Source organism: Nuphar pumila, chromosome 6 (genome assembly GCF_984573655.1).
Source record: "Nuphar pumila chromosome 6, dmNupPumi1.hap1.1, whole genome shotgun sequence".
NCBI classification, from domain to species: domain Eukaryota; kingdom Viridiplantae; phylum Streptophyta; class Magnoliopsida; order Nymphaeales; family Nymphaeaceae; genus Nuphar; species Nuphar pumila.
The window spans coordinates 126,254,840-126,326,928 of NC_143254.1; the positions used below are offsets into that span (position 1 = coordinate 126,254,840).

The 72,089-nt window shown below is 39.1% G+C and overlaps 2 protein-coding genes and 1 pseudogene across 2 annotated transcripts; all 3 read right to left on the reverse strand.

Annotated features, from left to right (window-relative positions):
• Positions 1-2,144: 2,144 nt before the first annotated feature.
• Positions 2,145-7,668, reverse strand: LOC149836100 (UDP-galactose/UDP-glucose transporter 2-like). The gene is made up of 7 exons (XM_090008987.1): positions 7,238-7,668; positions 5,427-5,455; positions 5,136-5,337; positions 4,765-5,007; positions 4,542-4,643; positions 3,274-3,381; positions 2,145-2,783 (listed from the first exon to the last, which is right to left on the reverse strand). Exons 1-7 carry the CDS (start codon positions 7,361-7,363, stop codon positions 2,532-2,534), a joined length of 1,062 nt encoding a protein of 353 aa, XP_089865113.1. The 5' UTR covers positions 7,364-7,668; the 3' UTR covers positions 2,145-2,531.
• Positions 7,669-22,526: 14,858 nt separating this feature from the next.
• On the reverse strand, positions 22,527-27,953 carry LOC149836101 (uncharacterized). Its single transcript, XM_090009704.1, has 3 exons — positions 27,033-27,953; positions 24,771-24,936; positions 22,527-23,345 (listed from the first exon to the last, which is right to left on the reverse strand). The coding sequence occupies exons 1-3, from the start codon at positions 27,951-27,953 to the stop codon at positions 22,831-22,833; spliced, it is 1,602 nt and encodes a 533-aa protein (XP_089865830.1). The 3' UTR covers positions 22,527-22,830.
• Positions 27,954-66,254: 38,301 nt separating this feature from the next.
• Positions 66,255-66,967, reverse strand: LOC149836102 (dehydration-responsive element-binding protein 1E pseudogene; annotated as a pseudogene).
• Positions 66,968-72,089: the final 5,122 nt, after the last annotated feature.

A 72,089-nucleotide genomic window follows, 5' to 3' on the forward strand; every position in this document is an offset into this window, starting at 1 on the left:
ATCTCGGTTCACGCATTAGTTCTCATATTTTCAGTTCTCTAGTATATATATATATATATATATATATATATATATATATATATATATATATATATATATAATGGCTAGGTGCCTTACTCTTTTTGTGCCTACCGAGCTTTGAAAAGATTGGTTTTATTTTTTCTAAAATCTGACCATACAGATGTGATCTACATGCTTAGTTTTATGAGAATCTACTTTTGGATTATTTGATTCCAACATCAAGTCGGGTTTTTATAAGATTTAGAAATCAACGGTCTATATTTTAAAAGATATTCAATGCTTAAAGAATCATCTTTTTACGCAAAAAAAACATGATTGAAGTGTGATTTTTTAGCAAATCAATAGAACACTTCTGTAGGGTCAGATTTTTAAAAAGCAACATGAAAACCCCCTATCCACTATCCACTGGTGGTAAGGTAGGCTGTAGGCACAGCAAGCATCTGGCACCTACCCATATATATATATATATATATATATATATATATATATATATATATATATATATATATATATATATATATATATATATATACGTGTGTGTGTGTGTGTGTGTGTGAAAAACATACTTACTCATCAAGCTTAGCCACTAGCTGCTTGTGAAGTTTATTCATCCAAGCACAATGAGTAGTGTTCTGCTCAATTGGCATGCCTCATGCAGGCTCGTTAAAGGGGGGAGAGAGAGAGAGAGAGAGAGAGAGAGAGAGAGAGAGAGAGAGAGAGAGAGAGCTGTTTGTATATTTAAATGTGAAATACGTAGTCGAGGCTTTTGGGTTGCAAACACTAGGTCTCATGTTCCACTTGAGTACCTAAAAATTTCAGGTTGTTCAGCTTGCTTGCCATCTCTACTTGAGTCTAAATTGCTCAAGCTTTCATGCAAGAGAACAACTAGCTGAATCAATTTCACGTATCCAAGGTACCACGTGAACAAATATCCGACCCAACCTGTACGCCCAGTTCCTACCAAATAATGTATAATCTAGTTTGGATTCGACCCTAGGCGGTGGCTTCAAATCTCAAAGAGGCCAGCCGGCCCCGCAGGATAGGTTGATTTTTTGTTCGAGTAAAACCAAACTCATGCAAAGAGCTGATGTCCACGCTAGGTTGGTTTTTTGCCTTGACAAACCACACATTGTCCAGCCTCTCATTGGTAAAATTCTCTAGCCCTCCCCATGCTTCAACCTTGGGGCAAGAGATGCCCCCAATAACAAACGGGGGCTCCGCTTGTCTGGCAGTAGTAGTTAGTGCATGCCACCTTGTGTTGGGACGTTGCAAGTTCGAATCCCAATGGTATGGTTGAATAACTGGTAGGGGTCTGCCTAACCCCAGCTTTCTCTATTGGAAATAAAAAGAGATGCCCCCAATAACTTAGTAACATTCACAAGTTGCTCCTACCATATGGGCAAAGTGCTTGTGGACCTCACTACGTTGGTTTATTGTTATTACACGACCAGAAGAGTGTTTTCCTAGAGAAAAACAAACCAACAAGAGATGGTGGTTAAGTATTCGTAAGATTGGAGAGTATGTCCCAATTTTTTTTTCTCCAGCTTCTTTGCTTTCCTTGCCTTTTCTTAAATTATTGGGTATTGAAAATCCCATCTATCATAACACTTTAACTCATCCACTATGTCATCCCTATCTTCATACCCCTCTTAACTCTTTTGAAGGAGGTTGTTTTGATCAGATCTAACCTTATAAATGGATTCAGCATGGTTGGATTTGATAAGATTAGACCCTTGTATCACATTTCTTTTGACAAAAAAAAAGTGATTCTTTTGAATCACAAAATTGTGTTTTGTCAACCACTGGTTTTTTTTATAGCCAAAAAATCCTGCACACAAGTCGGATTACTGTTGATCTTTACTAAATGAATTATGCAGATCACAACTATCGAGTCTGATTCGATCAAAACAACTTACATAAGATGAATTATGCAGATCACACCTATGGAGACTGATTTGATCAAAACAACCACCAATGAAATCCTAATAAGGGGTGTGAAGATAAGGATGACATAAGGGATTAGGGGAACCCATTTCCTCTCTCTCTCTCATGCAGACAAAGGCAAAACATGCACGTTTTCAAGGTACGCCAAAAACATTTTAAGGCGGTGGGGAAGGCAGGGCAGTTAAATCTTATGCACATATAAGAACCAATAATAAAAAGGTAATCAAACAAGATGGATGGTCCAAATCATGGTCCTACTCTCACCTACAGACATGAGAATGTCCCTTCCCTGCCAGCGTAACTATATCATCAAGAAATTTAAATTCCTAAGAAAACCACCCATCTTTGTCTTTTCCCAGATTATTTCAAAAAATCCAACTCCCCCTTCTCCCCACCTTTTACATACATAGGCGATCACACCACATGTACATGCAATGCACCCATTTTTTGCCCCCATTTCTACAGCCCGAAACAGTCCACCAGAATAAAAACTCGGAGATGCCATCCCTTTCCCTTTACGATCTTTAGTCCTCGCAGGGGAAGAAAGGGACATGGATGGGCTAAAATCAAACAGTCGAAATAAACTTCTGGCTAGCTTCGTCGTTCCCTTCAACACCATTCTCCTTCTGTTCCGGCGACTTTCGTCTCGCTGGCTTAGTCCTCTCGATCGTCGGGAAGGTGACGGCGGAGTCCGGCAGCATCTTGAGTGTGATCCCCATGCCTATCAGAAGCAGGCCGGTCCCGTGCTGCGCCGTTAGAGGCTTGGTGAAGATGAGGTATGACAGGAGGAGGGTCACTGCTTTCCTAGCAGTCGTGATCTATATATTCAATTGGCGTGGGAGGCCAGCAAATCAACGTTAGCTGTGTGCGATCCAGAAAACTGGGATAAAGTGAAATTTTACCGATATCACAGCCGCGTACAGTTTTCTAGACAAGTAGATGCTTGCGTTTGGATTTATCCGGGTAAGTTGGAAAAATGTTCAGCTTTTTCATCTAAAAAAAAGTGGGGAAATTGCACTATGAAGCAAAAAATGTAGGCAGGAATCCACCCAATTTTCCACGAAAGTTGGATCAGCTGGCAAGTATGCCGTAGGATCATATGTCGATCCTAGCCATCCAACCGATGCATCTGGATGGCTACGATGCACATATGATGGACCCCATCATATGTCGTATGATGCAAAATACCTAAATTTCCTGATTTTCTGGATAAATTGGTGCATTCACATGCACACGCACACTCAATGAAAGGAGCAAAAAAGAGTAATAAGAGGAAAAAGAAGGCTTGGATATTGAACGATTACCCACCATAGCTGTCGTTGCTGCGCCAAAGATGGCGATGAGGGATAAGACAGAGACTTGGCCGACGAAGGTGGCCATAGCTTCGAACACTAGGACGCCATATACATATGGATGCTGCAACAAGACAACAGAGAAATATTTAAAAGTTGAGTAAAAAAAGCAGAGGCTTGAAATGTCCTTGTGCCCCGAGGGGGGGTGGCGTAGTGAGGTAGGGCCTTGAATGCTAGACGGGCAGTCAAGGTTCCATTCTCATGGGCATCGCCCTCTGTACAAGCCAATGAGTAGCATAAGCCCCTGGAGCAAGGGTCCTAGACGACCATATGTATAGCAGGCTGAGACAGCACGACCAGATCTTCGTGCCATGTGTGGTTTCTTCGGGTTATAAATTCAAAAGAAAAAAAAGCAGAAGCTTGAAAATTGAAATGTTCCTGTCACATAGGCAAGCATTGGATCTCCTTCACGCACGGGCCACGGGGGACCATGCACATGAATGAACTAGGAAAACGGGCTAATCTCTCTCTCTCTCTCTCTCTCTCTCTCTCTCTCTCTATATATATATATATATATATATATATATATATATATATATATATATATATATATATATATAGCTCCCCACTAATTAAAAGAGGTGGTCAACGAAGCAAAGTCTCAAATGCTTAGAAAAATGACATCTGACATTTTTTTATGTCAAGAATACATCCATCCTTGACCCGGGAAGTGCCATCAAACCATCTTACAGCTAAAGAATAAAGCAAGAAATTCCGTAGTACATCTTCTGCGATTAGTTTATAGCTTAGGGTCCTTGAAAACAATCCAATTTGTATATGATGGGAACAAAAGCAGGTAAACAAGTGAATGATTAAAGCCCAGCATCCACATCTAAGAAGGATGGCATCCTGGCAATCTTTCCCATTGGGTATCCCAAGAGCAAGGAATTAAATCAATAGGTTGCTAGCTTTAGACGATTTTCAGGAGAAAGGCCTATCCTAAGAGTTGGGCAACTATGCAAGTCCCACACTGTTCCGGACTCTAGGCTTTAGCGTTCGAGTCAAAGTTGGGAAAGAATTACAGTGACCCTCTGGATGCTTGGACGCTGTAAAGTAGGTAAGGTTCCACTGAAATTTTTGAACATCGGATTCCCGAGTGTTCTTCAGCTTTGCCTGTACGTTATGTATAACAATTGCCTCGGAGAGTGTTTATGTACGAGAGAGAGAGAGAGAGAGAGAGAGAGAGAGAGAGAGAGAGAGAGAGAGAGAGAGAGACCGACCGACCTGTGAACACGAATTCCACGCTTTGAACAACTCTCCCGTTAAGACCATTGGAGCCACCAAGAACGGCAACCCAACCACCGTTGAACAGAAGAGCATCTCCGTCTGTAGATAAACACCAAACAGTCGCATTTCTTCTCAATCACGACGCAAGAAGAAAAAGGGGAAAAAAGAAAAAACAACAAATCTAGAGAGTACCCTCTGGAATTGAGGAGAGCATAATCACCTGTGAGGTGTCTGGACTGATGGTGAAAATGGCTTCCTGCAAATTGCCCAAGAAAGCGTCCATCACCAGAGCACCGGAAACCATTAGAACACCAATTATACTGAAATTTGGAGAAGTGTTGGCATCTGCTAGAGTGAACAGGATGAGGCCAATAACAAGCAGCACTGCCGATACATATTCATGCAAAGGGTATTTCCTTCTCAATCCTGGGATAAACGCTCCCATTATCATCACAGGCAGCACCTGTTTTTTAAAAAAAAAACATAATACAAAAAGAACCAGGGACTCATAATCCAATAACAGAATTACCAATCTCTTCAGTGGAAACATAAATATTACTTTACAATATTTTATAGTAAGATGTAAGTCACCTTGGTTGATTTGAACATTAACTGAGCTGGGTAATTGAGGTAAGCAAGGGATCCTTTGGTCAAGCCATGTGATCCCATGAGAACAGCAGATAGCTTCACATAGGTCTTCCATGGGTTAACCATGTGCTTCATGCGGAACCCTTGGAGGTGTATTAGGAACAAATAGACGAAACCCTGTACGAATGTGAAGTACCATCCGTAGCTGCAAGAAGAATTAGAGACATGAGATAATCCAATGTCAAGTCAGGAACCCAAAGAGATTCAATAGGATATATATATAAATGCTCTAACCTGAAATGCAGACGGTTGTAAACATATTCCTGGAACAGAGCAAGGTTAACAAGTCAGTGGGCAGCTTAGAGCAAAACAAACATTTCATAATACGCAAAAAAAGCAGAACGATCAATAATCATAGCATGGCAACATTTCAAAGCCTCTGATGACTGGTTCTCCTGACATTGGCTCAAGGCATTTTATATACCCCTTTTTACCCAAGGTCACCTTGCGTCTTTAAACTAAACCGATAACCACCTTTTAGCGAACCTAAATATTCACCTGTTGTACATCGACTAAGCCTTTGCGCCTGATCTTGGAAATGACACCCTCCGTGGATGAACCTTGCATAGGAACCCTTAGGTTATCACCAATGTTTGTATTACTCAAGCCTAACATCTATGGAAGCACCAATGAAGGGCTGAATGGATTCAAAGGGAGAATCCACAACACAAATGCATGAAGAAGCCTGAAATCCTTTATAGAATCAGACTGAACAGAGCGAATACTTGTGTGAAAAGTATACAATTTTCTAACCTCTGGACAAATTCGATGATAAAAGAAACAGAGGAAAGCAAAACAGAGCATCCCAAGTACTTCAAACATAAGTATATTTTGCGAAAGATTAGATATAGAAAATCAAGAAAAAAGTTGTGACAGCAAGACGAGTTAAAAGAAACATAAAGAAAAGAAATACCAGAGAAAGAGTTTCATGCGAGTACCTTTGAAGGATTAGATATAGAAATTAAGCAAAAAGTTCTATCCACTGGACAAGTTAAAGGAATCCGTAATGACAAGTTAGTGCAATCTCCAAATTCCCCAAATCATGCTACCAAAACGAAAAATGCCACGAGAATGCCCCAAAAGGACCCGAAGAAATACAAGGCTAAAGGATCAAGATAGCTATTTAACTGATCCCTTCCAAAGTGGTTTACTAACAGAAAAAAAAAACGCAGAAAAAGAGGGTAACAACAAAGCTGGGACAAGTTCACCGTGTCCTATACATACACTCTCCGTTTCAACTATGGTACTTTTTTTTCCTCAGATAAAATTCAGAAAATGTAAAGAAAAACATGCAATTCCAAGAGAATATAAATCAAAACATGAAAAATCCGCGACGCAACTCAACTGTTCTGGAATTAAGAGAACCGAAAAATTATTGAGCAAATTGAACAAGCCAAAAGAAAGAACCAGAGAAAGTGAAAATCTTGCTTCCAAAACACGATTCAAGAGTTGAAACATAAAATGGAGAAAGACGCAAGTAAATCCAGACATCTTCCGTCCAAGTCTTTGCAGAGCAAAAGTTCCCGTCAAATTGGTATAAAAGTATAGGAAAGCGATAGAACATATATATATATATATATATATATATATATATATATATATATATATATAGAGAGAGAGAGAGAGAGAGAGAGAGAGAGAGAGAGAGAGAACATCATAAACCCTGAAATTTCCCAAAACTAAACAAAATTCCGAAGCATCTTCAATTAAAACCAGAAAAAAAACTCATCGTAAAATTCCTAGCCGTAATCCGATCAACAGAAACAGAGCAAGCGACCGACAGCGCCCAAAACTCACTCATTTCCCATTTCCTCTCCAAACAGAGGATTGATCAACCGGAGAAAACACGAATTCCAAGAAAACCCCAGCCTAACTGCACAAAATCCAGAACCGCATGCACTTTCCGAGATTTCTAAACGCAAGAAACAAAAAGAAAAACTTCACGATCGTGATCTCAGATTAAAACGAGAAAAAAGCACATCCAACCAAAAAAGAAGCAAGACACAAGAGAGAGCGCAAAAAACGCGAAAAGGCTCTCCTTTTACCTCACATATTCCATTGACGAGGTAGCCGAAGAAGAAACCGGAGGTGCATATGAGGAACTGGTGCCACTTTGGCCTCGTTGAGAGCGAGATTCCGAAGAGAGACTTCTCTTGCTCCTCGCTCTTCATCTTCTCTTCTCGCCTCTTCCTTTCCACAATCTTCCGAAGGAAGGAAGCGAAGGAGGGAAAACGAGACGGAGAGGGAAGTAGAGGAAGGCGAAGCGATCTCAAGGAATTGATGTTTCAGAGTCACAGAAAAAGAAGAGAGATGGGCGTTAACGTCTCAGAGAAGCAACCTGGAATTAAAAAGGAAGGTAGAGGAACGGAGAAGCCAAAAACGGGAAGCAAGTAAACAACCAGCAAAAATGGGAGGAGGAATTGAGGAAAGAGAGGCGAACAGCAATTTTCAGAAAGTTTCGACGCGTTGCATGCACTCTGAGAGAGAGAGAGAGAGAGAGAGAGATCGGGTTAGCGCCAAGTTCGAAACAGGGCATGCTGCAGAGAGGAAATTACGAGAAGCTCCTCTTATACAACTTAAATAACGAACATATCCCTCCGTGCAGGTAATGGATCTCTTTGCTCCGTTTGGAGTTGGACCGATTTCACTGATCTCGTTCTAGGGAAAAACTCTCGCTGAATTGAAAAAAAAAATGTTTTTTTTTTCTTGAGAAAATCTCCAACAAATATCAGAATATATAAAGTCTAAAAATGTATATAAAACTGTAGAGAGAGTAACCAAAAATTTTAAAAAATGTTTTTTAAAGCCTTTAAGCTAGCGTTTGACTCCCTGTCCAGATTTGGACAGAACACCCTGCCCAGGATAGACAGGACAGGAGTCCAGTTCAGGATACACTGTCCAGTCTGTACTGGACAGGTTTTTTCTTTCTTATTTTTTGGTTTTTTTACAAAACCGTCTCTGTTCCCACAGTTCCAGGGGGAGGGTGGAACCGAAAAAACATGTCCGCCACGACCCACGGATGCATGTCCGCTGTTTGACGGGGCGACGGTGTTCCACGTGTCTGCAATGTTCCTCAGGATGCTGGGCGCGCATTCAAACACCCTCCCATAAAGCCAACAGCTTTTTCGAGAATATATCAGCTTTTACAAATGATGCAAGCTAGAATCCACGAGCTCAACTGACTCTTATCTTGCCAATAGAGTTAAGGATGTCAATGGATTGGATTTTATCCAATATCTGACCCAATTCGATTCCATTTAATTGCATTCCAATTATAACGGGATGCGGACATGAAACAGGGATGGCAGTGGACCGGGGGAAAGCGGGCCCCAGCCCACCTCACCCCGTTTGGACCAGGGATGAAGGGTATGAAACGGGGATGGCAGTGGACAGAGGGAAAGCAGGGCCCCGCCCCACCTCGCCCCGTTTGGACCGGGGATGAAGGGTATGAAACAGGGATGAAGGTTAAAATCCATCCCCGTTCGGGGATGAATGTACACTTTTCCCCGCCCCGCCCCGTCTCATCCCTGCCCCTGCCACTTTTCCCCGCAATAGCCCCACCTCGCCCAGTCTCATTCCCGTTTGAAACAGGGATGAAGGCGGGGGTGGAGGTTAAAATCCATCCCCGTACCAGGATGGAGGTTCTAATCTTGAGGCGGGGCGGGGGTGGAGACCTTGTCCCCCGCCCCGCCCCACTGCCATCCCTAAGCTCAATTGACTCTTATCTTGCCAATAGAGTTAAGGATGTCAATGGATTGGATTTTATCCAATATCTGACCCAATTGGATTCCATATTAATTATAACGGGATGCGGACATGATTTTGACTTTTACTATCTAATCCGAGAAATATCCAAAATTCGAGGACATCTGAGTCCATTTACATGTAAAAAAAGTGGATCTGGCATAAGTTTGTCACCATCCGAATCCAATTCTGAATCTAATCCGTTTAGCCAATATCCAATTAGTCAAATATGGTATGACGGATCGGATCCAAATCCGAACCATTTGCATGCCTAAGGAGAATCGAGTCTGGTTTGCGCTGCCATTACGTGGTTCAGCCTACTAAATCTTGACCAAGACCTAATCTAGGCCGACTTTATGAATCAACAGGATCTAGGCTAGGTGTTCTTTAAGTCGAAATCGGATATAGAGATTTCAGATCCTTCACCGGGTCCATAAAAAGAGCAAGCAAGTCATGGTATTGGATAACTAAAAAAGGCAGTTTGGTCATTTTGAAGAATGGCCCACACTTGGCTTAATTGGACTTTAATAATAGTGGTCGTCGCAAATATCAGCCGTTCGATAAAAAGATTCACTGCGCCAGTGGAATTGAATGGGAAAATTGAAAAGACTTTTATACCCAAAAAGATATATTGGTTATTTATTTTCGAGTCATAAGGACGTGGTTAATTTCGGAAAAGTATATCTTGCAAAGCTGGCATACAAGAGCCCAAATTGTGCCACGTTTCCAATGCAAGTGCCACGTCAAATATGGAATAGCATGCCGTGGCTCATTTAGATCATGCAGCTTTTGGGTGGGATTTCTTATTGACCCAATCCCACTTAGTTGGGTCTGGACTTTATGTCCCCTTGAATTTGACCCATAGTGATAAATGATACTCGTGTATACTTTTTTGGCCGGAGAACCGGGTCACTTAATGGGTCTGCTTCCCTGCAAGGTAAAACTCCGAGTTGAGTACACGACTATCCGGTCTTACCTTCTTTAACCGTGACGACAGTCACAATGCACTGAAATGATTCGATCCTGGGACTTTAGCTTGTCACAGGATCTCGCTGACCACATGGGTAACCACGGCGATGGTACGATGCTTATATATATATATATGAAAAATATTTATATATAGCAATATATTTAAAAATTTAGCTCAAACTAAGAATACTTAAAAAAATTACTGCATATCACAATGTTTAAAGCCAACTCTAAATATATATTTATTAATAAAAGAAAAAGTTAATGTAGCCGGTGCCATAGCAAATGTACCCGGTTTCAACATTGCGGCAAAGGGTTTTGAACTCATGATGTCCCGTAATTTGGTGATCTTTAGACTACAAAAGATTCAGCATATTTTGATTGGAAGTTGTAAGAAATATTAGGATTTTATAAAATCCTCGCTTTCTTTTTTTAATCATTTTTCTTTTGAATTATATTTCCCTTATTACCTTTCGAGTTTTCTAAATTTTTTTCTTTGCTTTTGCTTTTTGTTTTTTTTTACACATAGGTTGAGGTTTTATTGGTTTGATTTTGGATATGGATTTAGGTGGTGTTAAGCTCATTATAAGTCTTGATCTAATAATGGCTTAGTATATTTTTTTATATTTAACAAGAAAAAACCTTGGTTTTAACAGTGGGGTCGAAAGAAATTGAGGCTCTACCATATCGCCCACCTCTAGGGGTCGGCAACGGGTTAGGTCAGCCCGGTCAAAACGGGCTGGGCCAAAAGTCCGGATCGGGCTGGCCGATTAGATAACCCCTGGCGACAACCCGCACGTTAGGCCCATGGGCCTGATCGGGTTGATCTGGGCTGAATATATATTAATATATATCTCACACACACATAAGAAACAGATTTTTTTTTTTTAAAAACATGTTTTTTTTTTAAATATCAGCAAATAATAAATAATTTGAAATAAAAAAATTATGAAGTACAAATACAAAATATTCAAAAATAAAATTACACATTTTTTTCATGATATATGATTTTACAAAAATATCACTAAAAATTGCCGTTAAAAACATCCAAGTCTCGCAATATTTGTAACACTGCTCGTAGTTGGGGGTGTCAACGAGTCGGATTTACCGGACCCATTAAACCCTACCCGGTTCGGGTATGGTGATAAATAAAAAGACCTGATTAAGACCCAGGTCTGGATTGGAAGGTCCAATTAATACATGATCCAAGGTATAGTTTGTGAAATTTTATACCAGACCCGAGTTCCAATTAAGATCCACAATTTTTTAATGTAAAAATAATAAAAAATATTGTTTTAAGGGTATGACCCGGGTCTGGTTCATGTAGTTTTTATTTGGGTTTGGGTATGATTTCTCTTAGAGTGAGTCTGATTAGACTCAGATCCGAACTCGATACCATACCTGAAAATCGGGGCTAGGTCTGGTTCTACCTGGGTCTGAACCAAACCCGTTGACACCCCTACTCGTAGTTCTTGTAGGCATGCCAACATCAGCTTAAATCGACTGATTTGTTTTGTTTGATTGATTATGAGACATACGGGACTAATTGGGCTGGTCCAGTTCCATCATCTGAAAACGATGGTGATTTTATTTTTGGAGCATACTGACAACTTCAAGTTCAAAATTCTCTTTTGTTTTTTTTGAAAGGGGGTTAGGCAGACCCCTACCAGATATCTCTTAAGCCCCATTTGGCAGAGGGATTCGAACCTGGAAGTTCAGCTTAGCACAGTACCAGCTTACCACATGGGATACCACCTCGGTGGACAAAACATGAAGTTAATCATAGTTGCAGTAAGTAATATTTTCAATTTGTCATTGATCTTTGCAATTGTTAATTTGACACCTTTTTAACAGAAACACCAGATATGGTAACGACTGTTTTGCAAAACCAAGCAAGGCAGGAATGTGTTTGTGAATCACCAATAAGACAGGAACTATTTTGCAGAAAAAAACCAGTAATAAAATGATAGGATTGTGTTAAAAATAATCATCTGTCTGAGAATTTATCTTTTGGCTCATAAGGAGGAGAACAAAATATTACATAAATGCAAATCACCTAGAACTATTTGCTAAAAAACCCATAATAAAACGATAGGAATGTTTTAAACAAAACCATAAGGCAGAGACTTTATCTTTCGGCTCATAAGATGGAGAACATAGAAAATAGAAACCCACTTTCCATAATACTTGATGAGTTGCCCCAAGGGGATTGGCTTAGTGGGGTGGGGGCCTTCGCGGGGAGCTATGTCACATAGGTGCGGGTGTGGATGCGACGCACTTTAAAAAAACTTGGGTGTAGGGGGTGCCGGGAGTATATATATATATATATATATATATATATATATATATATATATATATATATATATATATATATATATATATATATATATATATAGAGAGAGAGAGAGAGAGAGAGAGAGAGAGAGAGAGAAATTCAACATTACCACTCATGAAGATCAACAAAATGTTGAACTCATGAACTGAACAAGAACAAAAGCCAAAACAAATAAACAAAGCACAAGAGAAAAGAACATTAGACAGATAAAATGGGCTCACGCCGAAGCCGCTTGCCCAGATTGCGACAAAGGATAGGTAGCATCAGCAGGAGGGAGTGGAAGATCACTAAGATGCATACAATCGCATAAACATCTACCAAGATTTTATGCACCAGGTTTTGAATGTTAACTCGAATATGACGAAAATGAGCATTGTTTCGCGTCATCCAAACAAACCACCAAGAAGTAAGCAACCACGTCCGCCAAATGAACCTCCACCTCTTGCTGCGCCTAATACAAACCGGCCCCAAGATCAGATCTAGCGCAAAGGACTCCTCCTTAACAAATACTTTCGGATGCCTCCAGGTCCTGCTAAAGATTTTCATAAATATTGGGCAAGACCAGAACAAGTGAAACATAGATTCTTCTGCAGCTTGACAAAGCACGCACCAATTCAAGAGTTGAATGCCCCACTTCTTTAAATTACTGTGGGTCTCGATCCTATCGTGCAAAATTAACCGAAAGTCTCTTGGATAAAAAGAGAGAGAGAGAGACTTGATTAGGGTTAACCGAATCAACTTTTGGATAAAAATGGACCTTTGTGGTTGACTTCACCTAATACAAAGAAAGTTGTGTTCAAGTGCCCCATCCACTGGGGTGTGGGTGCGACGCTGATGCGGTGCCCTGTTAGAAGAGTCCGTGTGACATAGACCGGCAGTCAAGATTTCATTCTCATGGGTGTCACTATTCTGCACAAGTGAATGGGTAGCATAGGTCCGGGGAATAGGGGTACTAGCTTAAGAGTTTTATGATGCGTCACGACAGGCTGAGCCAGTGAGGCCAAGTCTTTGTGCTGGGTGCTGTTTATTATGGTTATAAATCCAAAAAAAATAGTACTTGATGTGTTCCCTTCTTGGACCAAACAAGCCCCTCACGGCATGCTTTGTGACACCTGTGTTATCGTTTCTGTTACATCAACTTCAAAATCATGGAATTGGAACTATCATAATAGGTCGTAGTTTTGACCAAATCTATTCCGTTAGATGTGAAAATGGGCTCTTGGATCATACTTTTTTTGAGCGTAAAAATATAATTTTATGAAAGTTAAAATTTTGGTAGATGGTAGAAATCTTTTATATATATATATATATATATATATATATATATATATATATATATATATATATATATATATATATATATATATATATATAGGTTGGAATAACATGATCCAAACACTGTTTTTTACTAATCTAAATATGTAAATAATGCACATATGGAGGTCAGATGTGCAAAACTAATTAACAAATAAAAAATGTGACTGTTTTTTACTAGGGGTTCGTTACCCACAAGGGTAGCAAACATTGAGTGATGCAATAGCTGCATAATCGATAGGTGCTTGAACTGTTGAACACCTACTTGATGTTGCTACGCTCAACCTTTTTTTTATGCAAAAAAGGGAGGAAAGGGGTATTAGCTTTAGCCACGAATAAAAATGCCACTGAAACTCATTTTTAAAATACCACGTGCATCCCTGTGGACCATTTAGCCGGGCAGGAAAACACTGCTAAATGGTTTTTTGCTCGGTTTTGCACCAAAACAGCATCGATTTTGGTTTTTTGTGTGCGCTGACCAACCATCACACCCACGATGGACGGTCAACACGATTAAGTAAGGGTTAAGTAGCTATTGATCAAGCAGCTACTAGTCACAAGTTGCAGCTGATATTGTGAAAAGAGTTCACTTATTTTTTTTAAGAAGAAAAGATTTCTGTTCTGAGACATCTGATAAAATTGGAACGATTTCACTTTTGTTGCACTATGTTTTCAAAACCATAAGATTCGTCAAGTTGTGAACCTGTCATGTTCTTGAAATGTCCCATAATTTTAAAATATCATGATTTATCACATTTAATATAGTAATACTTTTAATGTTATACTTTTCTTTTTGTTCCTATATATTGCTTAAAAAACTATTTACAAAAACCAAGCACGAGCAGTTAGTGCACGTCACCTTGTGTTGGGTCTTGCAAGTTCGAACCCCAAATGGTATGGTTGTATAACTGGTATGGGTACCCCTAAACCTAGGGGTGGCAATAGTGTAGGGTTGGTGGGTCAAAACACCTCAACACAAACCCGACCCGTTTATTAAACGGGTCGGATGTGGCAAACACGAACACGACCTATTTATTAAACGGGTAACCCAACCCGACACAACGTGTTGCGGGTTCGATCTGACCGTCACAAACATAAACCCCAAGCAAAACGTTCCAAGAAACCACATCTCATTGAGGCATTTCGTGTAACACTTGTTGAGCAGATCAGAATCTCCCACATCAATCGTAGAAATGGATCAACGCATTCGTGACAAAGACGTTGGCGACAAACCCGAGCTTTGCGACGTGCCCGTGGATTTGCTCGCCTTCCAGCAAGACAGGGGCGCGCGCAGGCCTTGAGGACCAAGGGAAAGGTGTAGTTGTTCGGGGAGACGCCGCGGGAGACGAATTGGGCGTAGAAGGCGACTCCTCGGAGAGGGTCTCCACGTTCGGCGAAGCCCCGAATGAGCATGTTTCTGGCGAAGGTGTCGGGGTTGTGAATGCGGTGGAAGACAGCCAGGGCGTAGTCCGACAAGGAGGAGGGGGAGAGCGAGCAAGCGGCGATGAGTGGGCCGGCGATGGCGGTGATGCCGGTGACGCCGGAGGTGACGATTTGAGCATGGGCTTGCTTGATGTGGGACAACGGCGAGCATCAGTAGAGGAGGGAAAGGGAGGGGTGGGTTGCCAGTGCGGGAGGCATTGCCGACGGAGGAGGGTGGCAAAGGCGGGTAAGAGAGAGAGTGTGGGTGGTGATGGGTAGCGGTGGGCATTTGGGAATGGACCATGGGGTGACCCGCCCGCCTACCTAACCCGTGTAAACGGGTTGCAGGTTCGTGTAAACGGGTTGACCCGCCCGCCTAACCTGTTTATTAAATGAGTCAAACGGGTTGGCGGGTTGGCATACCCCTAACACGAACCCGACCCGTATAATAAACGGGTTAGGTGGGTCGATCCGTTTACAACACAAACCCGTTTAAGCCAAACCCAAACCCAAACCCGGCTAAGAAGCCGGTTGGCGGGTCGGGTTGCCAGGTCTTGTCAGATTTTGCCACCCCTACCTAAACCCAGCTTTCTCTGTAACATTTCAATTATGATACCTAGTTGCATTGCTTTTATCTTTTATGCTACAAAGACATGCTTGGTCCAAAATCAACAAGGTGGCCTTTTTTAGTCCAAATGGATAAAATTCCCTCACTATTAATTTCCTTAATAGAAATGCACAATTTGAGTTTTTTTTTATCAGGAAATGACGAAAAAAATCATTTACACTTCAGAGGGGTATTTGAAATGCAGTCAAATAAAGCAGCCTTTTAAATGTAATGTGAGAAAGGTTGGCCAACTTTTTGTAAGTAGCCAATAAGTTAAGCTGTTTTTTGTAAACAAGTTTAGAATTTTTTATATACTGATATGGTCCAATATTTTACCAAAAAAAATTAATTTATCCCAAGATTTTGCCTTGCTGAGAAGATCCCAATATCGAGATGCTGACCATAGGGAAAAAGTTTAAAACTGCAAAATATCTGCAGCCAAAAACTCATGCGAAATACAAAATTTGTTTAAACAAAAATCACATTTTTTGGGAAAAATATCAGCAATAATAAGGAAATAAAAAGTTTTAAAAATAAATTTTATAAAGAAATACAAATAAAAATATTTAAAAATAAAACTCACTATTTTTATGCTAAATAGCCGTTAAAAACACAAATATCACCTTTAAGACATGATATTTATGTTTTTACAAAAAAAAAACATGATATTTACCATTTAAAACTTTTAGGTAATTTCTCACACTGTTTGTCACATTGATCTTGACAAGGGGTGTCAACGGGTCGGGTTTACAGGGACCCGACCCATACCAAACCCTTTAGGGTCAGGGTATGGTGAAAAATAAGAAGATCTGATTAAGTCCCAGGTCCGAACCCTAAGGTCCAATTAATTCATGAATTCAGGTATAGTTTGTGAAATTTTATAATAGACCCGGGCCCAACCTGAGTTCCAATTAAGACCTGCAAATTTTAAATGTAAAAATGATAATAAAAATAGTATTTTACCGGGTGTGGCACGGGTTTGGTTTATATAGTTTTTATCGGGTCTGGGGTGGACAACCGGCCCAGCAGCCCGATGGGCCAAGCTGACCCAGCCCACCATGGGCGGGGTTTGGGCCATGATTTTAGGCCCGGGTCCATTAGGTACCAGGCCGAAACTCAGGCCCTTATCTATCTAGGCCGGGCTCAGGCCGACCCTCGAGCTACCAGACCAATAGGGATTGCAGTGGACCAGGGGAAAATGGGGCTCCACCCCATTTGGACCGAGGATGGAGGACATGAAACGAGGATAGAGGCGGGGATAGACTTACGCTTTCCCCCGGCCATGCCCTGTTCCCGATCCCCATTCTAAAATGCCTTTAGGGATGACAATGGACAGGGGAGAAACGGGGTCCCGCCCTGCCCTGCCTCTTTCCGTTTGGACCAGTGATGGAGGACATGAAACAGGGATGGAGGTTAAAATCAAAACCTGTGTGGAGATAAAGGTGGGGATGGAGGGCAGAATTTTGAGAGAGGGCGGGGGTGGAGACCTTGTTCCCCGCCTCTGCACCGGTCCTATAGGCCGACCCGATGGGCCTTATTTATTTATGAATTTTTAATAATATAATTTTTTTAAAAATAACTATTACATAGTAACTTGGGTAACTATTATTATTTATCTAATTAGTTGCATGAGAACTTGATATTTGTTAATTATTACTATTTACCTAATTAGTTGCGTGAGAACTTGCTATTCTCTCATTAACCCATAATTTTAGTCAAGCATTTATGCATTTAAAGATTAGGTAGGCCAGGCAGGGCTGGACCCAGCCTGCTCCACATTGGCCTGTTGGGCCAATGGGCCTGCCCATGGGCTTCTCTTCAAACCCGAGCCCATTAAGAGCCGGCCCCGCCCGATGACCACGCCTAGGTCTGGGTATGGTTTCTCTTATGGGAGGTCCATTTAGATCCAGGTCCAAACCCGATACCATACCCAAAAATAGGGGCCAGGTCTGGTTCCACCTGGGTCTGAACCAAACCTGACCAGTTGACACCCCTAATCTTGAGGTTGTCTGCAATGCATTAAGCAACCTGCTTGTTACTTGAAGACTAAAACTTGCTGTTTCCAAATCACATCGTTGACACCAGTTTCTCATGTCAGTTCTACATGATTCACCTCCTGCACATTCTAATAGAAGTGCTCTGCATTACTTTGTTTTAGTCCCAGCGATCACTTTGATTATTGAAATCGCATTTCTCTTCATTGTTCTGGTGTTTTTCAGGATCCACCAACCAATATGACAATTGGAGTAGGTAGCAAGCACTGCAGGCTTTTGCCACCTTTCTCTACCAACTTTACTCCCACCAACAAAAACTTTGTGCAGGGAACAATTTCAGCATGTTATCAACAAGTTAGTTGTTCAGGTTCATAGGTTCAACTGCTCAAGCCCATGATTTCTGCATGGTTTGTGTACCTACCACACTTGTCTCTGTGATAATATCAAGTCTCATCAATACTGGAAGCAGCGCATTTTTTTAAGTTTTCAATACCCACTTAGAGATCTCTCTTCTTCTGTGAATTAGTCAAAAGTCTATACTGATTGACAAAGAAAAGAAAAGCAAAACGGAAAATATGCAGCAAACCTGTTTCAAATACAGAGTCCAATTTTCCATGTTACTTAAATATTCTGGAATTGATTGCAGGAACCCTGTGCTCCTGTGATTTGGATGAGCACAAATCCAGTCCTTCGGTTGATCAAAATCCCCAACATCCATATATTTCGTCATCGATTTGGTCCAAGCTAAAAATGCAAATGTTGGTTTAGAGCAGTGTTGTCAGTATCAGTGTTTATCGGCCTGAATCCTCTATTTTTTTAATAAATGTAAAAAATAACTTAAATTAAATTTGTTAATATTATTTGAATAACTTTAACACGTGTCACGTTCTGATTGACACGTAATATTTTTTGGCAGATTCAGAACGATTCACCTGAATCATTGGCCAAACGATACAGGTCCGATTCCAATACTGACAACATTGGTTTGGAGTGCTAATTTTGGTCCAATGTGGTCAAATTATGGGCTTACAAAAGCTCATATTGGCCAATGGGACCTAAGAATGAGGATGCACTACATAAAAAAAAAATGATTTGCTATAGCCCACAAGGGCTCCACCCATCTGGTAGGATGACTTGTGAATGCCACTGAGTTCATGGGACATTACGAGTTTGAAACCCATGTAGGACGTGCCTTGCCGCAAGGTAGAAGTTGGGTGTATTCCCCAGTGAGTAGGGGAACCTCACATGTTTTACTAAGCCAAGGCCAGCCAACGTGGGGTCAGTGATGAGAGGCTAAAATCTCAATTAATATGATCCTACGGTGTTGGCTACCAACTCCAATACTGGCAAACTTAAAGACAATTCTAACTCATGAATTGATTACCACATTCCAATCATTACCAAAGGGGGCTCAGCTTGTTTGGTAGGAGCTGTTGGTGCACATCATTGGGACGTTGCAAGTTCAAAATCCAATGGTATATTGTGTAACTGGTGGGGTTCTGCCAAACCCCAGCTTGCCTTTAAAAAAAAAAAAGGGGGTCTGCCTAACCCCAGCTTGCCTTTCAAAAAAAAGAAAAAACTACATTCCATGCATTGGTCCTCAAGGGAGATAGCTACCTACTTGCATCCCTTGAAAATGTGGATTGTAAGTTAACGGACTAGTTGCCCCTAGCAGGGTTAGCTTAGTTGGGTGGGGCCTTGGCCACTAGACGGTGGTCAGGGTTTGATTCCCATGGGCATCTCCTCTCGGCGCAAGCCGACCCCAACATAGGCTCTAAGAGTGGGGTTCTAGCCTCAAAGTTTTAAGCCACTGGTACGATGATAGTAGGTATGGCAGGCTAAGCCAGCACGACCAGGTCATCGTGCCAAGTGTGGTTTCTTCGGGCTATAAATTCAAAATAGTTAACAGGGTAATTGGAAGTGTGCTGCCTTCCACCAAAAGGTGGAACTGAGGAATCTTTTCCAGTCACTTTCCATCCCTAACGATGTCAGGAGGAATAAAAATCTTGCAGGAAACATTTTGGTGCTGAGGCGTTTGAAGTGTGGATTTAACAGGGTATTAAGTAAAAAGATTGAGATTTCTAGATCATCAACAAGGGTCGTCAATTGCAACCCAATAATGAAAGTTTTGAAAAAGGATAGGAGAAGGGTACCATGAAACTCCCCAAGAGGGTTTGCCTAATGGAGGTGAGGCCTTTGCTCCTATATGGACAGTCAAGGTTTGATTTGTTGGATATTTTGAATCAGATCTAACCTAGATGTGACCCATATTGACCCAACACATCAAGGGACAAAAATGACTAGATTTTTTGAGGTTATAGTTGAGAATGTGAAGAGCTCTCATAATTGTTCATGAATGTGGACCTCTCAATAGCCAATCTCCTAATATAAGACACCATGAGAGTTCATGATATTATCTTTATTTCATATTATTTTGAGTTGTTCATGATATTTAATCATGAATTACGATTAAATTCAAAGTATATGTGTTGTGGCATGCTTTGTAATATGAATATACTTTCAGTAAAAAATCTCGATAAATTTACTTTTGCAATCACTAAAGTAATCTGAGTTGTATTGATTGAAGGTTCTTTGATTCTACTCAAAGGCAAATAATTGTATTTCAAATTCACACAAGGTGTAATAGTAGGTGTGTACACCTGCTCATGAAGCATGTTTATACCCAAAGGTATAATATCGAATTGTCTCTGGTTACATAATCTAATAGTTTAACCAATTAAGTGTCAATTTCTTGAGAATTGAGTAGGCGAAACAACTCTGAATATTATTGTTTTCACCAAAGTAAAACAAAAATAACTCTATTTTGCTTGCCTTAAAAAATGTGAATATTAAAAAAGATCGTGTTTGCTTTTCGATATAAATCTCGTATAGAACAATTTATTCAATCCTACAAAAAATAATACAGTTGATCAGGAGACTGACTATGAAAAGTGAAAGTGCTCAAATAGGCTTAGTATGTTGCTCTTGCAATCGTAAGTGGCTAAAAATATTTGAAGTATCATCTCTCACGGTAGGACAATGAAAGATTTTTTTAAAGTCATTGAGGCAAAAATTATTGCTCTATACGAAACTTCATCTCAAGCCATATGAATTAGAAACTTCATTGGAGTCTTGGTATAATGTACTCGATTAAGAGACTACTAAAGATCTTTTGTGATAATAAAACTGTTGTGTCTTTCTCTAATAACAATATGTAGACTGTTAAAGAAAAAACTACGAATCATTTCGTATGTATTAATACAATCACCATGAGAACTTGATGAGAGATAAAGAGGTGATACCGATTTCTCATTCTCTCTAGGTTCAAAAGTCCTGCTCACCTCTTGACTTGGTGACCTTGGCACATCAAAGACATTGATTGGAGGAGGAAAACACCGATAACCGACCTCCACCAAAAGTTCATTCAAATTGATCATGACCACTTCCAATAGGTGATGTTCTCCCTAGCGATTTATACTAACATGATTCTCATGGGCATCACCCTTCTATGCAAGCCAATGCATAGCATAAGCCCCGAAGGCAAAGGTCTTAGCCTCAGAGTTCTATGTTGCTGGCACGATGATCATAGATATAGCAGGAGTCACTGTGATCAGGTATTTGTGTCCGGTGTGGGTTTTTCAGGTTATAAATTAAAAAAAAGGCTACCATGTCTTAACAAAAAAAGGTTACTATATTAACATGTCCAAGGTCTAATATTAAAATCATTTCAGAAGTTTTCACTAACTTTATGTGACTATTTTAAATAGTTCCTAGACAAATTACAATGATTTGAAACACTGCTTTTATACTGTTTCGAAATCCCAAAGACTTCGTCGTATGCATGTGTAAAATATAAGATTTACAATCTGACAAGAATAAAAAAAATTCCATGCTTGATTCCTTACACACATAATTCTTTGGGAAGTAGTATGTACTGCTTGGAGGCAGATCTTATAAGATCCATCTAGGATCAAAAGGTTAAAAGAAGGGAATCAAGAAGGGATTCGTTTTCGACCCTTGTAAAACTGATTCTTGAATCTTTTTCATGCTCATGTCATGTTGAGTGCGTATGCACATGTATTAACAAGTATCAATCTCAAAAAAATGTCAAACAGCCCCAAAACAAATAATTTTTCTTGAAAAAATTACAGAGAAGTTTGATAAACAAAACTAGAAAATATTGAAAATTGAAAGGCTGAGTAAATATTGTGATATTAATTTTCATTTTGGATATTTTATACATTTAGAAAACAAAAACTATCAAAAAGTGAAAATTTATGAAAAACAACAAAAAGTACCAATGTATTTTAAAAATGACATTGCTTTTAAGAGTGTTTTGATTCAATTGAACACATCTAATGTTAATATAACTAGATTAATTATTAGATAACCCCCCAACCTCTTCCCCCGAGACACACAATTTATTTATTATTTTATTTATGTTTTAGTGTACAAAAGCTCGTCCATTCTCATGAACAAGGTCACACGAACTATTCCACCATTGCAGCATATCATTAAACTAGATTCTTAAGTGTGATGGAGTTCTTGTATTATTCACCTTTTTATTATAAATAATCTATAATCTAATTGCAATCATAACTGAGCTTGTCATACATGCACTAGAAGTGTATGTTTGGAACCTGATAGCTGGGGGCTGGATTTGGCAGCTATCACATCTAGGAAGTGGTAGATATCAAAACCTGTCTTTAGTTCTAACATAAAGGAGTGACCTTCTCACTTCCTATTCCAAACGCATGAACTCCCATCCCAGCTATCAGTTTCCAAACATCTACTGCCAAGGCAGTTTGACTTCGTTTTTTACAAATGTATAAACTCCCATCCCAGATACCAGTTCCCAAACAGAGCCCCACCATGCTCTTCCAATCAATTTTCAGCAAACGTCCCAATGGGCACATTCAACTAACAGGAATTTGGCTTTGAATCCCACTGGAAACCAAGTACTGAATTTATTTCATGCTAAAAGGATAAAGCTTGTACCTCACAACATGAATCCCCCAACTATGTACACCCTTGATTGAGGCACTAACATGATTATTTATGCAGCTCTAAGCAAGCAAAGCGTTGTTGTGGAAACATAACCAGCATTTAGAGTACATTGATTCAGTAAGAGATGCTCAAGAGCGCTGAATCCGGCAAGTTACTGTTGTCTGGCAATTTGAGCTACATCATTCGGTGACGCTGAGCACGGAGTAATAAAGGCAATGCAGAATGAATCTTCATGCTCCCTGAGCTCAATCTATGAGGTCAAGCAACAGCTCATCTACCAAATACCGTAGAACAACAACCTCCATTTCTGCTGCCATTTCTTCATCTACCTTAAATTTCCTCCAATCTTGATTCGTTTCCATTTCCTTCACATAGAACTCCCTGCTCTCATCAATGTCGATTCCCTTCACCAACCATTCTTTTATTCGTCGAACAGAAATTTTCACCAACTCATCTTCATCCAATTTACAATCAAAGCTTGATTCTTCTCTGAACACATCAATAACCAGTGATTCAAAGGATTCCCACCTTCTCTTTGTTGATGCATCCAAGTAGTCATTCAGTATCGCCCTTATGCACTCCTCTACATCGTCACTCATGCCGTCTCCATTATTGCCATCATAGTACTCGGTGAAACTCAAAGAATCTTCATCTGAAAGCTCAAATTCTGAGGATGCAAAGCATTTCTCAAGGTCAATAGGATCGAGTTTAGCAAGGCTTTCATAATGGCCAATCTTCTGCAGTAGCTGCTGTTTTGTCCCTGACCAAAGAAATATTATCATTCATCAGGACTGATGTACACAAATAAATATCATAAAATCGGAAGCGACTGACACAAATAAACATCACAAAAGAGTAGCTAAATTTATAAGTGGTGCAAGATTTAATGGCTGGACACAGTTGGAACATCTAAAGTCGCATGGATGGTCGACTTGTTATAGATGATGTTGCAAGTACTAATACAAAGCCCTTTGTATGAATGTCAGGAACTCCAAAGAAAGTTACGAACTTTAAGATGCATTTCTACAATATGGTAGAGATTTGATAAAATTCAATATCGCAATCAAGATGGCAGTTTTTTTTTTCAATAACAATCAAGATGACTGTTATGGGCTTGATAAGGTTTTTTGTTTTAACCCTGCTGAATAGTGGTTACAACAGTTTTTTCACCAGTCAATGTTTTCTTATGATGTTTCATGATGCCATAACACCATAACACATGCACGCACGAGAGAGCGCACACAAATATAAGAACATGGGTGCTCTATTTCCATGATTTATAACCGATTGTCAAAGATGAGCTTCAGGAAACGGGAGTGGTATGTGAAAACAATTCCTCTCCATAAGCCCCCAACTAGTCCTCTCCGGCCATGAAGTATTCTTTTTTTCCTACTTCACATCATTTACATTTCTTGTAGTGCCAATCTAACATGGATTATTTATATTTAGTTTATTTGTTGTATTTTGTTATATGTGATTTGTTTTTCCAATATTTAATTTGTATTGACAATGGCCTCTCGAACGAATAGAATACAATAGATTTCCATCGTAGAAAATGAGATAATATGAGAACATCAGATTGATGGTAGTGGTACTGGATGAGTTCCATGGCCTTTCCTATAACTGATTTCTAAAGGTGTCCACTCCTAGGGACTAGTTCTGCAAGGAATGTCAACAACGAAGAATTCATGACATTGTTTTCAAGTTTGATATAGAGAATAGTATGAGAGCATGCGTTTAACAAATAGCCCAAGACATTGCTATGCAATTGCTTTCAAAATCAGATGACAATCAGATAAAAACCACATTGGTTACTCTAAGCCACAAGAAAACCATCAAGGTTATCATACAAGATGCACTTTATGATTGATTATAAGAAATATTACTAGTTGACTCACAGAGAATTGCTTTCTGGTCAAGTCAATCAGATTAGGACTGACTTGATCCAAGATCATGCCCAACCCACTTTAAGTTGGACCATAATTTTGACAAGCCTGATCTGATGATAATGAATGTCTTGCACAAAGGGATCTCTTTAATTTTTGTTTTTCTTTTGCTAGACAAAGGATATGACACAGGGTCCCATTGTTAACATGCTGTGACTAAAAATCAGACTATTACACTCATTATTCTCTTAAATCACAGAAATTATAAGGCAAGGAGTAAATTAAAATCAGGCGCATACTCTCTATGTTGGCAAGGCTCTCCTCAAATGCTGCTGCTGTTACTTCATCTTCAAACGAGAAGTCAAGAACAGAAACTGGACTAAATTGTTCCTTTTCTTCACATCGTTCAATATTACAGCATATGGTGCATCCATCATCCCCACGTTCTAGCCCTTGAACATTGGTCTGCTGGTTCAAATAATTACAATGATTAATTCACTCTTAATGTATTGTATTTGGAAAGCAAAAACTTAAACATTATTGTATTGTATTTGGAAAGCAAAAGCCTAAATTCAAAAACTTGAAACATTACAAGTTATGATAGACTATGTAAAGCTGCATTTGAGACTTATCAATCATTTAGGCGCTGTTTCAGAGCCTAGAATTAGGATGAAAATACCATTTTCCATGTGTTGCCAAAACGTTGCATTGAAGATGGAGTTGCCAAAAACATCCTCTTGTGAATGGTATTGAAATGTGGTTTTCGGGCTGCCAACTCCATTATCAATGCAGTGTTTTGACAACTCCACTGCTCCCAAACAGTTAGATGGAAGGAAAGCACTGGGGAAACCCCAACAGACCTCCAATTCAAGGCTCCCGAACAGAGCCTTAATTTCATTTCTTACATTTCACATGCATGTGCATTATGACAATATGACATCCAGTAGAGGCCACAATACCTCGAAGTTTATCTATTTCTGGCATTGCATTAACTCTATCAGTAATTAACTGTGGACCCATAGGAAAAAAAGGTCCATAGCTGCTGATGGCAAGAGTCCATTAATGAGGGAATCACGGAATCAGTGTTTCAGTGACTTCTTTAATGAAAAGAGGCAATTGTTTAAATTATTCAAGTTCAGTGGGTTCCAGGTCAACTCAATAAATAAAAGGAAGAAGCGTAGGCAAATTTCCGAAAAATTAAAACCCAACAACCAATGAATTTATTTCGTTCAAAACCCTACCAACTCTTGGAACGAATAGTGGTAACCACAATAGATAAATATAGCCCTCAAAATTTATGAATTGGTAGTTGTTCCCTAGCCGTGGTCCTTTTATCTCTTGGGTTTACATTGTGTATGGATGCCCCCCATAAAGACTAGCCCATACCAAAATCGACCTGTCAAAGCTTAACAAACATATATTACTCATATCAACTATCAATGACTCAACCAAGATTCCAGGTCCAATGGCAGGTCAATGAGGCTACGGACCCAAGAAGGGTTTTTTTATTCATCGGAAAAATGTTGGGCTTGGGCACACTACTTTACCAGGCTTGGATTCAAAGAACTGGCCAATTTGCAAATGACTACACATCCAAAGGAATGAAAAGGCCATGACTACCTTCGATGACTACTATTCATGCATAAGCCCCCATTTATTCACTTTGTTTCAAGCTCTTGGTTGATCTTTTTCAGCCTGAGTGGTGAAAGTCCTTTCCAGGCACTCATGCATATCATGACCTCTCTTTCAACCATATGTAGACCAACATCACGGATTGAAGAGCAAAGTGGGACCGTTTCAGTTCAGGTTCTGAAGTACTAGATAGGAACCTACACCAGGCCTAGCCCCTCCGATGTGAATCAAAGGGCAACTCTAGGTTCGTCTCAAACTCTTGATATTGATGAAAGCCAATCTTCACCATGACTAAATGATTAAATCGTAAGGTGGGTCGTCTTGGTTTTTTGATATATTCTTAACAGGAGACGCATAACCATCATTACACACTAAATCTTGAAAAAAGAACGAAGTTTTACAAAAAAAACAGAAGTCAACTCACTGACTATGGTTTATCAAAGTCTATACAGGCCTAGTGCTCAACCCTATATAAAGAGTGTCGGCACTCTAGGCACAACCTTACTGAAGCAACTATTAAAATAATAATGGTGGTTTAACAAATGGGTTCTGCTTAATTTGTCGCTAGTCTTGCGTACCGCATTCCGAAATCAATATTGCAGACAAACCAGTACACGTCAGGTAAAACCAATTGCAATAATAACACCAAGAACAAGCATACTAAAGACAACGAGGAAACAGAAAAAATAAAAAACGAGGGAAAATCCCGTGACTAAAGAGTAGGAATGTGCGGGGAAATTGAGCATGAGAAAAAAGGTCAAGATGGTGACACTAAACAAAGGGGTAAAACAGAGTTGGTGGGTGGTGCAAAGAGATCCTAAAGCCAGCAAGGTGAACGGCTGACAGAATGGGGCCCCAGTCTCCCAAGATAATAAAAACATTAAAAAAGTAAATGAGAGGAAGCCACTAAATGTAGTAAATTAACGCACCTCGTGTTCGTTAGAGCAGCAGGTATCTGCTGTATCGAGGGAATCCGATCCTCCTAACCCTCCCGAACGGTTAAACCCCAGTGGGTGAATTTGGTTGTCGGATGGTGGTTGCGCACAGTAGCCCTCCTGCAAGGCGTCCTCCATCGCCACTTCGTCTTCTTCCTTGCTGTGGTAATTCAGTAAAAGCACCTCATCCTTCAATCTGTCAGCCTCACCAGAGCACACAGAATCGCTCTCTTGCCCGAACTCGGACCACGTACAGCTACTCGTCCGTGAAGATGAGAAAGAATCCGAGGTTCCGTATGCGGTATGCGAATGTGATTCCTCTCGAGGTGGGGTTTTAGAGCTGCGGTATTGAATGTACGTGAATTCTTCCTCCCCGAACGATCTCCACCGCACGATGTCTCGAACCCGAACTTGGATTTCAGCCCCTCTTTTATTGCAGTGGCCCCGCCGAGAGAGGCTTCTCACGGCATCAGATAATCTTCGCGAAAGGCCTCCTTTCGGGCCATGGGGTTCCCTTACCGAATCCACCCTTTTGAGAATTGAGCCTAATTTGTTGACGCTACGTCTGCGGACGATGGTGGTACCCTGTCCCTGTTGAGATGGAGTCCGGATGGAGAAAGGGAAAATCTTGAATATGACCTCCGAAGCCTTGTGTAGTGCAGAAAGGGTCGATGAAGGAGGCTTGGAGGGGACGGTGCCGCTTCCTTTGTGTGTTCTCTTCTTGCTCTTGGAATCCATTTCCAGAAGGCACCTCATGGTGGTAGAGGATTCGTCAGAATTTCGACGGTACCTCCTTTTGTTCGAGACGTGTGTGGAGCTCGTGTCGTTTAAGAAATCTTTCAGCATCAGGGGCCTCTGTTTCCCGTCCAAACTTCCTCCCCTGAATTCCCCTCTTTCTAGCTTGGCCGTCGCCATGTTTCTTTCTGTTAAAATAAACAATTTTTGGAAAGCGACTTTTTTGGAAGAAGACGACGGTGAGAACAGTATTTGTCAATGCATCAAATGGCGGATAGTTTCGCCAAAGTGTGTCTTTGATGGGACTCGGAGGTTGTTGGTACCAATAATTCAATTAACCAAGGAAGAACTATAGCATTAACGATGCTCTTGACACATTTTACGGTGACGATTGAACAGATAGGAATTGAAGTTTGAACCAGAAAAAAAGGGGAAGGTAAGACTCGCTAATCAATCAACTAATACTGGATAAGATCCACTAACCACACCCTCTAATTAGCTAAAAGAAATGAGAAGAAAAAGTGAGACAAAGACAGAATCAAGCAACAACTGGCTCTATTATAAGAGGGGTGAACGAGAGGCCTACCCGCTAGATTTAACAGAGTAGGTTGGGGGACCAATGATTAAAGAAAGCCAAGATAACTCACGGGATAGAAGCACAAGGCCCACCAGAAAGGTTGACGATTTCTTCTTCTAGAATTAACGTCTACAAAGAGAGAGAGAGAGAGAGAGAGAGAGAGCTCAAATCAGCATTGAAGAAAGGTCTGTGGAGGCAAAGCTGGAGCCGAACCTTGCCATAAACTCATCCCCTGAATCACTGATTTCGGCAGATGTCTTCCTGCAAAACACTGAATCATAATGCAGCATATCAGAGAGGCTGCCGCAGAAACAGAAGTCATACAACCATTTGGAGAAACGAGATAAAAAACAACAGAAGAAACAAGAAGAAAGTTTCAAATAAGAACGAAAGTTAAGAAAATGCTCTGCACTAGGAGAAAGATTTCAAAATTCAAAGACGAGAGGAAGCAAAAAACACTAAAACCAGATAAGACAGAAGCTTTGAGGCAGCAGATATTATCTTCGAGCTAAAATAAGCTGACAAAGACCATTTTCGAGTAAAAAAACAGCAGATTATCACCGAAACCGAAGAAAAACCGAGATCTTTGAAGTAAAGGCGGGAATTTAGCGACCGTACAGAGATGAGGGAACCATAAAGCGAGAGGACGAGCGCATGGAGAGAGATTGCTCCCTACGCCGGAATCAGGCAACAAATTGATCCGATGGCTCAGCTTAAAAAAGTTAAAAAGCAGAGCGCTTCTGTTCATGCAACAACCTAAACCAAATTCTAAGCGAAGTAACTCGAAATCAGAGTACGAAATCCCTAAACATTATCTAAAAGGCGCAGAAAAAAACGATGTTTGAGCAAAATAACTGGAAATATAGGGCTTATAACCCAAACTGGTCGCTAAACCAAAAGGAGATGCAGCAAAAAACGATGCTTTTAGGCAAATTTCTAAAGAATCCTCCACAACGCGAAAGAAAAACGAAAATGTGAGCCAAAACTTGCTAGAAATTCAGAAAAATCCTGAGAATCAGTAGAATCTCACTCAGATCACCTGAAATCAAGCATGATTGGCCGGAATTCAGGCTTCCGACTAAAATGCCAAAAACTGGCAATCCTTCAGAACGCGAAAGAAAACCGAAAATGTGAGCCAAAAACTAGCTAGAAATTCAGCAAATGCCGGAAAATCAGTGAAATCTCACTTACATCACCTGAAATCGAGCATGTTCGGCCGGAATTCAGCCTTCCAACGAAAACGCAGAAGCCGGCCGTAGATTCTACGACGCACTAGCGGAAGGATTCCTGAAGAAGGCCGAAAAAAGGAGGCGGCGGGAATGAGAGAAGACGCAGAGAGTTTAGAGAGAAAGAGAGACGAATCTTTACCTAATTCACCTGAATAACGTGCAATTTATAGGTCGAGAACACGCGGGCGGAATGGCGAGGATGGCGTAAAAACGAGACAGCCCACGGTGAAAACAAAACAAAAAAGAAACTCCCGCGAGAGCTAGATCGGCGGTAAAAAGGTGAAAACCAGACGCAGTAAAAAAAACAGAAGAGGGGGAAGGAAGGAAGAAGGATGTATGTGGGAAATATTTTAACCCATTTCTGATCGTAAGCTTACCTGGATCCCTTTTCGGGTCTTGAGCTCCAGAGAGAGAGAGAGAGAGAAGAAGGACGCTTCTCTATGCTTCAGAGGGAGGGAGGAGACCTCCAAGCAGATTGGATCGCCAAGGAGAGTCCAGAAACATCGATCCACGATTCTTCTTTCACCCCTTCCCTCGGTGAGGAAATGCTTCGCATTCGCAACCTTCGTTAAGTAATTCGGTAAAAACTAAAAAAGTACTTGGGTAATTTTCTTTTTATGTAAGGATATTTGGGTAATTTTCCAACGCCCGCCAAAAGTCTTTTATCATTTAATTAAGAGACACCCCGCCCTTGCTTTTCAAATTTTTTTTCTAACGACCTCAGTCCTTTTTACGCTTTTAAGGAAATACTTTCATTTTCATATGTGAGAATTTTTGGAAATATACAAACTAGAGCGTCATTTCTATTTATTTATTTTTTTCAAATCCTACCTTGCATCAAAGTCCCGTTGGATCATGTCTTTTTAACAACATACATAAAACAACCCAATAGAAAATCTCCCAAACCTACTTGCTAAGAAATATTTATCAGATTTTAGGTTTTTTTTTTTCAAAATTTTCACCTTACAGATGTGATCTATATGCACTTGTTTTTATAGAAATCAGTTGTCGGAGCATTTGATTCTCAGGTATGAATATGTTTTTACAAGGTTTCAAAATTCAATGACCTACATTTTCTTAAAAATTTTAGGCTCTAAATATCATTTTTTTCAATCAAAATGCATGATTCAAGTGTCAATTTCTAGTAAATCAATCATGTTGAACATACCTGTAAGATCAGAAATTAAAACATACTGAAAATTGGATAAATGTTTCTTTTTTGATAGATTTGTGAGGTTTTTATTTTCCTATATATATATATATATTGTCAAAAACAATAGATGGCACCTCTTAGTCTTCTTTTAGCATGTCTTTTGGCCCCACCAGCCACAAAATATCACAAACATGACCAATTTATAACTCAAAATCTGACAAATCTGACTAATTGATTTTTTTTCTTGACAAATTTACACTTGTTTCGCTTGAAAAATCTGCCACCTTGCTCAAACCACTTGTCTAAGTTTCTCTTATGACCAAAAGAATTCTTACCGAGAATCAAGTCACTTAATGGGCCTGCCTTCTTGCAAGGTAAAATTCAGATGCAATGTAAGTTGACACTTGGAAAAATCAGACCAGTTGTCACCTAAAAAATCAAGCATCATGATTTTGACCCAAACAAAAGAGCAAAATTGTTAAGAAAAAAGAAAATTGGCTATGTTTGTTATATTTTCTAGTTTGCAGTCCGTTATATATGGCGCTGAAAATTAATGACATCCAAGTCATTGTTCAAAAAAACTATTGATTTTCAAATGTTTGAATATTTATAAAAAAAAAATTGAACCATCGATTTTTAAGCCTTGAAAAAAATACTGTCTATGCATCACAATGCAATGATTCAAGAGCTAGTCCCTCTAAAAGGAAGCATAGATCATATCCATATGATCAGATTGAAGAAAAAAAATGAAAAAAAGAAATGCATGAAAAGTCTTTGCTCATACCCTAGTTCTCGTACTCTAGTGGCCCGATTTTCATGTTTTCTTTTGTTTAGTTTTGGTTATACGTTGTTTCTTTTAAAAAGTGTATCTATAATTTATTTATTTATTTATTACTGTTTAGAGTAGTTTTATTTGTTTGATCTTTCAAATACACCAAATGCTTATTGTTGTTGGGCATTAAAAAATTACTAGAGAGGGCCAACATCTTCATTTTTTTTTTTTAGGGTTAGGCCAAAGGAGAATTTGCTTCTTATCAGTTGAGAACAAGATTAGTGAGAATCAGCTGGCCCTAGGGTAGGACTCCACCAATTAAATCTATAAGGTGCATTCTTCTTGGGGGCGAGGGTTAAGCTCACCAAGTTTTACGCTATTAGGATAGCGACTGTAAGTATGGCATACAAAGTCAAAATCTTGTTCGGTCTCAAAATCTTACCTTTCATCCCCTCATGGGTTTTGATTTTAACCTCCATCCCCGGTCCAAGCGGGGTAAGGCGGGGTGGGGTGCCGTTTTCTCTCAGTCCACTACCATCTCTAAAGAAGGATCGGGGATGGCGTGGGGCGGGGAAAGGCGAAGATCCAGAGCAAGGTGGGGGAAGGGTAAGTCTATCCCTGCCTCCATCCTCGCACAGGTTTTTATTTGAACCTACATCCCCAGGGCGGGACCCATTTCCCCAGGTCCATTGCCATTCCTAACTTCAACTTAGGGGGGGTTGAGAGGTTTTTGAAAACATAACGGGCAACATTGGAGGTGATATTACTTATAAATAAACTTTTTGCAGTCATCTGAAAATTACCTAAATTTTGGATTTCTACCAAAAGGTATGTTTTTCTTTTTTTCAAACAGGGAAGAGCCGAGTGAGATTTGAGATCCTAATTGTGCGAGCATCGATCTCATGTCAGCCAATGTCACAAAGATTCGTGGAGATAAAGACACGTGACACAAGTCCAACTCACAAGTTTGATTTTTTTTTTGAAAAAAATAGGATACGAGGACACATGAATTTTTTAATTAATACAAATATTTTTAATAATAAAATTTATCTTTGTTGAAAAATATGAAAATATTGTTTAACATGTTAAAATAATTTTATATATGGCAGTGTATGTGTCAGCGTGTCCGCTCGTGTCCACCAAAGACACATCTAAAATGGTATTTTTGCCCTTTTTTCAACAATGGGCTGGGTTCAGGTTGACCCAATAGGCTTGTCTAAAACGCAACTGTTAGGTTAGGTTTCTATTCTCTGTCTGTCTGTTTGTTGAAATGAATGCTTAATTTTGGTACCACCACAGTGCCGCTCGCGTGGCAAGTGGGGTTGGTTGTGAAGGGTGCTGCGATGAAGGCGTCGAATCAAACCCTGCTGGCGCATGGGCATGTTTTTAACTTTTAGAGGTGGGTCACTTGAGTCACGGGTGCATTGGGGATCGATTCTTATTTCTGGCGAGCCGAGCCACAAGCAGCTTGTGTAGCTTAATTGAGTCGAGCCAGAATACAAGGTGTTTGGCTCAAGAAAGCTCGTGTGTAACATATCTATATATATATATTTTAAGTGTAATATATTAAAAAAAACAGCATAAAATATATATAGAAAGAGAATATGCATGTAAAATTTATAAAAAATATGAACTATTAAGTATAATATATGACATATATATATTTAGTATAATATATAAAAATATATTTCATATATAAATAATATGAAAAGTTCTTACATGAGCCTCATAAACCTGAGCACAAGCTGAGCCAGGCGCTCCATTCATTGGTAAACAAGCCGAGCCCGAACATGCCCTGTTCATGGTTCATGTACAGAATTTGTTCTTGGATTGGATTTCACTTTGGATTATCTAAATAACAGTTCCTGTGGGGGCCTTTGCATAGAAATGTTCTCACCCAAGTTTGTTAAGACTCGCCCACATACACCACCGAGGTGGTATCCCATATGGTATGTGGGTTCTATGCCAAGCTGAAGGCTCAGGTTCGAATCCTTTTGACACATGGGGCTTAAGCTAGATATCTGGTACGAGTCTGCCTAACCCAGCTTGCTTATAAAATAAAAAATAAAAAGACTCGCCCACATACATGATATATTGGCTCAATGAGTCAACAGTTTTCAGTGAACCCATTACTATCTAGGCCAAACCAGTGCGTAGGTTTGTCTCTGGGTCGGGTCTGACAAACTGGTCCGGGTGAGCCTGTGTCTGCCTGATGACTTTTGCTTGGTTGCATTGAACTTAGGACTGCAAACAGATCGGATATCCTATATGAGTCCGGCATATTTTTCAGATATGGATTTTTTAAGTAAAATTCGAATGTGGCTTCAGATTGGATTCTGATATGTTCAATGGGATCACTTTCAGATTCGGATCAGTATTTTAGGTTGGATTTGGAGTTGTTCAAATCAAAATCTGAACAGAATGCATTTTTTTTACAGGTAAATAGCTTGTTTTGTTATATTTTTTTCAGATCCAATATTATCACATGTATTTTGGATACAGATTCAATCTAACCTCTTCCGATATGATTCAGATCAGGAACCAGATTTGGATCTACTGTTTGCACTTTGGATCAGTATTTTAAGTTGGATTTGGAGTTGTTCGAATCAAAATCTGAACAGAATGCATTTTTTTACAGGTAAATAGCTTGTTTTGTTCTATTTTTTTCCAGATCCATTATTATCGCATGTATTTCGGATACAGATTCAAGCTAACCTCTTCATTCAGATCAGGACCCAGATTTGGATCTACTGTTTGAGCTTTGGATTTGGATTCGGATCTATCTGGACGTGACCCGTTTACTCCCCTAATTGAACTGCACGGGAGCGATTTACTCGGGTAATCAATCTCCCGTCCTGCTTTATGTGTCCGAAATAAACAAGATACGCCTAGTTGGATTTGGATAAACTGGCACTCAATCGGAGCTAGTTCCGGTCCGATCCGTTTGAGCCCCTTATCAACGGCTGACCCGATGGAGGTTATTTGCCTAATTTTGGCTTTAGATGGATTTCAGGGTTTCCGTACGCTCGGTGCACGCGAGGTCGGTGCGGGGAATCGCGGTTTCCTGAACGAACGCAAAGAAATTCGATATATTTTTTTTAAATTGTCCTTCCTTTATCGATCCCCATTAATTTCTCTACACGTGTCGATAAAATATCCTTCCACGTGTCCTATCCTGGTAAACTCCCGGGGCCCACTCCACTGGAGTCCGCGGCCCTCGTGCGAGTCGTCGGGCTCCGCTCCACCTTGTCGTTTTCCTAAAGTGGGGCCCACATAAATATCGTGAATCGCCTCACCGACGTTCTGTCCCCTCGTCACAGCTGTAGAGGAAATGACTTTTTGAGCCACGATATATTCACCAAAAACATACTTGTACCATACTATATGAAGGTAATTTGGTCTTTTTCTTATATCATTCAAACTCGCCATGATTTTAACTTTTATTCTCTCTCCTTACTGCTCCCTTGAGATCGATGGGAAATCACTGCTTACGTATGCGCCGATATAATAACACCACAGTCATGTATCAGACCGTCCGTCTGACAGATGAAGGGTGTTCACTCCATCCCTCCAGGCAATAACCCCAGCCAATTCTAATTGTATAAGATATGTGGGCGTCGGCCGCATGTATTGGCTTCGCAAGAGTGAGTCTGAATACTGTGATTTACAGGTGCATATAAGACGAGGGATGGGGGCGGTGTACGTGGTTTGCGTACAGCGAATTTTGGACGAACTCGTCGGTGTATTGACCGGGAAGTGCGACAGAAGTTAATTACACGGGGCCCACTGACGGTACGACAAATCTAGACCATCGATTTTTTACATGATAGATGGTCTGCAGGAGTAAGTACGGCTCCATAATTCTGCTCCCATAAATATGATTCGCACAACAAGGTTCGGCAAAGTTTAACGAAAGTATCGGTCGGTGTTTTTTTCAACCCCACGTTATTTTGATACTTAGGGCGGTTAAATTGGTATTCTGGATCATCCGATATCAGTTTGGAGTAAATATTTAGTTACAATGATGGCATGGAAATGGATTTTGAATCGTGTGATTTTAGTGGGTATGGGCCAATCTTTCCTGATCCGGATATGAATACTAATTCTGTGCAATCCATCCAAATCTGAATAAGATCTGATAAAACGTGACTAAATCAAGGTCTTCACATGCGAAATGCACAACTGGATCTGAACATAGATTTGATATAAAACATTAACAGTAATCCAATCCATGTCCGAAATCATCCAAATGTGTGCATCTTTTGCCGCATGCCCAAGTGGTGGACAACAAGGACTGGAGGCTTTATTCCAATAGAATCGTGAGTAGGGAGACAAACTTTTTAGGATTATTCAGAAAAAAAAAAAACATCATTGGTGAATAGGTATTTTACCTTCCATCTGAGTTTAATTTGTGCATAGTGGGACCCACCAAAGGCCTCGATACGGGGTTCAAGACCTTCGCGTGCTTGTTGTGTCCCAGAGTTGCAGTTTTCGCGTGTGAGGTAAACTGATAACCTGTTAGTGAGTTAGGATAAGGGAGAGCCCCATGCCATGCCATGCAAACTCTACTCTCTACACCACAATCCCTTTTATCATCTTCCACCAAATTAGCAGTGACCACACAAAAAAAAAAAACAAAGAAACAAAACTGGCTTATAGGCTTTGGCGTAGTTGGAAAGGGCCTAGCCAATCGGTATGGGTTCAAATCTCATTGGCGTTACCCCCGCACAAGTCTAAGCGTGTTGATTTCGGAGAGCAAGGGATATGTATACTATGTTGTCAGGACAGTAATCATAAGTACGGCACACCGAATTAGAGCAATTAGGTCTACGATCTTAAGGATAGTTTTTCGGTGCAAATATAATATATATATACATAATTGTTTAATACCATGATACCAAATAATTGTAGACACTTGTTTTCATGGATTTAGCAACTAAATGGTAATGTAATCATACATGTGTTTTTAGCATGATTTATTTATTGTATTAGAAGGTTTTATTGTTTTTTTATTATCATGTCAAACATAGAAGTGCCCCCCCTCCTCTACCTCTCTCTCTCTTTATCTCTATCTATCTATCTATCTTTATATATAAAAGAGAGCGTGCAAGAGATAACCCTCATTTAAAAATTGTATCAATTCATAAAAAAGATTAAAAAATTTGCAGGTGGCTTTGGACACCAAAAGGTTCTCGTTGAGATTCATGGACACGCCTATCGAGGTCAGATCTAGTGTGGGACCCATGTCATATTCCAATTCATTCCAAACGAAGACCTTAAGTTTGGGGATCCGAGAGATTCGGATCTTCCAAGCTCTCTTAAAAAAAAAAAGAAAGGGTCATGTCCAAGGGTTGTCCAATATAGTCCATATTTATTCTTAATGATTAAGAGATGAAGGCCATGGATTGTGGTGTACTGGTACAATGCTTGAGCTGTCAGTGTGAAAACATGAGTGCCGGTTTGCATAGTGGACAGTGGGAAGGCAAGAGTGCTAGGGTGCTGCCCTCTATTCTAAATGTTTATAAGATCGTGCCTCATAAAGTATTATCACACACACCAATCATCAAATGTATATATATATATATATATATATATGATTTAATGGTAATTAATGCCGATTTTGCTGCTAAGATGTATATAAGACGTACATCACCAAGTTGACCTTGAAGTCAAGAATTTGAAACCCATAAGTGTGTCACCTGCTAGGGTCGGCAGCTGACTTGGGGAGAAGGTGATGACCCCTTGGTCCCAGGATCAATTTCTACCGAGTGTGCGGGTGCCTTTAACTAGTGGGTTCTCTAAAGGTTTCGGTGTCGGTGACCTCACCTGGGATTTACCTCGCAGCGGGGTGGGCTCATTAAGCGGCCTGGTTCTCGACTATGGTTCCTTGTCATAAAAAAAAAAAAAACATAAGTGTGCTTCTATTGTTGTGAAACTGAAGTTGAGTTCTACATTGATGAACTTGGTGAATGAGGTGGAGGTGGTTTTTCCAAAATAACCAAAAAAATAAAGATGCAGTTTTATGAAAGCCATAAACACACGACCCTTTTGATGTCCATGCCTATTTTTGAAATGGTTATGTTGGTACAATCCAAAGCGTCAATTTAGGTATTATGCAATGGTGTTGAGATCAGGTGCAATCACATTGCACGAATGCAATGTGCCACTGCACCTGATCACCATCCATCTGCTGTTGGGCCCCACTCTCACAGGCTTACAACAGAAGATGGAGGGTGATCAGGTGCTGAGGTACATTGCAATTTTTTTTAAAAAGGCAAGCTGGGGTCAGTTCGACCCCTACCAGTTATACAACTATACCATTGGGTTTTGAACCTGCAACGTCTCAACACAAGTTGACGTGCACTAGCTGCTCCTACCAGACAAGCGGAGCCCCCCCCCCCCCCCCCCCCCCCCCCGCGGTTGTTGCGGAGGTCCGTTGCATTTGTGTGATGTGATTGAACCTAATCTGTTTTTTTTTTGAATGGCAAGCTAATCTTAATTCCACAAAGTAAGATTAGAGGCTTTGTTAGATGACTTGATATGCTTAAATATATTAGAGAAACATTAGGTTACACACTCATAAGGAAGAACAAGTTTCATCATGAACTTGTTTAGCGCATAAGATAAGTTGCAGAGAGAGTAGCGGTGCACACAAGCCTGGCTCGAGTCGAGCTTAGGCTAAAAAAGTTCGGTTCATTCATAAAAACATATGTTCAATCTCTGCTCTAGCTTGAACACCCTATGTACAAACTCGGCTCACGTCAAGCGCCAACTTGGCTCGTCTCATCTTGAGCTGAGTTGATTTAAAAAAAAAAAAACTTTGGAATGGGTTTGTAGAGTACCTAACAAAAGTTATGCATATCCTAGAACTGGCCACTATATGGCTGCATTAGCCGAGCTTAATCAAGCTTGAATGCCTGTTCAGGCTCGGCTCTTTTACTTACTCTAATGAGTACAAGCCAGGTCTAAACGAGCCTAGAGAGAGAGAGAGAGAGAGAGAGAGAGAGAGAGAGAGTCCCACCAAATAAAGATTCTTTTGATAACTTGGAGCACTGCCCAAAAGAGAAAAAAGGGAGCTTCAGCGTTGGTCTTTTTGATTGATTATTGTTACAAAAGGCTAACTACAAGCACGCCTAGTAATAACTAATGAGAGAGATACTTTCCTTTTTAAAGATGCATAAAATATTTGGAATCTGGGGTAGTTGGTCTGGGTGGCAAGGATGTTAGGTAAGGTAACCTTATAGCAGAAAAAGGCAAAAATTGAAAGATGGATGTGTCAATGTAGGACCCATTTAAGAGATATCTGAAGATCCCTACCAGATATCTCTTAAGCCCCATGCGTCAGAGGGATTCGAACCTAGGCCTTCAGCTTGGCACAGGACCCCGCTTACCACATGGGATACCACCTTGGTGGTACTGTAGGACCCATTTGATTCTCTCCAAACGGCCTCATCTGACCAACTAGACCCACTCTTTGTCTAAAGTGGGCATGGGCTATAAATGGCAGGACCTACCTGACCTACTTTACAGGCTACCTGGGAAAGCAAAGTCTTTGTATTAATTGGCTGCCCAAATGTCTCTATTTTATTAATGCTGATGCACTAAAGCTCATAAACTCTTCCAATCTTGCACAAAGCATGAACCAGACACAACATCCACAAAATTATTCATGGTCTATAGAGGTCGCAAGGTTAAGAATTATATAAAAAAACAGCAACAGTAATTTACAAGAAGCCTTCTAACTTATTTACAAAAAACTGCTAAACATCTGAGTTTAACTGCCTACTTTATTTAATGCATTTCAAATAGCTCCCTACGGTATGAAAGATAATTTTGTCTTTTTTAGAACTCATCTTATGCAATCTTATGTGTTGTTAAACAAGAACAACAATGAAGGCTCTTTGGTCATCTGGTTTTACTACACAAAGTTCAACTAATGATTTTAAGATCAAGCATGCCTTCCAAACATAAATTACAAAAACAGGCAGTTTAAAGCAATTATCGAAATATTAAGCAGCTCTTTATAAATAGCTGATAAGTTAGGCAGCTTTTTCATAAATTAATCAAAAAACAATAAAAAAAGTTATAGTCACCTTTGGGCAGCAATGGATAAGATGCGTTCTATTTATTGAACTAACATAATCACAAGGGTGTCTTTATCACTTTTTTAATTCCCCAAATGCAGACTGTTTTCTAATTGGTGTTGTCCCCTACTCTTCCCTCATAGTGCTTTGGAACATGCCTTTCAATTAGTAAAAGAGTAGAAGCTATCAATTAGACCCTCTTTCCAACTACTGTCATTGATATATTTTTTCTATAAAAGCAACATATCTTGGTGAATTGTTGAAGATAATCACCAACTGCTTCCTTCTAACATTTTTTTTTACCATATTGACAGTTGATAAGATTCATCATCACATATATTGGATAAGTGTTGCTGTCTAGAGATGTAACCGGGTCAGACTCAGTTTCGATCTGGGCAGTATCAAATTGAACCTAACCAGATCTAACATAACCAGGTTTGGATTTAGAATTGGAGTTGAATGCAGATTAGATGAAACTGAATTCAGATCCAACTACCTTAAAATCATATATTTGCACATACTCGGATTTGGATGCAAAACTAGATATTCAGTCTGGATCTTATTATTTTTCAGATATCCAACCTGAATCAGAACCGCTTACACCCTTGTTGATCTCCTCGGATGCTCATAGGGTTCTGTCACCTGTGGGGCCACATGGTTTGTTATACCAGCATGGTAAGCTGGAAAATGACCCCAACTGGTAAAGTGGGTGGACCATCAAACACTACACAGTACTTACTGTTTTCACTAGAATAACCACAACTGCCATTAGAATATTAAGGGAAAAAAAGGATACTGGGGATCATATCCCCTGAAAATAGACTTTCTAGACATCAGGTCGCTTTGTCATTGCAGTTATTGTCTCCCATTATTAGGTGTAACTTTTTTAGTACAAGGCAGTCAAGTGGTTAACCAGCACAGTTTGGCTCTGGAAGTTAAACTGTAGCATGCAAAAGCTGAAACAGTATGGATCCAATAATTTACCTTGAATGAGTTTGTTCTCACCTTACACATGAGTTAACACACACACAATGAATTTGTTCTTACTTCACAGTGTGTGAATAATTGGTCTCTCCTAACAGGTTTTAGGAATAGAAGGTTAATGGAATGTTTAGTTTTCAATGTTTCGTGTGGTTCTGCTTAAATCTCCACCTGCATACTGCTTATTGTTGCTTGTTTAATAGAAAGCATCCTTTGGATGAAGCCATTTCACCCAAAAAAATAGAGAGAAACCTGAGCATTTTATTGCATTTAGATGCACTATGGGCGTTCTTTTTTGGTATTTCTATACAAGCATTCATACAAATATATATATTTAATCTAATGATTGAAGTGTGATTCCTTGTTCATATGGGGACAGGATAATACGTGCCTCGATTCTGCAAAAAAGAACTTTTTGTGGCAGCCTGAAGTTGAATGACCTTTTTCTGCGGTCTAAGGAGCTCTTTAAGAGCAGTCTAAAATGCCACTGATGACCTCTCTCCCTCTCATATATATATATATATATATATATATATATATATATATATATATATATATATATATATATATATATATATATATATATATATAGTAATAGTAATGATAAGGTGCTCTATGAGCACCTGCTCTCACCTAATAGAAGTTTTAATTTTTCAAATTTCCTAAGTTTTTTTTTGTTGATGAGACCCTATAAATACGATCATTAAGCATTTTTTTAGTAGAAAAAAAGTTCTAAATCATGTGATTATGACTTACATATAGGTTTTTTAGGATCTTACAAATGGACAGCTCACAATGTACCAGAGAGAGAGAGAGAGAGAGAGAGAGAGAGAGAGAGAGAGAGAGAGTCATGATAATTGCAATGCTGTGATGATGGCACTAAGAGATTTCTATTGATTACCATATGAGGTTTGAACTTTGAACCACTCATCATTGATCTCATGATGATGTACTTGTTTAGGGCAAAAAGATTTTGGGAGTCTATTTGAATCAGATTTAATAATGCCTTTCAAAGAATGGTTCCAATTTTCTCTATAGTGTAAAGTTTAAAGCGAACCAGCTGCATGGGATAGGAGGTTTGAGCTGAATAAATCTCCTACACAAAGCTAAAACCTCCTCCCTCCCCTACTTAGTGGGTACCTCCTAAATGCCCCCCTGCTATTATTGTGTCTATAACTCAATAAACTTATACTGGTGGGGGCACTCTGACTGGATGGAACCTCCCCTAGTGATTTCAGGCCTTGCTGCACCTTTGTATATAAGCAATCAACAGTTGTATTCAATATCAACCCCCACATTTAACTGAGTGACTGTGCATGTCACTTGGGGATTGTGAGAGTGGAGCCCACTCGCATTTCCATCAAGTGAGATGTGCGGTGGATTGATGATTATCCGCTCTCATGAAAATGGTGCAGTAATTAATCAGTGCACTACTAGGCCATGCTTCTTTATTTATTTGAATTACACAACCATGGGTAAGATTGATAACTTGGGCAATGGACACTGTTGCAAAGAAATGGGTGAGAGCTCAGTAGGACCACATTTCATGCAGAAACATGGCTAACCAAAAGATGATAAATTATCAACATCCTTTGGAGATTGGATGACCCACATCAGGGATCCCTAGGTACTGAGTCTGTACTGATGGGATCATACATATTGTAAGTTTTAGGACCATTGCCGTATTTCAATTAGGAACATGGCCCACAAAGAAAGGGTCACGTTAATCAGATCACTCTGGTTTTAAGATTTGGGTGGTCCCCTCAAATGGATTCATTCAAGGTGCATGGGCACTCTGCTCATTGATCTGTAATTCATTTTTCTTTTTAATCTTTAAGTTGTGAGACTATTCCCATGACATCTTTGCACCCTTTCCTTGAGTGTAATATTTATAACCCCAGTAGGTAGAAAGAAGGCCATTGCTACAGTGAACTGTATGAATTGAAGGTCAATGGATTAGATGCTTTATCTGATTTCATGCATTCAAAAAAATAATATTTTTTAAATTTTCGTATCATATTGTTATGGAAAAGGCTTGGTTGAGAAGAACTGCAGCTTTTTTTATGATATTGAAAGAGAATCGATTTCAGTTCAGGGACGGAGCCCAAGAGAGAATGATGCCCTATCATATGGTCCACCATTTAAGCAGTAAGGCTCTGTTTGGAAACTATAGTAGCTGGGATGGGAGTTAATGCAGTTGGTAAATACAAGATGAAATGCTTTTTCATTATCTCAATTGAAATGATACCTTCCCAATAGGGAGGGTCACCATTACCGATCTCTTAGTTGTTGAGAGGGTTGCCCAAAGGCGGTATATAAGGCATACCCATAAAACTTATGGGTAAACTGGCGACTAGAGTTGAAGTTTTTGTTATTAGGCAATTTCAAGACCAAGATGGATCTATGATAAGATAGTTTATTTACAACGGAATAGAATACAAAGTCAACAGATTTCAAATAATGCATGCAATAGGATTTATGGTCAAACTGTTGGATCGATTTTCAGATCACGCAATTTCACAATCAACATTATGACATAAAGTAGAAAATACAACAGTATTGAAATCATGATTGACAGTCGATCGAAACATGAACATGGAGCAAACATGACGGTTTTCGCATAAAACCAAAATCCAGACAACAACATATGCACAAAACACAATAAAAACAAGAAAAGCATGTTAATACTGTGTAAAAGGCTAAGGTGTACGAAAGTACTCCACTTAGAGAAGATTTGCCCTCACATACAGTGCAAACAGGGTCCGGCGTCCTTTCCCCAGGATACAATAGCCTCGACGATTAGAACGGTGCACTCCGATGGATCGTCCTTCAAAAACAACCTCTACGAACCGATGTTGCAGACAAACCTTACAGTGTGAACCGTTAATCTTATGGATTTAAAATCAATAGTTCATAATCTTCATAAATATTTAATCATCCAAAAATCATAATTTTTATAAAAAATACATGATCCAACAGTTGATTCCTAGCCAATTCACCATGTCAAATACATCAGCATGGTTGGATTTGCTGAAAAAGTGTATGAAACCCAGTTTGTAGGGTAGTTGTCATATTTCTAGTTAATATATATATATATATATATATATATATATATATATATATATATAAGATGCTAACAGTATTGTAGTTGCCTAAATGGAGTGAAATGGTGTTTTCAATGTTTTTTTGCAAATTCGACCCTGCAGGTGTATTTATCATGATTGATTTGTGATATTATTTCAAAATTCTGACCCCATAAATTTGTTCAGCATGATTGATCTATTAGAAATCCATACTTGGATCATGCATTTTGGATGAAAAAAATGGTATTTGGATTCTAAAAAAAAAAATGATTATTTGTATTATGATAGAAATTGATTATTGGTATAATCTAAAAAATGGTATTTGGATTCTCACATCTTATATTTTTTCACTCTGCTTTTGTCATGCTACACAAACAAGTGAAAACTTTTCATTTGAAAATTTTATCATATCAAAATTTCTCATAAGCAGATTTTTTTTTCTTACACGAATTTTTCTTACTTCCAAACGTGTCCTGATAAATAAAAAATGAGGAAAAAAAGCCGAACTTCTACACTGGCAGCAAATTGTTGTTGGTGCTAAGTTTTTTAAAATTACATGGCTGTCATTTATTCTGTTTATTTTTTTCAAATAACTGGCAACGGCGAGTAAGGGTGAAAAGAGATTAGATGTAAAAAAGGATCCTATTCTAGGACATATGATGCCAGAGGATCTATGTCGATCTTACCTGTCCAAAATGATGCATATGAAAAGTTAGCATTAGCTGATATTCAAGAAAGAATGCATCTAATCCTAGCTGTTGGTTGGACGACTAGGATTAAAAGTAGGATGGTTCACATCATACATCAAATTGTAGGATTTGTTCCTTTCAAACTTAGTCAGATATCTCATCCAAATCTTGCATACTATTTTCAAATTTAGATCCTTAAAACAACGATCCAAATCTGTAGTGGGATTGAATCTGGATTTCATCACTTTCATTTTCGGAATCAGACCAGTCTTTTTGGTTGGGTCTAATTCAGATTCCGATCAAGATCTGACCCGATTGCACTTTTACATATAAAAAGGCTATTTATAGTAGTTTTTTTACTGGATCCAGTTTTATCACATGTATTTTGGATATGTATTCTTTTTTTTTTTTAAAGCATATTTTGGATCTGTATTCAATCCTACCTGATCGGTTATAGATCCAGATTCGAGTCTGTTGTTTGTAGCTTGGATACATATTTGGATCTTGCTCCAATCCGTTTGCACCCCTACTTATGAAATACCAAGAATCAAATTAGGGTAGTGAGGCTTCCCTTAAAAAAAAACTGTAGTGAGGCTGCTACGTGCATAGAGCCACTAGATTTCCAGACAGAATGATGGGAGATTTTGGGAAATCTGAACATCTATCTTTGGGAAACAAAGTTATTATATGAGGACTTTAAATCTTGAAGTTCTTAGTATTATCACCTTATAAATAAACCAGTTTCTTTCCAACTGCCCACAAGGACCCTGCACATTTGGCTAGGTGTATCATCTTAAGGCCTTCAAGCTGAAAAACGTTGAGAGTTCGATATTTAAGTTGCCCTTGCCACAAGGCTCAGAGGGTGGTTGAGGGGTTTTAATGCTCTGTTTGGAAACTTGTAGTCAGACGCAGATTATGCATTTGAAAAGGTAGCAGCGGTCAAATCCTGGATTCGGCAGCTACCACCTGTATTTAGGAGGTGGTAGCTATCAAATTCATTCTTTAGTGCAAATACAAAGGAGAGAGGACCTTACCACCGAGGTGGTATTCCATGTGGTAAGCGGGGTCCTGTGCCAAGCTGAAGGCCCAGGTTCGAATCCCTCCCCCACATGGGGTTTAAGAGATTTCTGGTAGTGGTCGGCCTAACCAGACTTGCCTTTCAGAAAAAAAAAGATAGAGAGCCTGACTTTCTATCCCAAATGCATAAAAACACATCCCAACTATTAGTTTCTAAACATCTAACACACAAGAAGGGTGGGGAGAGAGAATTCAAATATGAAACGTGAGCTGTTTTCCTTCTTTTTGGAAAAAGTTGGTTTTGATGACGTGGAATAATCCCATATTGATGGTATTTGAGTTTGTTGTGGGCTTTATAACCCACATGTAAACTCTTACACTTGTTCCTGAGAACAAGAGGTTGGGATGACTACCATGCACGCGCCCGCCGTGCTGGCTCGGGTCGGGTTCGGGTTCGGGTAATTGGCCCTTTATGGTCATATCTAATCAAAACCAAAATATCTTTTTGCTCAAAGTTTTTGTGGATATTTGGATTCTTTAACAGGCGGGTCACGACTCCTCGTAGTTCGTGCCTGTTATGGCTCTTCGGATTCTGTTAACGAATCTCGACTCTTTGATTTTTGTTAACGGGCCACGTCTCCTCGGATTCCGTAACGGGCTCTTATGAAAGCGTGGTTAGGGCTGAGGTTAAAGAGATCCGAGACACACTGACTTCTGAAGAAAAAGCTCTGTGGTTTTCTCTTTCCTTGTTGCTCTCTCTCTCCTGAGTTATCCCGATTATCATATTGTAGTATTCCAGTGACTCATATATATATATACATTCACACAGCAGTAACAGTGGATGACATTTTGTCCACTGTTATGCCCGAAGCATTAAGGGAAAATCACCCTTTAGTGGTCACAACCGCCACTAAAGAGTGTTTTTTCACCCATAGAAAATCCACCAAGATCGACGGGTGTTGACCGTGCGTCCAATGATTGGGCATCCATTATTATGGGTTTTTGTACATATATGGTTATATATGTACTGCTTACACATTTGAAGGCCTTGTAAGACCTTTATACATGTTGCAAACACAAACACATGATCCAAAACTCATTTGCTACTACGCAAACCATGTAGATCACATTTGCAAGGTTTGACTTAAAAAAAATTTACCAATAACATACCATTGTGTCTGCTCTTGTTGGGATGAATTTAGACACCAAATTATGAATCTAACCATAGCAATGTATTTAGCAAGATTTATTTACCATGTTAGTAGGCTTCAACATCTCCAATACATGACAATATTTAATATTCCAAATAATAAAAAAACCAGTATCTTAAAATTTATGAAAAAGAAATATGGCCCTGAACATAATCTTGGGGTCATACTGACCAGATCTATGTAAACCAAAAGGTATACTACCATATGCTATGGTAGTTCTACACACGCTCTCTTCGCTTGTCTGGCAAGAGCAGTTAGTGCATGTCACCTTGTGCGGGGACGTTGCAAGTTTGAATCCCAATGGTATGGTTGTATAACTGGTAGGAGTCGGCCTAACCCCAGCTTTCTCTGTCGAAAAAAAAACTACACTCTCTTTGCTTGCACGCTCTCACACACACAACCACATTGGCTACACTTTGTACTATATTCTGTAGTAGAAACTCCTAGGTCTCACTTTTATATGATCATTTTGATTCATATATGAATTTGACACCATTTGGATCATTAGGAATCACACTTTAAATCGAGTGGTTTTGATGTAAGAACTATTTTTTATTGTAAATGAAAGTTGGTCTTTTTTTTTTTGAATAACATTGATTTTTGAGGCTCTTAAAAAACCTACTTACACAACACAATTGGAAAACATGTTTTTTTTACTAAACAAAACCATATAAATCATATCCGTAGAGTTTGATTGGCAAAAAATTAAGAAAAGTGAAAAAAATTGGTCTCTACTAGAGAGAATATCACATTCAAATGTAACCAATATTTTTCAATATAAAACTATAAAGAAGCATATACAAATATAAAAATTTAAGTGTTTTTATCTTGTTAATATCATCATAATAATGCAACTAATTTTCCTTGAAAGAAAAGGTAATGTTGTGATATTTTTTAGAGTATCGTGTTTTTAAGGAACGAATAGGCTTCGTTAGCTACCTGACTCTCATTTGTCTTTTCGAGATGCTTGTGAGCAAGGGTGCCACCAAGTTGGATACGGGGCGGATCATGCCAGATCCAAAATACAGTCTGCAATACAAGCAGTGGATTCTAATCCGAATATGATTTGCAACATATTCGATCAGGTAGGGTTGAATCCAAATACGAAGTAAAGATGAATAAACTATATCCAGTGAAAATAAATTAAAATAAAGATTTTTTGCATGTAAAAACCACACAGGAAGTAAAGATGAAAAACCTATATCCGGTGAAAAAAACACTAAATTTAGGATTCTTGCATGTGAAAGCACATTGGGAAGGGTTTTTGATCCGAATAAAAAAAATAATCTGATGAAGCAAATCCAAATCTGGCCTAAATGCACATTCGGATCTTCTTTCAGGATCCTAAAATAAGAGTAAATGGTTACTAAAAATGTGTTAATCTGACTATCAAAAAAAAAAATCAAATGACTATAAAAAAATGTGTTTATCTGAGTATAAACAGATATTTTAGTGGGCATTTTATCTTAAATCTGACCATACGGATGTCATCTACATGCACCGGCTCCCGGATCGACTGATTATGACACATAAGAAAGATCGTTTAAGGCTTGAAAATCGACAACTTAGAATTATTGTAAATATTCTAGCATCCAAAAATCATATATTTTTAATTAAAAATACATGATCCGATTCTTAGCAAATGAACTGTGAAGCATCTACAGGGTTGGATTTACAAAAAACATTGGAAAGTACCTAGTTCACACTCGGGAAAACATATTTCCTGTAAGCGTATTCTACTGATTCTTGAAAATAATCTATGTCACAAAACGGGAGAATGTAAAAATGGGAGAGAGGAGGGGGCCGGGTGGTGGTGGTGAGATGGGTTGTGGGAGAGTAAAAATAAATTTTTTCTTGGTAGAAAACATTCCTCCACTCCCCATGAAAGATTGTTTTCTATCAGAAAGTGTTCTTTTTAGAAAAACTCTCTCAGTGAAAGTCTCTCGCTTGAAAGGGTAAAAAAAAACTGTACTAATTTTCCATTTTTATCTTTCTCTAAAGTCTCTCGTTTGGAAGGGTCGAAAAATCCATACTAATTTTCCATTTTGCATAACTTTTTCTACATCTTTCTCTTTTCCCAACTTGCCCTTAGGTACCATATGTAGTTTAATCAGCCGAACCAGACCACAGTGACAAATATCGGCCATGTATTGAAAATCCCTCATTTTTATCGCCAGAAAAAACTGATATAATCTCGAAAAAGACTTGATATTTTCAAAATATTGTGCTTCATTATTGACACATATATACTTTATATATTCTTAACGTTTTATAATTTTTATATTTCTGATGCTTTTTTGAAATTTAAATATGCCGGTATTTTACCAAGAAAACAAAAAAATTAATTTATCGCGAGATTTTCCTTTGCCGAGAAAATGCCGATAACAATATTTGCGAGACGACCATTTGAATTCCTCAGCATAGATTTCTCCCGGGAATTGTTTTTCGAGTGTAATATTTGATCACAATGTGTGTGGGAGGCGAAGGAGGAGGAGGGTTTTGGGAATTGCTAAAACCCTTAAGACATCGATTTCCTGTGATGCAAGAAGGTTGCGGTAGATCTCTCCTATTGGATCGTTCTGCACGAAATCGCTCTCTAAAGGAGTCTTTTCTCTTAGGTGAGGTATTTTTCTTGAAAACCCATTTCGATTTTGTGTGTATCCTGGCGTGGGTAAGCGTTTTCTTTCCACAAATTTGGGTGTTTTCTTCATGTTGGTTTTGATGAAAATTGATGAATAGAATTTAGTTTGCGACGTTTTTAGCGTTTCCACTTTGTGGGTACCTTCTACTCTTCTTTTTCTCCTTCTTTCCATCTGCATTGTTGGTTATCTTTTTCTCTTTTAATGGTGGGTTAAATGAAAATTTATAATTGTTAAAAATTGGTTTTTGTAGTTTGGGCATTTCTGGTTTCCCTTGTGGTTGAGGATCTCTTACCCGTGAAAGCGCAAGCAAAGATCGAACATTTCTTCTGAAGATTGGTATCGATTCGTCTGATTTACGGAAGGCTGGTGATACTTTTATTATGAAGAATGGAAAATCTACCAAATGTGTCCACGAATTTTGTTGGGGAAACAGAACGTAGACTTGCGGAAACAAACAGACGGATCGAGTCTTCCCCACAAGTGTGAATCGATGGAAATAATGCGACGATGACAGTGAAAGTAATTAAACCAAACCAACAGCGGAAACAAAACAATACTCAATGATTTACGTGGTTCCCTTTCAACTGAGGTACGTCTACGACGACCGATAGGTTAACACCTTCCACTATCTTCTTACAAAGATTAGAAAGTGGTCAAAAGGCACATGCCTTACAAAAACGCAAGGTGTAACGAATGAACAAGAGAATATACTTCACTGAAGAACAAGGAACAAATGATCTGAAGAACCAGCTTGACGAAGCTGTCCTGAAAGAAGTGTAGCAACACTTCTTGCTCTTACTCTCTTCGCACCTTTTCGGTCCCCTAAAAAGCGTTCCACACACTTTTTGCCTTTTTGCGCTTTGCAAAGCTCTCACTGAAAAAGTCTTGTCTCCTCTCTCATCCATCCTATATTTATAGGGGATAAGACCCGCATTAAATGCGAAAAGACTAAACGTCTTTCACAACTTACAAAGCACCAGAAACACCTTTAGCAAAAATCATTATTCCAACGATACCATAAATCACTATGCTGCGATGCCATAAATCGCTATCCAGCGATGACCACAAATCACCATGTAGTGATGCCACAAATCGACTTCCAGTTGAAGCCACAAATCGCCATTCAACAATACCCCAAATCACTATCCAGTGATACCACAAATCGATGTCCGACAGACAATACAAATCGTTATCCCGTGATAACCACAAATCGCTATGCAGCGAATACGAAATCGACTTACGCAACTCCATGCAATAACCATAAATCGTCACCGACAAATAGCTGATCCACAAACTTCTGAACAACTGAATCATCATTTAGCTTAGCGGACTTCTACAAATCGCTATCCAGCGAATAGGAAAAACATCCTCAACAAGATCAGGCGACGTGCTAGAAAGAGACGGCAGCGATGCTTGAATAAGGAGGGAAACCCAACAGATTTGTGGTCAAAAGGCATATGCCTTATAAAAACGCAAGGTGTAACGAATGAACAAGAGAATATACTTCACTGAAGAACAAGGAACAAATGATCTGAAGAACCAGCTTGACGAAGCTGTCCTGAAAGAAGTGTAGCAACACTTCTTGCTCTTACTCTCTTCGCACCTTTTCGGTGCCCTAAAAAGCGTTCCACACACTTTCTTCCTTTTTGCGCTTTGCAAAGCTCTCACTGAAAAAGTCTTGTCTCCTCTCTCATCCATCCTATATTTATAGGGGATAAGACCCGCATTAAATGCGAAAAGACTAAACGTCTTTCACAACTTACAAAGCACCAGAAATACCTTTAGCAAAAATCATTATTCCAACGATACCACAAATCACTATGCTGCGATGCCATAAATCGCTATCCAGCGATGACCACAAATCACCATGTAGTGATGCCACAAATCGACTTTCAGTTGAAGCCACAAATCGCCATTCAACAATACCCCAAATCACTATCCAGTGATACCACAAATCGATGTCCGACAGACAATACAAATCGTTATCCCGTGATAACCACAAATCGCTATGCAGCGAATACGAAATCGACTTACGCAACTCCATGCAATAACCATAAATCGTCACCGACAAATAGCTGATCCACAAACTTCTGAACAACTGAATCATCATTTAGCTTAGCGGACTTCTACAAATCGCTATCCAGCGAATAGGAAAAACATCCTCAACAAGATCAGGCGACGTGCTAGAAAGAGACGGCAGCGGTGCTTGAATAAGGAGGGAAACCCAACAGATTTGTGGTTAGTGTGCTTCCTTCTTTTCTCACTGGTGCTGCTGTAACTTTTGTTGGTCCTGATTTTGCAAGTGTTTTTCTTTTAGCTTTTGAGGGATCCATATTACTAATATTTGAATGTTTGTTGCTTGCTGCCGTGTACTTTTTATAGGGGTTATTGCTGTTTGAGTTATTGACGTATGGACTGTATTATGGTAGATATTCCAAAGAGTTGAAAAATGATCAAATTAGGTTTGTTTGGGACTGATGGTCACCATGCATGTTTTCCTAGTTACGATGCTGTAATGGTAGCCGCATGGTTGGTCAATGATTAATCGGTGGCATTTTTTTTCCCCTGTTCTGGCGCAATCTTTGGTGGACAGAAGAGCATCAATCAGTTTCTTAAAATTTTGGCCTTTTTTTTTTTGGTGTCAATTCATACATGGCATTGGGGAGGATGCAAGAGCAACAAGAGTGCCTACTTAATGAACCTTATTGTAATATACTGTTGATTTAACTTTGAAAGGAAGTAGTAGTTATAGATCAAATGAGGTGTGATATAACTCAACCTGCTTTGTAGATAGCACCGTTTTCTTTTCTCATATTTGTGGCACAAGTTACATGAATTCCGTTATCAATTCAATCAAGTTGCTGTGCACCTTTTTCTGTGCTTATGCAAATTTCTATGTTTTGGGTCATATATCTGACTCTCTCTTGTGCAAACTATGTGGATCTTCAAAGAGTTAAAGAGGCAACTCAAAGTATTTAGCAGAAGCAAATGAGATGATTATAAGGGCTACTATACATAGAAAAGCAGACATGAAAGCAAAAGTATTTTTTCAGGGAGCAAGCTTTCAGGAAATCATTTTCCACCTAGAAAGATGCTTTGGTAGCGGAAACGGTGGATTCTCCTGCTACGGTACAATGCCTTGATCCTTATACAGGAGCAGCTCTGGCTAAATATTTTATGTGGCGCTTCAAAGAGCCCTGACAAATGATGATTGAGATGAGCTTCAGCATTTTTGAACCACAAAACACTTGGCTTCCATTTGGGTTGTAGATTGTCATCAACAATTTTTGGTGACTCCAGATCAAGCGAGTTCCAAGCCCTAATCCAATCTGCCTGGTGAAACATAATGGTATATTGTATGATATCTAGAGAATTATAGGTCTTTAAATAATATAAGTGGTTACTTTATCTTATCTGGGGAGAACTCATAAATTTACTTAAACTCAAGAGATCAAAACCCTGTTCATCTGTTTTGCTTGATTGTGGGTGCCAAGTCCACTACGAAGCTGCATGGTGTGATGATGAGTTATGCGTCTTAGCATTTCTGTTAGTCAGTCAACTTGGATTGTGCTGTGTGTTTCACATATGATGGTTATGGTGGGTGACTATATGATATGAAAATCAATCTTACTACTTAAAAATGGAATAAGGGCATTGGTGCATAAAAAGTGTTTGCTTTAGAAACTTTTTGAAAATGACACCAAAGTAATGTCGGATATGGATGTCATTTTGAAGTATGTATAAAAAGATTGTTCTCATGCCCACGGTAATAGGGATGGCAGTGGGCGGGGGACAAGGTCTCCACCTCTGCCATCTCAAAATCCGGACCTCCATCCCCGCACAGGTTTGGATTTTAACCTCCATCACCGGTCCAAACGGGCAAGGCGGGGCTCCGTTTCCCCTTGGTCCATTGCCATCCCTAAAGACAGATCAGGGACGGGACGGGGTGGGGCAAGGAGGGGATCGGGACGGGGATGGGGCGGGGTGGGGGAAAGCGTAAGTCCATCCCCGAACGGGTTTTGATTTTAGCCTTCATCCTCGTTTCATGTCCTCCATCCCCGGTCCAAACGGGGCGAGGCAAGGCGGGGCCCGTTTCCCCTGGTCCACTGCCATCCCTACACAGTGAGTGAATCAGACTGCAATGACAAGAAAGAGGGGGTGACATAGAGAAAGCTTGGAAACGCCCTATCACGCGCGTGCGCAAGAGAGAGAGAGAGCATTTTTGTTTCTTTTTTATTTGCTCATAAGGCAATTTTTAAATGTTATAGTTTGTTTCTTATTTCAGTTTGATCATAAGGTAATTTTTTAATGCATTCAGCCGTTGTTCGTTGACTTCAGTCAATTTTCTGTGATTTACATTGGACTTGCATTCCTCTAAGATCTCTTTCTTATCTTGAGAGAGCGCTTATCTAGAAAGAGAGAGAAAATTCCTATAAGATCTCTTTCGTGTTTAGATAAGGCCCTCTCTCTCTCTCTCTATATATATATATATATATATATAAAGCCTCACGTAAGTATGTTACTGATATTCTTGTGAAGGAAGCTTGTGGATCTTATGAGCATAATGTTAGGTGCAAGAAGAGAGAGGAGAGGAAATTCCAAGAAGAAACGTGGGGTGTTTTTCCTTTTTGAAAAAGGTTTGGTTTTGATGGTGTGGAATAGTCCCACATTGATCGTGTTTGAGTTTGTTGTGGGATTTATAATCCACATGTAAACTCTTACACTTGTTTCCGAGAACAAGAGGGTGGGATGACTACCACACGCGCGCGCCCGCTTGCCGTGCCGTGTCGGGTCGGTTCAGGTTCGGGTAATTGGCCCTTTAGGGCCATATCCATTCAAGACCAATATATCTTTTTGCCTCGATTTTCTGTTTTTCCTTGGATTATATAAAGAAAAAGAGTCTTTGGAACTGGTGGCAGAGTCACACCCGTTCAGAACTGGTGCCCTTGGCAGAGTCACACTTGTTCAAATCTATTAACTCTTTGCAAGGGTCATGTCTATTCAAAATGGGCAACTCTTCAAGAGTCATGTCCTGTCGAACAAATCTCTTCTACGTTTATATAAACGTGGTTAGAGAGGTTCCAAGGGGACGGATGTACTCTCGATCATCTCTCTCTCTCTTGCTTTGCTAAAACTGTGAGGTCTGCCATTGTATTTCCTGAGGTTGTTTTCGAAGGGTGATCTACCATCGGCGTGCACCGATCCAGATCACCGAGGCTATTGTATCTTGGGGGAGGGACGCCGGACCCTGTTTGCACTGTATGTAGAGGCAAATCTTTTCTAAGAGGAGTACTTTCGTATGCCTTAGCCTTTTATACAGTATTAACATGCTTCTCTTGTGTTTATTGTGTTCTGTGCATCTGCTTGTTCATATGCTGCTATCTGGATTTTGGTGTTATGCGGAACCCGACATGCCTGCTCCCTGTTTATGTTTCGATCTGCTGAAATCATGATGTGTATTCTATTGCATATTATGATTTATATCATGTTTTATATCATGATTATGATTGTGAAACTGTGTGATCCGAAAATCGATCCGGTTCCAGAATAGCCATTGTGGGTTAACCAATGGAGGCTAACAGGTTCCCTTCTGAGTCAAGTGTCAAGGACATGGAAAAAGGTAGACATCCTCTTTTTCTCATTGAGCAAATAGTTTGTTTGGCATTTTTTTCACTGCAATCTATATTCTATATCGTAGGTTTTTGTAACTTTAATACTTATGTAGCTCAATTCTGCATTCTATGGAGATTTTTCTATTTTTGTACAGCTTTTATTTGCTGATCATTCAAAGCAATTGTGGGTTTTTTTTCCTGTTCTTCAACCCTTATTATTTTACTGTGTTTGGTTCAGGTCTGGTTTACATCATCCTTACAGGACCCACTTGTGGTGTTGCCTATGGTAGGTTTAGTTATACCTAATACCAGAACCTTCCAATAGGATCCCATTTTGGTAATTAACTGGGCTTGATTTATGAAATTTAGTACAAGACTCGAGTCATCCGACTCAAATCTCAATTAAGATCTAAAATATGTTAACATAAAAATTCTGAAAACTTATTATTTTACTGTGTTTGGTTCAGATCTGGTTTACATCATCCTTATAGGACCCAGTTGTGGTTTTGCCTATGATAGGTTTATTAAGACCTACCAGCACCTTAGATTCAAGCTTATCTTCCTGGAAACATTCTCTCTAAGAGGAAGATTTTGAAGACTGGGTGTTTCCTAATAGATTGATTCTTTTCTCGCTCCTAGGAAACTATTCATGAATATCTGGATAAAATAGGTTTGAGTTGACTCGAGTCTTTACTATTTCATGCTGTCAGTTGAAGAGACCAACCATATCTCAAGACCAACCATGGTCTTTATGCTATGCCTAGGTCATATCTCACGTCCTACCATGTTTATTTTTTTTTTCCTTCAGTAAGCAGCAACAAACAGCTGCAGCCATGATTCTTCACAGCATGAACAATTGATCAATAAGGAAACATTCAGACTCTAAGAAAGGAGCAAAAAGGTTACAATCTCATGCCCACACATATCTTTACATATAGTGTGACCAATTTCAATCTAGCATAATAAGTTTTTTATTTTGAACCACTAGAGCAAAAATACAAGGTAAATGAGAGAGCATAAAGGTAATTTACATTTTAAAACAGGGTATTCTGGTATATTGTGTTTTGGAAAGAACTGTTCATGGGAGTTTTCTTTGCCATACATCTAAGGTTGTCAAAGGGCCTCCACATGGAATTTCCTCTCAAGGAATCATAATTCATGTGGCCAGAAACCGTCACTCTTTTTAAGCTACTGACTACAATTTCACACTATTTTTGCTCACTTAAAACTACCAAGTATCCAAGATAAACTGTTGTTGTTAAGATAATAGTGGATTTCCGTGGTCCTTCTCTGTCGTCATCTGGACAACTTCCCCAGCCTATTTTGTAGTACTCTCTGCAGTCTGCTTGCTTGCTTCATAGCTCTTGGAGACAGTCTCTTTGACCACCTCCTCAACAGCAGATACAGAACTATGCTTCGCTTCTTTCCTGAAAATTTTCATCCAAACTAATCCCCATGTAACCAATCAAACACTTTCTACCAGGTCACCCATTCTTAATCCATATGATCCATCAATCTGAGACCTAACTCTGCATATGTCCACGATGTGACACTTAAATTTGTGGTCTCCAAATTCCAGTTCGCCATCTAATCGAACATAACATGAACAAGCCTGGGACAAGCCGAACTGAGTCGAACCATTAGCTGCTCGGTTAATTTTCAGACCTACTTGGTGTTTCCATTGATAGGAACCAACATTATATTCACCTGTTTAAGCCAGGTTCAGTCGGGCATGGTTCAGTACAAGTGGTTGGAAGTGGACCCAGATCCAAGCTCCAGCTTCATGCATTGGCCTGTGGTCTTTGTCACATAATAGCATTTTAAGAAGAATCCAATTTTTAAATTTTTTGCGAAAACAGAAATCAAACCCATCTCAGGGGCGCCTTGGAGGCATTTGAAACGAATTTAAACAGCTCTTGGTGAGCCATTTATAATGTCATGGGAAAAAGAAAAGTGTCGTTCACATCGAACAGACCTGATTACATTGTGGTTGGAGTGAACAAGGTTAAAGAAAGGAATATCCGTCACAAAGTAGCTCTAAATTTTGATGATGAAATTTGACAAACACAAGTAATTCTGGCATCTCAAAAGTGTTGACATAATGGAACTTAACATATTGTTATTATTATTTTTTTGCGATACATGGATTTTATAAGTTCTTTTATATCAAGTGCATGGTTTATGATTTATCTATTTAAATAACTTATTATTTTTTGTATGGAATTTGAATGTAAGCTACACATTCAAGTTTGGTTTGATCTGGATATTGGTTTCTTGTACAACTTACAACAATTTAACCCCAAAGTTTTATTACTTTGGGTGTAGGTCTATGTGTCTGTGTATTAATATCTCTCTTTTTCCTCCATCTGCAAGGACAGTTTGTTGGTCCTTGATGAAGGAGGAATCTCTCAATCGCATCCTGATAGATCAACAAAGAGGAAACCATAGCGGAAGAAGAAAAAGAAAAGATGGAAGGCTTTTCTGAGGTTTGCTTCAAGAGAGCTTCAATTTCAAGTCTTTCTCTCTCTTTTTGTATGCCGAACACGCCTCTTTATGGGCTGATTTTTCTCTTGGATTCTCTCAGGCTCGACGAGTAGTTGCGTTAGCTGGGAGAGGATCTTGGTGGACCAAGGATTTTGATAAGGATGCTTTTTGAAAAACGGTTTAGAAAAAGGTCCAGGTTCATCCACGAACGAGCCCTCGTTCATGGATGAGACCGATCTATGCGGTTTATGGTCACATAGACTATCAACTCCCACTTGGCCATAAATTTGTTGGGCTTGCTCTCATTTTTGTGGGTTTTTCCTTAGAGAATACAATTTTTCCTTTTTAAGGATTTTCATCGTAATCATAAATATCTTAAACCCATATGAGCAACATGTTTTGAAAATAGATACTCAAGGATTCCTTTTGTAAGAGGATCAACTATCATGTTTGATGTTGGTAGATAATCAACAATTATTTCATTTCGCTCAATCATATCATGTGTGTAATGATATTTTACCATTATATGCTTGCTTTTTGATCTATCAACTCCACTTTTCATTAAGAAAATGACAGCCTGATTGTCACAAAATAGTTGCACAGGTTCAACTTCTAGATTTAGTTTTAAATCATTTATGAATCTACTGATTCAGACTCCAAATGTCGCGGTTGCATTACATGCGGTTTACTCAGCCTCTTGAGTATGTTGAGCTACACAGTCCTGTTTCTTACAGGACCATACAACAACTTCTCCTCTAAAGAGAAAGATGTAGCCAGAGGTAGATTTGTTGTCATCTTTGCATCATGCAAAGTTAGCATCAAAATATCCAATTAAATCAAGGATATCAGCTAGAAAACATAGTTGTAAGCCTTTGAAACCTTTTAAGTATCAGAATATTCTTTTTACTGATTTTCCGTGAGGCCAACCAGGATTACTTTGGTATCTACTTACAAGACCAACAACAAAGCTTATATCCGGTCTTGTACATAACATAAGATACATTAAGCTTCCAACAACTTGAGCATATAGCACGTCCAGTTTTTGTTAACCTTCGGATGGGCAGTTACTTTTACTCAGATTTACTTATTTAGCAACAGGAGTACCAATGGGTTTTGAGTCATGCATTTTATATTTCTTTAAGATATAGTCAATGTATCTTTTTTTATTTAAGCTGAGAATTCTTGATTTTCTGTCTCGGGTAATTTTAATGCCTAGAATATATGAGGCTTCATCCATATCTTTCATTTCAAAGTTAGTATACAACCAACTTTTCAAATTGGCTATCATTTTATTATTATTCCTGATTAATAATATATCATCTACGTATAACGACAGAATACAAAAGTGACTCCCACTTTTTCAAACATAAACACAGTGATCTAACTGATTGGCTACATACCCAATCTTGGTTATTGCATTATGAAAAGCCAAATACCATTGTCTTGGTGATTGTTTAAGTCCGTACAAGGATTTTTTCAATTGGTATACTTTGTCACTATCTGTGGCATAACCCTCTGGCTGAATCATATAAATGGTTTCTTTAAGTTACCATTCAAGAAGGCAGTTTTACATCCATCTGCCATACATCAAGATCGAAGAAAGCTGCTATGGACAAAATTATCCTTATGGATGCAAACTTGGCCACTGGTGAATAGGTTTCAGTGTAATCAATTCCCTCTTTTTGGGAGAAACCTTAAGCCACCAGTCTAACCTTAAAATTTTTTATGGTTCCAATAGATTTGTATTTTTTCATTAGAACCCACTTGCATCCAACAGATTTTCTCCCTTCAGGAAGATCGGTCACATCCCAGACCTTATTCTTTTCAATAGATTCTATTTTCTCATCCATAGCTTTCTTCCATTTTGATGCTTTATGTGATTTTATTGCATCAGAATATGGCGAATTATCGATCATTTCATCCAGGTCCACTGAGTAGCATAGCTCCTCGGACAAATATACATAATAATCATCCAAATAGGATGGAGGAGCTCTAGACCTTTTATGACCACTCAATCTTTGAGAAGTAGAAGAATCAGAATCAGTAGGTTCATTGCCTGACTGTTCCACAGTTGGTTCATTACCAAACTGTTCTGCAGTTGGCTCATTGCCTAACTGTTCATCATCATCCAGTAAATCAAACAAGTCATCACTTTGATCACTAAATTTATTATTTAGTTTTTCAAGGAACTCTATATCTCTACTCTCGATCAGTCCTAACCTTTGATGATATAACCTATAGCCTTTTGATCCTTTAGGATAACCAATAAAAATGCATCTAGCAGATCTATTTTTATTCACAATAGGATCTAAAATCTTAGCATGTGCTACTGATCCTCATCTTTTGAGATGGGCTAAGTCTGGTTTCATACCAGTCCACCTTTCGTAAGGTGTGGTTGGGACAACTTTGCAGGGCACACAATTCATTATATATATAGTTGTACTCATAGCTTCTCCCCAAAATACTTTGGGTAACTGTGCACCTGCTAACATGGATCTGACCATGTTCAAGAGTGTTCTATTACATCTTTTTGCAATACCATTTTGTTGAGGTGTTCTTGGCATGGTTCTTTGCCTGTCAATGCCAAGATTTTTATAGAACTCACAGAATTCATTAGAGGTGTATTCACCGCCTCTATCTGACCTTATTTTCTTTATGTTTCTTCCAAGTTGTCTTTCAACTTTACTTTTATATATTTTGAATTTCTCGAGTGCTTCAGATTTTTGTCTGATAAGATACAAGTATCCATACCTCGAGAAATCATCAATGAACATTATATAATATAACATACCACTACGAGTTTGGACCTTGAATGGTCCATAAATGTCTGTATGAATTATTTCTAATAGTTCATTAGCTCGCACAATATTTGATGGAAAGGGTTTTCTTGCCATCTTTCTATATATACAAGACTCATATTTTTCAAAGTGAGACTCATCAAAAATAGGAATAATGCCTTGTTGGGCCATTTTCTTCATTTTTTTAATACTTATGTGACCTAATCTTTTATGCCATGTATTTATATCAACACTAAAGGCACAATCAATATAGACAAAAAAAGTTTCTTTATTGTCACATAATTTGAACATGTTGTGTTCTTTATATACTTGCCCTCAAACAAAACTCTACCATGTTTATCCACAGTGACTTTGTCAGGGACAAACCTGACCTCAAACCCTTTTCCAGTGAGAGCTGACACAGACACTAGATTCCTTCTCATAGAAGGTACATACAAAACATCATTAAACATGACACTTGTTCCACCAATGTTCAATCTATAGGATCCAATTCCTAGTACATCGCAATAGGAGTTGTTTCCCATATAGACTTTATGTTCACCAGGTTTCAGCTCTTTTAGATCGACAACCCCATCGATAGTCTTGGCTATGTGACGAGTAGCTTATGAGTCTACCCACCACCCTGAAAGCTCCTTATTCACAAAGTGGCATTTTGACACAATGCAAACAACCTCTTTGTTGTCATTTTTCTTATGGTTGTCGTTGTATCAATTATTCCCATAAGTTTCATTGTTTGAAATCTTGGTTCTGCAGTTTCTCTGGATGTGACCCAATTTGCCACACTTGAAGCACTTGACTTGAGAGCCGTTGTTCCTCTGTGGTTTGCGAAAACCTGAGCTCTGTTCTTTGTTGAACTTGCCATTACATTTTTTTCTTAAAGTTATTTGTTTTAAAAGGTACTCGACTACTAGTGGATGTCTCTTGAGCAATCAACAACTCCACTTTTTTTTCTCTTTGTTCATATGTTCTTGTTCTATAGCTAACTGCAGGGGCAACTCGGTTAGGTTAATATTTTTGGAGTTTAACCTAAGGGCAGTAGTTACCATCTTTCAGGAAGGTGGTAGGCTGTTCAGGATAGTGGATACTTGCATACGGTCAGGAATAACATTCTCGGCTATGGCTAGGTCTTTTGCCATGACTAACATCCTATTGACATGGTCCACTACACTCTCATTTTCGTTTATTCAATATGAGTTATATTTCTCTAACAATAGTTGAATGTGAGCCTCAGATGTTGTGTCATATTTTGCAGCAATTGCTTTCATCATATCTTTTGCTGAGGTGTAATCTTCAAACACCCTAATTAGGTTGTCATCCATGTAAGTAAGCATGTTGTCCTAGCCATTAAGTCATCTTTCAAAAACTTTTCATATTTGTCTTTTTCGTCCTTAGTTGGGTTTTATTTTTTTAGGCTTAGATACAGGGGCATTTAAAACGTACTCTAGACCTTATAAGGTAAAGGGTAAGGGGTAAGGGTATACATCTTTTCCAGATGGCAAAGTTTGTTCCACTCAATTTGTCAGTTTTGGCTAGTTCAGAAGTGCACACTCGACTGACCATTTTCTTAAGACTATTGATTTTGACAAGTTTAGCAAATTCATACAAAAGACAAAAAAATTAAGGAATTAATTCATGACTTCGAGACCTTAGAAGAATGCACTCTCTTAAGAAAAATGCCCCTATATATATTTGTTTTTATATTATATATATAATAAATTTGTTTATTTATTTTATTGGATAAACCGCTTTTTGAGATTTTCAAAAAAACTGGGTACTCAAAAGTAAATTTTGAAAAAAATAATTAAAACAGTTTTTAAACTTTAACCCATTTTTTTTTAAATATCTGAAAGTTTCAGGGTGAAATTGATTTTTTTTTTAGATCCGGGTATAAAAAAAACTTTTTTTGAGTTTTTTTTTTCTAGTTTTCTTTTGCTGGTTCTCTCTCCTCTCTCAACCGACTTCAGGGTGACAACGCCGCCGGTGGTCTTTCTGACCGATCCCGACGACACTCCAGCTTACTAGAGGCTTGGGTTTGTAGATCCCATTGCAGGCTACTAGTTTCTGAGTGTTTTGATGTTTTTCCCTCTTTCCTCTCTCGGTTTCTCAGAGGTACAAGTCTGCCAGAGATTTTTTTGATGACACTCCGACTCAAAGGAGTTTTGGGTTTGTAGATCCGGTTGCAGGCTACTAGTTTATGAGCTCCAACCCTAGGCGCCTTCGGTAAAAACCCTGTTTTTCGTTTGTTTGGATTTTTCTGTGTTGTGATTTTTTTATTTTTATTATTATTATTATTATTAATAATAATAATATTTTAATGAGCTTCCCAGTTTTGAGTTAAGGTTGAGTATGCCTGTGGTTGTCTTCCAGCCGGTCTTAAGTGATGTTTTATTGACAGATACACCGGTGATTGTCTTCCAATCGGTCGTTCAGAAAGAGGAACAGAAAAGAGCAGAATTTCAAGGTGACACTGAAAAACAACATCGACCTGAATATATTCTGCCGACAGAATATATATGTATATATATTTTATGTCTAACATTCAACTAAGTTTGTAGGTAATTATGTATATATTGACATGCTAATTTTTGAATTTCAAATGAAACATATACAAACTTATTTGCAAAGAATGACCTTTGTATGTCGATGTCCTAACAGAAACTTGAGCAGTTTTCAGATAAGCTTTGGTGTGCTATTTCGCACACACAGCTCTAAAAAAAAATTCTTTTAACCCAAAAAGGAAAAAATCTTACTTGGTTTTGCAGACACTAATATGCGAGAACCGAAGGAGAGATCGACTGCTTCAGGCCGCAGGCTGTGATTTGGGACCTAGCCTGACTTTGATACCACTGTTGGACCTTGATGAAGGAGGAATCTCTCAATCGCAGCCTGCAAGATCAACAAAGAGGAAACCACAACGGAAGAAGAAAAAGAAAAGATGGAAGGCTTTTCTGAGGTTTGCTTCAAGAGAGCTTCAATTTCAAGTCTTTCTCTCTCTTTTTGTATGTCGAACACGCCTCTTTATAGGTTGCTTTCTCTCTTAGATTCTCTAGCAGCTGCGCCAGTTGGGGGAGGATCGCGGTGGACCAAGGATTTTGATAATTATGCTTTTTGAAAATGGTTTAGAAAAGGGTTTAGGTTCATCCACAAACGAGCCCTTGTTCATGGATGAGACCGATCTATACTGTTTATGGTCACATAGACTATTACAGTCCGTTTTCTAATATTCTTTTGATATTTCTGGTATTGCAACAACTTGCAATTTTATGATATTGTGGTATTTGCATATTTAGGTGTTGTTTGAACTATTGAGATTGACTGTGCTGAAGTTCTCTGTGCACAATTTATTAGACAAAATTATTGGGTTTTTTGTCTAATAGTAAAATCATTTTTATTATGGGTGCCTTGTTACATATTTCTCCTGAAAATGTTTGTTTTAGCTCATTGGAAAAAGATGCACGAAACAAATACCCCTGAACTAGCCAATCTTGAAATTAGATATGGTGCAATGTGATTGCAAACTCTAAGTGCGCCACTGCTTCTCACCACCAACTTTTTTTGTTGGGCCCTACAGCTGACAGGTTATATTCCAAATGACAGCAGCACAGTAAACGTGTTCAAGAGGCGCAACTTTTCTTTTTCTTAAGCTGACTTTTGGAGACGTCACAAAGACACGTCAATACAAGGACCCCGTGATGTGGGTTCCAGTTGCAAGTGTGAATTTTTTGTGGAAAGTGAGGCACGAGGACACTGGGTTTTTAATTTTTAATCAATAAGAAAATTATTTTTTTTGATATTTTAATATAAAAATGCATTTTATTAAAATAATAATTAAAATATAAACCCGTATAGATCAGTGTCCATGTCCACGTGTCCGGTCATATCTATGGACACGCCATTGTGGGATAACTTGCACGATTTTTTTGGAAAAGTGGTATCCTCGTCACCCTTGATCTTTGGGATACACAGCCTGTCAGCTCTAGACGGTGGATGATGACGTGTATCAGCACACTTAGGGCATGCTTCTTTCGTACGAAAATGAGAGTGGTTTCCATATGAAGCCTCCCATAGGAGCTCTTTTAACTCACGTGTGAATCATTTTTCATATGATTCTTATATGGGCATTTAAAACGGGGCGCGTGCCTCATTTTGTACTCACCTCCATATTTCTCATGTGATTCTTGTATGGTTGATTAATTGCAGCAACACACTTAAAACGTGCAATCACATTGCAGTCGATCAAGATCTACGTTTATATGAAAAAACAAAAATACCCCTAAACTGCTAAGTGTTATTTTCAATTTGTGGTATTCAGATTTAAGAACCCACCCGAAGTGATGGTTGAACCGGTTCAAATGTCAACCTGGACAAATTCAGTTTAGTGAGCCCGAACCACAGAAGCATATGGCCTTCTGCATGCCTGCCGATCCATCGTTTTTTTCTCATGGTTCAAGCCGGATCGATGCGATATGAAACCGGCTAACTCGGTGATCTGGGGCAAGCATGATCACGGTGCTCAAGCTGGTCATGGATAGCATGGTTGGTGTCCAAAGTCCATTCACTGTTTCATCTGCCATGAATTCCAATTTCCAGCACAGCAATCAAGGATATATCCGAATCCAAACACTGGAAATTTCCCGGCTGAGCTCTAAGGCATTCTTCGAATCAATGAGAAAGACTGAGCTCTGAGGCGGCGCCGGAGCAAAATAAAGCCGTCTAGATGTGGGCATTGCTTTCACAGTTTTGGACCTGTGCATGGTGGTGGAAATCCTCTTCCAAATGACCATATGATCAGGTCGGTGAATGGATTGCATATCCGCTAGATCTTATCAGATCCAAATTTGAATCCAAAAAAATTCATATTGTAGATCCCAATCTGAATCCATATTTGAATCAGATATGATAAGATGGGGTTGAATCCAGATACGAAACATATATATGTGGTAATACTGGATCTAGTAAAACAACAACAAAAGTTGAGGTCTTTGAATCTAGAAAATTAAATGGGATTTGATTTTGATCCAGATCCCAATTAGATACAAACTAAAATGCTGACCAGAATAAGTAAGAAATCTGATTGAGCACATCTGAATCCGATCCTAATCCACATTTGGATGCATGCTACTATTGGTTAGAATCAAATATCCAAATATATGCAATCCATTTGATACTTGAAATGACCTCCTCCTCTCTCTCTTTGATATACACCTAGAAATCAACCCCAAGATCAGCGACCTAGCGTGTCGCTGGCTCGGACTACTGTACTTACACGGTCACTGTCCTGACAGCCTAAAACTTGTTGATGTCTATGGGATTTGAACCTAGAACACCTGCCTAGCGGCTTAAGTCATATGAGAAGAAAGAGGAAATAAAAGCGAAATCGTGGAAAACGATTGCTCTTCCATGCAATGTTATCGGTATTTGACTTGTGTCGTTTGGCCAACAATTCAGGTGAATCGGTCGATACGTACTGATTTTCAAGTGGATCATTCTGAATCGGCCAAAAAACAATTAAAAAAAATATTACGTATAAATCAGAACGTGACACACGTTAAAAGTCATTGAAATAATAATTTTAAGCTATTTTTTTACATTTATTAAAAAATAGCCATTTCATGTCAGGCTATACGATACATATCACATATTGGCTGATTCAGGCCGATACACACCGATACTGCTTCCATGTATGCAATCTAATTTTGGGAAAAATTGCACACTTTTTCCCTTTTTAATTAAATAAAATGAGCCAAGATTTTGCCGAATATTTCCCGACTTCACACAGAAAAACCTTCCCAGTTTCTGCTACCACAAGTGAGCCGTCTCGTCATGGGAGGCCGAGTCATCAACGGCCCGGGGGCGTCCTTCATGCTGAAAATGAGCGTTTTTGCTCATGCTGACATCGTGGCCATCCGATTTGCATTTTAAAAAGATCAAAAGTCAACAAAACCACGTGGCATTCATCCAAAATGCAAACAGACGGCCACGATGTCCGCATGAGCAAAAACGCTCATTTTCAGCATGACCTGATCAGCATCAGTCCTTCAGCCGAGTAATTCATATGGAGATACAGAATAAAACCTATCGAGTTTCTGCTACCACAAGCGCGACGTCTCGTCAGGGGAAGCCGAGTCATCACCGACTCGGGACGTCCTTCTGCCGAGTAATTCATATGGTACTAGTAGCTCCAGAGCTGCACGTCAGCTTCGTCGTCCATGTCATCGAAGTAGGACCCACATTCGATGGCTGGGGGAGGGGAGAGGAGGAGCGCCCACTCCGCCATGCTGTCCAGCAGCCCGGGCCCACAGAAGACCGCCTCCTCCAAGAACACGCCCTCAGTCCCGGAAGCTACCACCGTCGATGCTGCTCCCAGTGCCGCCGGCTCCGCTTCCGATGCCTCCTCCTTCTCCTTCGGCCCGAATTTCTCGGCGGCCTCCATGGCCGTCCGGCGGATTTCCTCGGCCGAGGTGGACGCCGGAGCCGGGAGAAGCCACGCCGAGTCGGCGAAGTTCAGGCAGGCAGACGCACCCCGGAGCGCCAGGGAGGCGACGTCGTGCGCCCTGGCGGCCATCTCCGGCGTCGAGTACGTCCCTAGCCAGATCCTGGACTTCTTGTTCGGCTCTCGGATCTCGGAGACCCACTTGTGGCTCCTCCGGCGCCGGACGCCGCGGTAGATAGGGTGCCTGGTCTCGCGGAACCTCGTGCGGCCTGCCCGGAGTTGTTGCGGCGGCGCCACGTTTGAGTCGGAGACTAGTGAGGACTCCGACGGGCGGTCGATGCAAAGATTCTCTCCGCCGGCGGACGGGGATGGGAATTCCGGTGGCGGGAAATTGGTTGGACCCTTGTTTGTGGTAGCCCATGAGAGCATTGAGATAAAAATGAAGAGCGTCGGAGTTCAGTGGAAAGCTGTTTGTTTCGGTTGGGGGCGTTTGGATGTTTTTTTTTCCTTGGAGAAAGATTTTGGTGGAAAAGAGAAAAGCTGGGTTTTTTTTATAATGAGGGCCGTTACCATGGAGATGGGATGAGGTCAAATACAGTACTGACACCCTTATCCTTGCCCCTTCAAAAGCGAATAGGAAGGTTCCACGTGTCCCCCACGTGATCAAGCACGTGAAAGAGACACGGCCACGAGTATGTCTGGGGGAGTACGGGATTCCATCCTACATTCAACCAACGGCTAGGGTTACTCTACATTTTTTTTAACCTGGACGTGGACTGACCCTAACCGTCTAGATGCTTCAGATGGATGGTTAGGATCGACACAGGATGAAACCCATCGTGTGGAAAAGGATGGGACATTGTGAGGTGTTCACAACGGACACCACCGATGGTTGTTTTTTTTTGGGGGTAGAGCAGATCAAGTGAGCTGCCATCCTCACCGTCCACAATGTACAAGGACCATGCGGTCCTTGTGGGATGAAGCAATGAACGGTGAAGATGTCAAATAACTTTCTTAAAATGATTTGATATATCACCTGATGTTTTGGGGGCCCTTTGGAAGGCCTATATTGGATAATATTATCCAAAATTCTCTCACCGAAATCTCTCTCTCTCTCTCTTGGCAATTACATGGGTATCGTATTTGTTTCATGCTGTTCCCGTTCAAATTTTGAGTTAAGATTTGGGCCCAAACTTTGGACCGTTGTTTGGTGTAGAATTGGAGCACTTTTTTAGACTTTGATCTGAGCTCCAATTAGTAGAGTATTCAGACCGAACTGTCCTACAATTTTTGTTCAAGAAGGAGCAAACTGAAAGTCTAGGTCAGTCCAGAGTATGGATCCAACTTGTGAATTGAACCATTGTGTAAACGATTCAGATTAAAGACCCATTTTAGATCCATCTGCAAACCCATATCTAAATTTGATCTTAGGCTTATTAAGATCACTTCTAAATTTGAAGGCATGTTCTATCTATCAATTTCTATATTGTTACAGAATAAAGACCCAAATAATATATGGGTTGCTTTTAGATGGACACAACATTCTTTATTATTTATTATTGATGGATGATGGGAAGTGGCGAACAAAATGACAACATTGTTATAATAAGCAAAAATTGCCCTAGTCATGAAATTGCCAACTCAATAATTTTGTTTAAAATATTTGGAATTGGTTGGTACATCCCACATACATTTTTTATGGGGTGTTGAATTTTTTCCCCTCCACTTTCATTTTTTTTATTTAAGAAATGTACCCTACTTTTATCATAGCCTCCTTTAGCTTTTATGAGGTATGATGGACCGTGGCATGGTTTACCATGCCCTGCTTCTCTCACCTTCTGCAGCATAAGCAGCGCATGATGGTGCAGCTGGTTCTCTATGATTCTCCCCTTTTCACAAGCATTGATTGATCAATAAGAGAGGATGCCCTAATAGGGGTGTTTGGCCCCAGGTGAGACCAAACCCAGATCTCATTTGAGATGTTTGAACTGGGTTCAGACTCGTGTCCAATCGGACCTATCATGAGAGAAATCATACCCGGATCCTAAAAGAACTACATGAATCAGACCCGAACCATACCCAGTAAAATAAATTTTTTGTTTTTTTGTTTTTAACATTGAATAATTGCAGATCTTAGTCCTAACTCGAGTCTGGTATGAAATTTCACAAACCATACCCTGCTCCATATATCAATCGTATCGGACCTTTTTATTTTGACCCAGATTCTAATCGAACCACCTTGTTTATGACCAAGCCTTGACCTTGAGGGTTTGGTACGGGTCAAACCCGACCCATTAACACGCCTTCCTTTCTATCTCTTTCATTATTTGAAGTAATAATAAAAATAAACAGCCACTATAGTGTAGTATGGTAAGAATTCCGAAATCTAGTAACTTTCAATAAATGGTACAGGCCCAGGACAAAGTCATCAACTACCCCAAGAAAAGCTGAATGCATTAAGGAGCAAGGAGCTGACAATTTTCTCAATAAGTGAAACCCTCCCCTCGCTCCAAACCAATGGAGTCATGTTTAACATGTTAGCATTCACTTTCTACATTGGCTTGTAATATCACAAGGCTTATTGCTGAAAAGTTAAGTTGTACGATGCAAGGATCTATCTATCTATTACTTTTCTTTTGAGTAAACCATATGTTTTGGAGTTATTGATGTTGTTAACTTTTTGTAATTTTGTAGTGTGTTTGATGGTGATGCTCCTGATGAGCGAATCTTTAACATTGGCTATATAAGCACTGCACGAGCAAATTGCTAACAAGGGGTGTCTAGTTCATATTCATGGTGGCATGTACGAGTTAGGGTTTAAATGTGTTAGCAAAAGCAAGGTTTTACATGCGTTGTAATTTACTATCTATTAACTAGATAGGTTCTTCCTTGAAAAAAAGCAGGACCTTCCGAGGATATACAGACTTTCTCTACGACAGACTACTAATGATTTTCGATTCAAAAATTTAAGGATGAGCAAGTCCACATATATACATTTGATGAGGATGATGAAGTTCGCATAAAATATAGGCAAAAAAATGACCAATATTTGCGAGGATGAGTACATCGACAGAAGATATAGGCGAGGGTGAAGAAACCCACATTATTTTGTGAGAAAAACCTCAAGAAGTTTGCATAAAATATATTTGAAGATGAAAAAGTCTACATGATAAAGAAGTCTACATATATTTTATGAGGAAGAGAAAGTCTGCATATATTTTTATGAAGAAGTGTAAGTCTCTAACGTCCCAAAATTTTAACTTGAAAATAAAATAAATTTTTTGATGCAAGGCCTTATAGATGGCAATAATCCAACTAAACTAAATACTAGGGGGCCCACTTGTGCACAAGCGATAGCGTATATTAGCTTACTAGAACTAAGTTTAAAGAAAGTATATTGAAAATAAATAAATAAAATACATGTTTAAAAAAAATTGAAAAATGAAAAAAGAAAAAAGTAAGAGATCTTGATCAAGGGCTGAGATTAATTCCAACACCTTGATCTAGCTTAGAGCTTATAAAAGAGAAGGAGGGGCTCACGTCCCCTATTTTGATATTTTAAGATTTTTTTTCTCTTATCTACACATAGATCGAAACTCATGTGCACGAGTTTATTTCGATTCTAAATAGATATATCGTCTATCTAACCTTCCATGTCAGGATTCGATGTCATATTTGTCATATTTAGAGTAGAAATGGTTTTCAAATTAAAAATCCTTTAAAAAATCAGTTTAGTAAACATTGGGTTTGAGGAATTTTAATTAAAATTGGAGTTTGAAATACATATGCGTATATATACTCTGAACTAGATGTGTATACATGCATATACGTGTGAGAAAGACCCAAATCATGAGTCTTAACAAAAAAAAAAGGTCTATGTACATGTCGTTGCATTGTATTCGAATATGGGCAAATCACGCATAGCCGATTAGCCCGGATTCAAAGCGTGAAGGATTTTCGAATGAAAACCCTTTGTGAATCCAAAAAAAAGTTAAGTAGGGGCTAACCAGATTCTCAGTGAGGGTCAGTTCAATTCATAGATTTTTTTTTAGATCTAAATACCTAAGACTTTATACCAACCGTGTATGATGGGTTTTCTCATAAACAAATTTGGTTTTTGAATGCAATAGGGAAATAGATAATCAAATTTTTTTATGTAAAATAAGGTTAGAGTGCTTGGTTTAATGCTTTTATCCACGTTGTGTGCTATCAATTAAAAATATGTCATGTTGCTGTGGAAAAAATATAGATCCATGCACGAAAGTAGGAAAAACACTGAAAACTTTTATGAGGAAATAGTTTTCGGAAAGTCCAATCAATTTCCAAGTCTAATGACTGTGGAAATGAGATCTGTCTGTTGATAAGTTTGTAATGTTATGATCTGAGATTTTTGAATTAATGTATGAAGGGTTGATTATTAAAAGAATTATGAAAAATGCACTTCGGGTGACCTATTTCTGCTCACTTGAATGCTTGTTTCTCGTTATTTCGCATTTTTGGTATAACATCTATTTGGTAAATCATTTATATCTCCCTCGTTCGGAGAAGTTTTTTTGAACAATTTGCTGCATTGAAAAACTAATAAAATGGCACACAATTTGTGAAATTTTGGGCTCTGTTTCCAGAATGAGCACAAAATAATAACAGTTAGAACAAAAATATATATGTGAACACTAAACCGATCGTATCACCCTTATACGACAGAATTTTTATGAAAGGTTTATCACACCTAAAAGCTGACATAATTTTCTATAATCTGTAAAAAATTCAGCTCTGTCTGTAGAATGTATATGACTCTGTGGTAGTCATAACAACCAGATAGATTAAGGGTCTGATGAATCCCAAATCAGCTAAGGACCGAGTTAGCAATGCATGTGTTGTCTTGCTGACATTCGAACATGGATTTATGTAAAATGATTGATATTGCATATATAATCCAATATTGATTATATGCAGGTATTGGGTGTCCAATTAGAGACACAATATGATTATGGTGCTTGTGGCACAAATGGTTTGCAATGCAATTTAATATTGAAGTTAATGAAGTATGCATTGAATGTGAATGTTTGGATGCTTCTAATTGTTTATGATCATTATCTATTGATGAATGAGTGCTTAAGCCAAAAATGAAAAGAATGTGCAACATGATTGATTAAGTTTGCATTTTTAAGAATTAACATCCATGGGCCTAGAAGAGGTCAAATTCTTAAATTGGATTCATAAGTGTATGTTTCATGAAACTAATGAATTAAAAAGGTTAACCATGTGACATTAAAGTATGATGCTTACAAGGAGAGGGTAAGTGGTATGTAAGGCTTCGTGAATAAAGTTTTTTAGTACGAAAGGTTGCTTCTCTCCAGCCACGAAGATAAGAGAACCCTTCACATTAGACTGTAACATGAAGGTTATGATACTCATGAGTGAAAGTCTGATGCATTGGATTGGTGGTGTTGATAGCCTCTTTCACTTTGGTCGTCCATCACTCGAGACTGGTGAAAGATATCCGGCCAGGCAAAGCCACAATTGATTGAATATATTGCATGTGTCATGG

What these genes read in the sequence shown, in the direction of transcription:
- LOC149836101 (XM_090009704.1), bottom strand. Translation starts at nt 27,953, where the DNA reads ATGGCGACGGCCAAGCTAGAAAGAGGGGAATTCAGGGGAGGAAGTTTG. An exon ending in GCTGCTCTAACGAACACGAG is followed by an intron (nt 24,937 to 27,032) that starts GTGCGTTAATTT and finishes TTGAACCAGCAG; the next exon opens with ACCAATGTTCAAGGGCTAGA. An exon ending in GAGCCTTGCCAACATAGAGA is followed by an intron (nt 23,346 to 24,770) that starts GTATGCGCCTGA and finishes TTCTTTGGTCAG; the next exon opens with GGACAAAACAGCAGCTACTG.
- LOC149836100 (XM_090008987.1), bottom strand. Translation starts at nt 7,363, where the DNA reads ATGAAGAGCGAGGAGCAAGAGAAGTCTCTCTTCGGAATCTCGCTCTCA. An exon ending in TCAGTCCAGACACCTCACAG is followed by an intron (nt 4,644 to 4,764) that starts GTGATTATGCTC and finishes GTTTATCTACAG; the next exon opens with ACGGAGATGCTCTTCTGTTC. An exon ending in GCGCAGCAACGACAGCTATG is followed by an intron (nt 2,784 to 3,273) that starts GTGGGTAATCGT and finishes TTGAATATATAG; the next exon opens with ATCACGACTGCTAGGAAAGC.